Raw genomic sequence first — 53,854 nt, 5'->3', positions numbered from 1 at the left:
CAGTGGTGCCTACTTGAAGGAGTTTTATAGCTGCGACTGCGGTTGCCGCTGAAAAGGAACGATTGGAAATCGGTCATTGATTTTTATAGAGATTTTAAATAGAGCTAATATACTATAGAGGAAGAATAGCGCTGCCGTCGCTGTCGAAACATCTTTTCCTTACATCTAATAGGGACACAACTGTCAAAGCGAGAAAAAACTATGCAGTTTGACAGTTCTGTACCCGGTATTATTCAACATCACAACAAAGGGAACACCAGCGCTATTCTTCCTCTATAGTATATTAGCTGTATTAGATTTTCACGTCCGGTTATAATTGGTTCACATCGTTAGACGCCGTGCACGCCCTCCCCATGGACATGGAGGTTGACGGTACTGAAACAAAGGGTTATGTTTATTTTCTTTATATTTGCAACGATGATGATTTCCTATAGTGACACATATCACCTTCTTAATGCTTCAGTATGCCTCAAACGATTAATTCTTGGTTGTTAATAGAACTTCCTTGATGAAATCGGCTGCTTCATGCAGACTGAGCAATTCTGATTATAGTATCAGATTTGTTCTGTACAGAGGAACTGGAAGGGTTTATTAGAAACTTCTCACCAATCTTAAGTCCTTAATCCTTAAGTCAATTAGCATTAGCATACAATAAAAGAGATTTAATATTACTTGCTCGTTTTTGCGTAAAATAATCAAAATTTATTTTACTTGTAATAACCTTTGAAAGTTTTTTTCATGTTTTTTTTTTTTTTGATTTGAAAATTTTTCCAGTTTGGTTAGAAGTTTCGAAGCTAACGCATGTCCACAGGCTTAATAGAAAGATAGGCAGAAAAAGTTTATCATGAAGCATGGTTGCATCACAGACAAACAGACGTAACTCTTCATTGTGTATCTTCGTTCACGCATTTAACGGTTGATTTGAATATTATCAGATCCGCGAACTACTCGCCGCAGCGCTGGCATCGGATCACTTTGACGTTTCTATACATTCTATAGAACTTTTATGCAATATTGTTTGCGAGTTAGCAAGCATGCTTGTTTTCCGCGAGAAGCATGAAAGATGTCACTATGTCCTATGTTTTGAGATACTATGTTTTCAAGAAAAACTTTCTCAAAGAGTTACGTCTGTTTGTCTGTGGTTGCATGTAGGGTTGCTTCCACTCACTTGCTATAGATGCGTGATTTTCGGAGTTTTGAATGCGTTAGATGTTGTAATGGAGATTTGTGTTGTTGGATGCAGGAGGATATTGGAGGGTGGGTGTTTGACGCATAGAGCCTGTCAATTTCGCTTTCAGAGTGTCGCAGTCAGCGGTTTTATGATTCGTGAGCGCTCGCCATTCGTAGAATCGTTGATTGTGACTGCAAGTGGATTTGGCGGGTTTTGTGTGTCGGACGTTTGCTTTTTGGCCTCTTTTTGTGTCTAACATGTGCAGAGTTTCATTATAGCGTCTAATGGTTTTGAGATTCCTGGTTGCGTGAAATACATTTGTGAGAATATTTTTTTATTGAGATTTTAGTAGTCACGTTTTGTTTGTAGTTTATATTTTATTTCTTTCATGTAATTATCGTAAATAATAGTTATTCAATAATAGATATTTTATCCACAGACAAACAGACATAACACATTGAATATTTTTCACTGTAAAACATCGTCGCTAAAACATTACCGCCATCTGTTGAGTACACTGTGGTGGGCACTACGCTGAACAGATGGTGGTAGTGTGTACACGTCAAATGCAAGGGAATTGACTATGCGCGCCACAGGTGGCGGTACTACCAACTACGATACTTTTAAATTTTCCGTTAAATGGTTGTTCGATGAACAACTTTTGAGTGTTATGTCTGTTTGTCTGTGTTTTATCCATATCTTCGTACTTTGATGCGAAGCGCTCTGGATTATGAGATGCTCGATGACTCTGGAGGGATCGATTTTGCTTACTGAGCAGAAAATCATGGATTTAACCCCAAGCTCTTCCACAGCACAATAAATCGCCACCATCATTTGTATATTTGATATTGAACATTATCCTCGGAAACTATTTGCATATCAGACGAAAACGTAGTCCTGTATTTTTGCGAAGCGTTATGGTTCTGAGATGCTCGATGACCCTGGAGGGATCGTTTTTGCTTACTGAGCAGAAAATCATGGGTTTAATCCCAAGCTCTCCGTCATGACTCTTAAAATTCATGATCACTAAACAAAATGAATATGTTCTTTCGATAGCCGGCTATCGAGAGATTAAATAAACAGCAAATAAACAATACATACTTTTGGTTGCATCGCCAACTTGAGGTGAATCCTAACCGAATACCCTTCCCAACCCTCCAACTCCGTAGCACTTATACTTGCTGGTCTTAGAGTTACCTCTATGGTCATGCTACTGTTACTCTTGTTTAGATTGGAACCAATGTTTACTCCTCAGCATTATTCCTGAAAGTAGTCTAACTGAGAATTCCAGAAGAGACGTGAGTGTCGCTAGTATCCAATCTACGAAGTATATCATAACAACGCTAACGCTAACACATCGTTAGACGCCGTGCACGGCCGATGAGACTAACTCAAAATTGAGTAGGATTTCTCTCAAAATAGTAGAAAGTGAGTAAAATTTTCCTCAAAAATATGCGTGAAAAAAAGAAAAATATTACGTCTTTTGAGTCGAATTTGTCTCAAAATTTGCAAAAAAGAGGGTACTTAGTAATAGAGTAAATTTTTCCTTGATTTTATAGGAAAAACTTCTTGAATACCGAAGAACCCCGTTGAATAGTTGAAATTGCATTTAAACGGCGCTCACTTTGAATTTGTTTAACGATTATCCCTACAGTGCCCAATGGCGCTACGCAATGTAATGTAATTGTGAGTTGATTTCGACTTACATATTGTGTAGCTTTTATCGGTCGTATAGGCTGGGTAAATTTTTCTCGATTTTTGTCATATTTGAGTACATTTTTGAGGAAAATTTGACTCACTCAGTGATGTCCAGAGTAACCAGTTATTGAAAAAAAATACTTATCTTTATTTCTTGCAAGGGGGGTAAATCAAGTGCCAAATTTACCATGACATCTCTGGGTTGCGGTCTTCATCAAAGCTACATACTTCTTATGTCAAATAAATCAACTGGTTTTTTGTGTCTGCATTCTAAGTGGAATTAGAAAGTCGAGCATAAATATCATAGTTGTTCGAATCGATTATGCAGAAATCATTTAAATTGACAACTAATCCAATAAACATATACATTTATTGACGGATAGATAGTGCTGTGATAGCTTTTTTTAATAGACAGCCAGCCCTTCGATTTTACGTAAATTTATTATTTCGTGTATATTTGTACAAAATCTATTGCAGTGGAATGCTAGCTCCCACTGTAAAAAGGCACAAAATTCGTCCAAAGTGACGCTACCTTCATTCTATACCCTAAGAACAGGAAACCCCATCAATAAAACTATTTACTCAAATCGCAAATCGTGTAGCAGTCGCATATTGATAGATCACAGACACGTCACCACGTTTAAACGTGTGCTTTGGTTATTCCTCGCTGGCTGGATCAGCCACATACCCCAGCTGTTCCAACTCGTGAACCACCTTCTCAATCCCACATAGGTGATCTAACCAATAGGTGTACGAATACTCCGGTTTCGTACCACCGTATCGTTCCGGAAGGAACTCCGGATCGATGTGTTTGTGCAGCGACGCCCGATCCGTACCGTGGAAGAAAAGCTGTTCCCGCATTCGATCATTCAGCATAGGTTTTAACACCTGAAAAGCGGTATCGAATACCCAACCCTGGTTTACGATATGGATCTCCGTAGTCCGAACTGGCATACAAGTCTGGAGTTTTAATTAATTAATAAAATAATTGGTGGTGCCTTTCCACAGCTTCGTAGATGCTTACCACCAGTAGAGCGATGATCTTCTGTGCCACCGATGGACTCATGTGCCATGCGTGGTTCAGTGAGAAACCTTCCATGTCCATGATGCCAACTCCACCAACAACCTGGGACACCGGTTCTAGAGAGCCTACTTCCAACATTAGAAGTGTCGCTTTGAAGAGATCATTCACCGGAACCTTTGATGGTCGCCAGTTGCCAAATTTGAAAAACAGCACACGCCTACCCTCCTGGTTGCGGTAGGGTGAGATCGACATAATATTGTCGTCCCCGAGTGACCGAAGCGTCATGGGATTAACGTTCTCGTAAAGCTCTACGTTGCTATCCCGGAATTGATAGTATCGGCACATCTGCAATCAATCAGGTTTATAGGATTGAACTAATTTAGGAATTTGGTAGAAAGATCATACCAGTTTGTAAGCGTTCTCCACCTTCCAGAAGCGAGCTCTTAGGAATCTTATCAGGTAATCATCATCCATCCGGTGGGGTTGACAGCCTCCTCGTTCTGTAATAATAAAAAGTATCATTATGATTCACCGTGTTTCATTTCCCGACACAACAATTCAACTTCAACTAACCGTAAATCATATCCCTCAGCTCCTGAACCTTCTGGCATGTCTTCTCCGGATCTTCACCCTGCTTGCAAGCTACCTCTAAGATCTTCGGTGGCAGATCTTTGTCCATCTCAAGCATATGCTTGACACCCTCCGGTTCTGGCATTCTGTTCAGAATCGTCGGTGGCTTCCACAGGTGTCCACTGATGAACGGTTTGGCCGGAGGTCGAATGACGACCTTATTCTTCGGTTTTGCCTTCTGCAATGATAAGAGTGGAATGTTTGAGTTAAAGCTGAAGTTCTCAAGCCCGCTGAATGATTGATCACTTTAAACAAACAGCGTCTAATTTGCATAATCATGTCCAATCAAGCAGTGAGTTTTCACTATTCGCAACGTGACTGGATCGTGACGATAAAAGCTTACCATTTAAGCATGTTTATCTTTTATTACGAGGATATTACTTAAAATTACGTGGTAGAGCAAAATCTATTTCCTGATTTCCGAATATCATCAATCTGAAAAAAGTAACCGTTATTTTTTTTTCTCCCCGTAGGATTGCAATGATCGGGGTTGATGAGAAAAATTTTCAAGTGTCTACGATGCCGGACGGATTAGTCTATGATAACCAATTAAACACCGGATTCACGATCTTGATTAATCATAATCTTCTTGAAAATCTTTATGGTTCGGTAATCGCTGGTCTGTCTTTGTCTATGTCTTCTTCTCATTCGTACGTCAGTTTTAATGTCTGGATGTTTTCTTGTCCAATGTCATGATGTGTTTGTGTGTGTGCGTGTGTATGTGCGTGTGTATGTGTGTGTTTTATGTGTGTTTGCACAAAATGATTATATTTCTTCCTCATCTCCTAGTTTTAACTGCGTTCAAGAATAATTAACTAAAAAAAAAACAAATAAAAAACGTTGCAAAAGTTCATACCATAACATATCTAACTTACTATGCAAATTTGTTGACTAATACCTAAATGTAATTTTTAATGTTATGACGATAAGTTGCTCAAAATAGCAGCCTGTAATTCCGTACCAGAATCCGCCTCAAATGTAATGTCTTTTTAGGATTCGTAGAAGCAAACTGGTGCTAAAAGCAAAATAGTTACATAAAAATACTGCCTAAATCGTTCACAACCAGAGCCGGACCACTGATGAAAACCAAAACTACAACCCTGAAAAACGTATCGGTATTTTCGAAGGTGAACACTCCGCAACCTATTCTTGCTAGTGATTCTGTTCAATTGTTAGGTATCCAAATTATAGTCATTCTTAAATTTATTATTGAATACATGGATGAATTTGCTATTATTGAATAACTTTTATTTACGATAATTACATGAAAGAAATAAAATATAAACTACAAACAAAACTATCAATAAAAACATATTCTCACAAATGTATTTCACGCGCCCAGGAATCTCAAAACCATTAGACCTATAATGATACTCTGCACATGTTAGACACAAGAAGAGGCCAAAAGGCAAGCGCCCGACACACAAAACCTGTCAAATCCACTTGCAGTCACAGTCAACGATTCTACGAATCGCGAGCGCTCACGAATTATAAAACCGCTGATTGCGAAATTCTGAAAGCGAAACTGACAGGCTCCAATCTCCTTCCGTATCCAACAACACAAATCTCCACTACAACATCTAACGAAATCAAAACTCCGAAAATCACTCATCTATAGCAAGTGCATGCAACCATTCTTCATGATACACTTTTTCTGCCTGCCTATTTTTCTATTAGGCCTGTGGACATGCGTTATAACCAAACTGGGAAATCTATCAAAAACATTTAATGGTAATAACAAGTAAAATAAATATTGATTATTTTACGCAAAAACGAGCAAGTAATATTAAATCTTTTGTATCGTATGCTAATGCCAATTGACTGTAACAAAAATAATAGGCTAAAATAAAATAAAATGAGATGCAAAATTTACTAGAAGATCATTACTTTATTGGTGAGAAGTTTCTAATAAGCCCTACCAGTTCCTCTGTATACACAACTAATCTGATACTATAATCAGAATTACTCAGTCTGCATGAAGCACCGGTTTCAAGAAGGAAGTTCTATGAACAACTAAGAATTAATCGTTTGAGGCATACTGAAGCATTAAGAAGGTGATATCGTCGTTGCAAATATAAAGAAATTAAACATAACCCTTTGCTTCAGTACCGTCAACCTCCATGTCCATCGGGAGGGAAGTAACCAACTAGGCCGTAATGTCAATAAACTTACCATTCTAGATAAATGGAACTTATGTTCAAGAGTCTTAAACTTAGCTCATGAATGAATAAACCCAACAAACAATTTTAGCTGCAGACTAGCTTATACAGGCAAAAATTAGCTGTATAAGCCAATTTTTGGCTGTATAAGCTAATCTGCAGCTAAAATTGTTAGTTGGGAAGGACACTACCCAACAAATTAATATAATTTCGGCAAGCGAAATTTGCCAACTCGTGCCACCTAAACCTTCTTCAAGAACGCTCTATCTGGGTCAACGCATATTGTCCATATTGAGAAAGTTCATGTGGTTACGTCGTGGCCAGCCGAAGCATGCGCAAGGGTCTACAGTGAATGCTGCCAAACAATAACACTAACGAAGTAACGAAATACTACTCTACTCATATTTCGGTGTGCTCACCTTCAAAAGAAGTTCAGCGCATAATTATAGTTGCCGAAAAAAATGATCGATTATAATAAATGTCCAGATACAGTGCGTTGTGCACATGGCTGTATATGTACAAAATGCAACAGGAATCCCCCGAACAGTGCGGTTGGATTTCAAATTACTTAGTTAGTTTTTATCGACTGTACTGAATTTTCAAAGGTGAAATAGTTTAGGATTGAAACATGACATGAGAAAAAAAACATCCCGATTGGTTGGGAAACAATCTAAACACAGCGGTAAGAAATTCAAATTACCCTCCGCACTCTTCGGGGGATTCCTGTGTATACAATCAAAGTGCCGGGTAAGCCAAAGTGCCCATTCGTCTACGAGCGGTTCGTGTATAGACAAGTTTTGGTTGACTGATGTCTAATAAAGTGTTTTATTGCAAGATCGCTCGGAGTGGTCAGCGTATGTAATAAATCGGTGGTGCACAGATAATTACACCAACTCCGACTATTGAGGAGGCTTTCTTTCAGTATTTTTTGCGAATTGGCATTGAATTTTTCTGTTACCATTGGATTGTGAACTGTTTATGGCGCGTGTGCAGGCTAGCGGAACATTCTTTCCTTTATTTAACGTCGGTCTCTGTTCCGAAATCTAGTGCCAATCACCGACGGACATCGATTGCCATCCATTGACGGCAATCGAATATGCAGGAAGGCAGCTGACCAGCGTAGGATATCGCACCCATTCAAACCCACATGGGCCGGGACCAACGGTGTAACTTCCCTTCCGAAAGAAGACGTGACCTAAAGCGGGAGGGGGGGGGGGGGTGGTCTACATATAATTTTAAATGGTCACTTTCCTTCTTCTGAAAATAGTGAAGTTTCTTTTGACTTCCGGGTTCCTTCGATCGGAAGATTCTTTCAAATTCTCCCGGGTGTTTCTTGTAACTTCCTCACGAAGTTAACGGGAAATACTTAAGTGTGCCAAACAGGCGGAGATGTAAAATGTCCTTAATAAACAAAAAAAAACAAAAAAAATCATTACAGCTCTAAAATACTACTTTTTGAAATTATGAAACTATGAGATATTAAAATAATAGTTTTTATATGTAAGATGCAAGAAGTGGTGGTAAAGTTTATGTAAGCTACAAAAAACCAGCTAATTTTGCTTTCAGAGTGTCCCAATTAGCTATTTTAGCTGTAATGAGTAATCGTCATGGGTGAATACTATTCGTTATAGCTAATCGCTAATTGTGACACTCTGGAAGCGGAATTGACAGATTTTATGTGTCATACACACTCACCTCCTCTACTTGCATCTTACATATACAAATTTTTATTATAATATCTCATAGTTTCAAAATTTCAAAACGTAGTATTTTAGCTGTAATGAGTATGTTCAGGCCTGATGCTAAATTCATTGGTTTTAGGTCAACAGTGTCTTCGTGAAGGTTATTTTTTATTGTAGCCAATCTTTTGATTTTAAATAGATTAGGATGGTCCCTATGGTAAGTGAGATCTAAATATCAACTTTCAAAATATTTTAGAAAGGCTTTTCAAACAAAGTTGTAAAACAATTAATTTAAAGCAACCTATATTAAGAAACATACCCTCTGCCTCTGATGGCTCACGTTTTATACTGGTTTTGAGTGACCCCTAAAATTGTTTTTATTGAGTAAGTAGTATAATTGTGTGTCAATTATATACTGTATGCCCCGGGAAGTCGAGAAATTTTTCAATTCCTAAGCCGGACCGGGAATCGAACCCATCAGCATGGTCAGAAATTTTAAGCCTCAGAAAATCCCGGCGGTGCCGACTGGGATTGAACCCAGGCCTTTTTGGGTGAGGAGCAATCACGCTTACCACTACATCACCGGCACCGCTGTCTATAGTGGAATAACAGTATAAAGTAAAAAAAAAAAATAAGGATTTGTAATTTACATTTAATTTCACTACCTTATTTGCTTCTCCTTGACAGTCTACAATGTGCTGTCTTCTACAGTGTCTTGTACTCGAGTATAAGTACAAGATACTGAAGAAGTCTGCACATTGTAGACGAAATACACGTATCTGTCAAGGATAAGCAAATAAGGTAGTGGAATTAATTGGAAATTACTAACCCTTCTCTGTTTCATTATAATAAGTTCGTATTCATAGCTTCAGATTAGCTCAGTTCTAATGCATTGCTTCACACCAATGGAATAACTCCGAAAACTTTGAGCACGATTTATTCAAAGAGTGAAGCATTGCTAGTTTGACAAATTATGTGCTATTTTCGGAACAGTTGCAGAGCTCGGGAAACTCTCAAGATCTTGCATCTAAGGCAGCGGGTAATCACGAGCGTTCACGACGATATTGACAAAACAGCTTTTGCCACTATCATGAAATGAAAATGATCTTTAAAGGATGCCATGTCATTTATCAGTGATAATGCAGTCAGTGACGAACATGGGCTTTTTTGATTTCATGGGCGGTTGTCTAGGATCTCAAAGAAAATTATAAAACATATTACGCCTTCTGTCTACAAACCATGAAAACCATAAAAAAAAACAAATTTCCATGTCAAAATGGTCACCCTAATGACAAAATAAAAAATACGGTAAATATTCTGCGTTAAGAAGCAAAACTGCCAATTTTTACGAAATTCTGAGAACCACTATATCGTTTTGCTATGGAGTGGCTGAATATTGTTCCACGGCAAAGTTTGAGTAGTAAGAAACGTCATTTTGAACTGTTCAAATGATGCGATCCATTCCGAAAAATATTCCGATATCTCTGCATATAGTTCTAAAGGAATTCTCTGGAATTCTGAGAAGATTTCAATGATATTCTCAAGAAAATTCTAGGATTATTTTGAAGGGTATACCGTGAATATTTTGAGAAATATTGTAAAGAAATTTTAAAGAGATTACCTTTAGCATATTCTTGGGTGAACTATTAAAAATAACAAGTTAATAATGGAGTTTTCTAGGTAAAACCTCAAGAATATTTTAGCCGAATTTTGAAATGCGCTCTGAGTAAATGTTTGAATGATTTTAAGGAAATTTTTGATAATATTCTAAAGAAAACGTGAACTTATCAATGTAATTTAGACACCGATTTGTTTTCAATATTCCGTGCACAAGTTAAGGGTCTAGAAATTTCGTTCGTATACTTGGAAGTTTTTTCAGCTCCCCGTGTATTATAAATCTAAACAATTCTGAGACAAACTTATTCTAAATTCTGGATATAAAAAACAATATCTTGATCATGAATTTATTTTTAAATATGCCGTACATGGAGCTTCCTAGAGCTGTAAGTTTTTCTCGCAAACCCCTCCCCCAACGCCAACTTTAGACTTCTGTTCAAAAAATAAATGCACGTAAGTTTTTCACACACGCCCGAAAAGCAGTAGAGCTCCATTAACTGTAGTCAGTACAAGCGTAGCTGTAAAGCAGCCAAAGTCATTCCAATCCACAAGCCTGGCAAATACACTGCCAATGCCAAAAACTATAGCCCCATCAGCCTCTAGTCCTCTATCTCGAAGCTATTCGAAAAGTTTATACTCAGCAATCCGGGCTTAGGAAAGGCCACTCCACCATCCACCAACTCGTACGGGTTACTAACATTATCAAGTGGAACAAGTCCGTTTCCAAGACATCTACCATGGCATTGTGGGATGTTGAGAAGGTGTTCGACAATGTCTGGCATAATGGCCTCGTGTCTTCATCGATACAACTTCCCGATCTTCCTTGTGAGGCAGATCTTTCCAGGTCTTCTTGAACAATTCACCCTTTGATACGTTCAACGTTGGTGCTGGGGTTCCCCAGTGTAGCTTTTTTGGTCCTATCCTCATCAGCATCTTCACGTCAGATGTTCCTCCCCTTCCAGGTGGTGGTATTTTGTCAATGTTTACGGCTGACACTGCCATTATCTATAAAGGTCAAATGATCCGTGCTCTTACGAGAAAACTCCTACCAGACCTGATGTTATGTTCGGTTATTTGAAAAGCTGGAAGATTTGTTTCAATATAGCTAAAACACAGACCATACTATTTCCGCACTCCAATTCACCTCGGCTTGTCCCGCCTGGAAACTTGAAAGCTCTCCTTGATAACACTTCCATTGAATGGTCGAATGTAGTCGTCTACCTTGGTCTCATCTTTGATAGCAAGTTGCTGTTCCGTTCCCATGTGGACAAAACATCAATCAAGTGCAACATCTTGATTAAGTCGCTCTACCCACTTATCAACAGAAAGTCCACTCTTTCTCTTAAAAACAAACTTGCCGTCCACAAGGGGGGAGAGGTAGCTCATCGATTCTTCCGGTTCGCCTCCTAGCATCGTGCTATAAGGTACCAGGCGATAACCAGGGTAGTTGATCGATAGCTCGATGACGTCATTTCGTTGACGTATGCAATGGGAAATTCTCATAGCAGGCGTTGACGATGGGACGTTGTCGAGTTGTTGAATAGCAACTATCGTGGTAACTCACCAATTACCTGTCGATCTGCCAAATTTGGAAAGACGTCTGCATTGAATTGTCTCATATAATAATATTCCGCCCACTATATCACAAGAAATTGCGAGTAGCTGAGTAGAATGGAGATAAGTTAAGCATTGGGTACAGGACCAAGTCTCCCCTGGGTGGTGCCAAAAGATGAGCGCAATAGAATCATCAAGTTGCCATAAGGCACGGAATGAGACTATTGCATGGCTGGGTAGTCAAAGTCTTCCATTCGTTAGTCATTTCAGGTGGATTAGAACAGGTTTAGGTGGGCGTTGGCCAGATTTGGATTTTTCAGATGTAATCCTGGATAGGACCCTGTCATTGAACGTCGCGTGAAAGTGGAACTTAATGAGGGCCTAAGTACTTTTTCTTAGTTTTTAGTTTTCGGATTTGAAAGATCGTCGGTTACAGTGGCCTGCTTACTGAGCAGAAACACGCTGTCCCAGGTCCTTATATATCAAAGAGATTTATGGTAAAATCGCTTGTGTTTTGCGAAACTCGTTGTTGTCGTTGGTTCCGGGTTTGAATGGATACACAACGGTATTATGTGATATGAGGGGCTTGGTGGCCTTAGAGCAACCGTTTTTGCTTACTGAGCAAAACATCATGAGTCTAATCTCAGGCCCATCCACATTCAAGATTCGTCAATCGTTTTATTTGTTAATATGACTACATGGTAATAACAGCAACTCGATGATTAAAAAGGTGCTCGTCTGCCTAGTGGCAAACGTTTTTGCTTACTGAGCAGAAGACCGTGGGTTTAGTCCCAAGCTCCTTCGCGTTATATGATCGTTAGGACATCAATTCAGCTTATCGTTTACCAAAACGAATCCTGCTGCAAACCCAACCCTCTTATCCAACATCCCAGTGATTCCTCGTGGAAGTGCAGAGGTGTTCTCGGCTTCCATCAAAGCGAGTGTCATGTCAACACAATCCTTCACATTCCTTTCTTGACCTGTGTTCGGGCGCGGCCGGCGCTGGTATTGCCTAATTTAAGATCACCAGTTTTTACACATTGAGGATGATTGCTAGTCCCAAGCATCGTCTATTGGTTCTTTGTGTAATAACAGCTGATCTGGCAGTAACAGAGTAGCAACCTTTTTTTTTTTTTTTTTTTAAATCTTTATTTTAGAGATTTTTAGCCTGAGGCTAGTTCATCTCTTAAGAGTAGCAACCGTGGGCGGTCAATCAAGCTCAAGCTCAAAACAAACTTGCCGTCCACAAGCAAATCATTCTCCCTGCAAATCTGGGAGAGCTGTGCTAAGTGCCATCACCTAAAACTTCAAAGGATCAAGAACAAGATCCTTAGGATGATCCTCAACAGTCCCTCGCAGACTCGAAATTCTGAGATCCAGCGGCTTGATGGTCTTCAGACGCTTGAAGAGCGGAGTACGCTCATCCTCGAAAGGATCAGAGACGCCTGTTTGAGATCAAATCACCAGATCATACGCCTTGCTAATTAGGTAAAATTAAGCTAAAATTAAGCAAACGCATCCCAAAGGGTCCTGTAAACTAGTTCATAAACGTAAACACGTAAATTAGAATAAAAAATTAAACAAAGATAAAAAGCCCTTCAGGCTAATCAATTGGAATGTACGAACTATGTAAAATCATAATCAATGGAAAATAAAACGTAATTCTACTACTAGGCGGCTGGATTCGATTCCCGGTCCGGTCTAGGAATTTTTCGGGTTCTAAAATTTCTCGACTCTTCTGGGCATAGAGTATGATTCTACTTGCCATACAATATATACTCATTCAAAAATGATATAGGCTTAGAATGCTCCCAAGAAAATTAAGCAATGAACTCCAGATTGGTCAAGCGGAACTTGAATAAGACCCTATTTTCTCCAAGTTCTATAGGATAAAATATTTAAAAAAAATTCCGCGACAAAGTTCTAGTGGTAGGAAACGTCATTTAAAACTGCTCGAATGATGTGATCCATTATCAACTGTGGAAGTGCTCAAAGAACACTATAGTCACAGACAAACAGACATAACACTCGCAAGTTGTTCATCGAACAAGCATTTAACGGTCAATTTAAAGGTATCATAGTCGGTAGTACCGCCACCTGTGGCGCGCATAGTCAATGCCCTTGTGTTTGACGTTTGCACACTACCGCCATCTGTTCAGCGTACTACCCACCACAGTGTACTCAACAGATGGCGGTAATGTTTTAGCGACGATGTTTTACAGTGAGAAATATTCAATGTGTTATGTCTGTTTGTCTGTGCTATAGTTATAAGTTGAGAGCCAGTGTGAATTTGCAGTGATGACGAAACCATAAGAAGAAGAAGTAGCTTTAGAACAGTATTGGAAAACTACACTAATGAATTCGAGCTCTAGAAACCTTTAAGAAGTTCAATATTCAAATTTTAAAACCACTGCAAAATATTACTGTGTACTTATTTTTAACGCAGGAGTCTAATGAGATGCGAAACGTGCAATATTAAAACCTGAAGGATCTCAGTAATCTGGACAAGTCTAATACCCTGTTCACATTACAGCGTATATCACGTGATATACGCTGTCTTGCAATGAGCACTTATTCATCTAGTTTTCACTGGAAATCATATGTATGAGTGCTCATTGCAAGACAGTCTATATTACGTGATATAGGCTGTAATGTGAACGGGGTATAAGTAGCATTGATTTGTTGTGAATATCAATGACGTGAATTAAATAATTCAAGGGTGAATTTGCAAATAGCCGTATCTGCTTTTGTTAATAAACATTCAAAAGTCAATTTGCGGAAACACTTATCTCGTCGACGCTAACTAACACCACCATAATAATGTACGCTACCTGATGATGATGGTGTTAATTTGCCTGGACGAGCTGAATTGATCATGATTTGCAAAACCCGACCTATTTTACTATTCTACATATAAATAAGTAGGGGAAATGGCTCTAATGTTGGCCTATGGATCTAGGATTGGGCACATCGCTATTAATAAATTGTATCTAGATGAACGCGTCATTGGGACGGTACTCATGGATGTTTTTGGTAGCTATTGAAAATTTAGTCGATTGCTGAATTTATATATGGGCCCAAATTAGAGGCATTAAGGCCGACATTACATCCATTTCCCCTATTGCATTGCTGCTAGACGACATCTGCAATTGGTACGCTGTGCACTGTGCTCTCTTTGTATGCGGTTATTGAACTCGTTTTGATCTTCTCTGGGTAACTGAGATTTGAAACAAGAAACCTCTTCTTGTTGATGGGCATGAGACTCGCTTTAGATTTTGTCCGAGGAACTGGAATGTGCAAACAAGAGAAGGCGCCAAGGTTCTGATGCATGACCAAAATTCAGTGTAATCGCTTGTTTTGTCACTAAGGGACCATGCATAAATGATGTTCTATTTAAGGGGGCCGTAGAACTTTGATTGACCGTGTATTAATTACAGTCAAATTCGCTATGAATGGGCTCAAAAATTAACCAAAAATGAGGTACACCATTTAAGTATGTATGGTCCCGTAGGGAGACAAATTTTGGTCACTGCAGCCAAAACATTGCTCAATGCATGGTCCGATAGCCGGATTAACGAACCGGAAAAACAATGTTTTCACCAAACTAAACCATTAGTTTTAGGTAATGGTGTCTTAGGAAAGTATTTTCATTTGCTTTTGCCAATCTGTTGACGTGATTGAAAATAGCACGGATCCTATGGTTAGTGAGCTCTATACATTTACTTTTTAATTATAGTTAACAGACTGGCATAATCTTAATCGAAGATGTAGAGAAATTTTGGCTAAATGACGGCTTCGGCAAAACCATTGCTTATTATCGTCAAGGGGGTAAATTAAGTCATTGAGCGCCTATTTCTTAATTTTTTGCATGAGGGTACATCGTGTTTAAGAGTTTCGCATGGCCAAAATTGAACCCTCACAGACATTATTCACCCTCCTAACGATAATTGGGAAAGGTATTGCCAAGCCCATTATTTACCCTATTTGAAAAAAAAATCCTGTTTAATCGTTTTAAAATGTTTTGCAATAAGTAACTTGAAGTAACCCCTAAAATATCGGCTATATTACATTAACATTTTGTACACTGATTTCTCATAAATGATTTGCTGTAGGCACTTTCAGGAAAGGAAGAAAATCAAAATTTTGAAACAACAATCAGGATGCCAGCTTCATCTTCCTACTTGTGGTGTTCAACATTTCCTTAAAAACTCTTCCTCACTTCATCTTTCCTGGACCTGTTTCACAGGAATATTAGTGCGATATAAACACTGAACGAAGTCATCTGATTTCTCGGTACGAACAGAAACTGAGCATCTACAAGCTAGATTAATGTCCAGTCTCTATTGCTGAGACTCACCAATCTCATTGGATCCGAGATATCAACACATCAAAAACTCAATCATTTACATTTCATGCAACTTTCCACACTGGATCATCCCTCGATTTCTCTCCATGATCACTTGCTTTTGCTCTTGTAATCCCATCTTTATCCGGGTGATAATTACCATTTTGAACATCGCAGCACTCAAAACTTTTTTTTTCTAAAAACAAAAATTAATGTAATTCACCACGCGCACGTGCGTCGTCTTGCCGAATCAACCTGATTTACACAACCGTGTCGCGATTATTTTTATCCTGAGCGCCACCGCCGAGTCGACTCAATGTGTTTACAGTTACAAGTGCAATCGATGACTGGAGGTGAATTGCAGACTGCTAGCTGAGGTCCCTCGTGGGGCGATCACTCGCGACCAATAATTGTCCAGACCAGAGCAAAAGAAGCGTCGCCTTCGTACAGCCCCAAAATATGAACGTATGCATCACATACAGCTTCTACCACCGATCGTCGTCGTCGGCGGCGGCGGCGTTATCGTCACTGCACAACAGCACAGTCACTGCTGAGCGCTCTGATCCATGCGAGGTTGAATTGAAATTGTACAATCATCGCATAAACATCTTCTGCTGTAACACACAACTTTCGGCAAATATTCGATCGTGAGTTTTTTCTGCACATTTTTTTTCCGAAGCGAAGCTGTGAACTTTAAGACTTTCGTTCAGTTGTTTTCACAGGAAAACAACTTGAAATATTGATTGATTGATCCTTGAGAAGTGGAATTACCCATTGGCACTAGACGGTATATTCGTTACTATTTTAGATTGTTAGAAACATATTTACAGATGCATTGCTTCTTCTTCTTCTTCTTCTTCTTCTTCTTCTTCTACTTCTTCTATGTTTATTTAGGAGGATTTCAGCCGGAGGCTTGTTCGTCTCCGGAGATTTATTCAATACAAGACATTGTCGTAAAAGTACACCACTTCGGTTCTCAACCGGTATTGAAGTTATAGCGAGGAAAGTAAATTGCAAAGGAAAGTAAGGGACTTTAAAACTTGTTTAATTGAATGCAACTTGTTATCAAATAAAGAGGATATGCAGGTTTCCGTGTTGCCAAATTTCTTATCAAAAATGAGGATAGAACATTGGGATTTTTTTGATTTTGAACATTAATAAACTTTCAGCGGATTGCAAAAATGTTCGATTAATAAATATACAATCACAAAAATAAAAATAATACTACATGGTTCCTTATGGCAGCCCTTAAAAAATATCAAAATGATCCATACAACACCGGAAAATGCTCCATAAAAAATATCAATATGATCCATATTTTATGTAAAATTTAGCAACACAATTGTAAAAATGCACCGCTATACAGGTATATCTCGATGTAACGTAACTATCACTTTTGATTTCCATCGCTGATTTTTCGTAAACGGTCATTCAAACAAGCAAAGTAATAAAAGCAACTGGAAATACTTATTAGTATGATTCAATTGTTATTAGCGGCATATTGACGGTGGAAGTCAAAAGTGACAGTTACGTTATGTCAAGTTATACCTGTATTTCTAAAGAATGAGCATTGAAATTGCACGGATTACCCATAAACATATTGCAAATAAACCATAAAACTTTCAACAATGAACCGTAAAGTAACAAAGTTGATCCATAGAAATCGATTTTGCGCACTAAAAAATATAGGCACGTTCCATAAATTATACATATAGAGGAATTGGGTCTAATTTTGGCCTATGGATCTAAGATTGGGTCCATCGACAAAAATCTGCTATTTATCAATTTTATCTAGATGAACACGTCATCTGGAAGAATTATGTTGAAACATTCAGTAGAAGTTTAATTGAACTTCCTGGGGATGAAGGAAAAAACTTCCTGAAGACGCAGGAAGAAACTTCCTAAAGTAGATTACAAGAAACTTCTGGAGGTAGTCAAAAGCCAGAGGGCTTACGGAAAAGTCAAAATAAACTTCAGTTGGGTAAAAATCTCTTGAAGATGTTAGCACAACATTCCATGAAGTTCTTTACGGGTTCTCAAGATCCAACGATTTTTTTGATACTCATAAAAAATCCCTGAAGAACCTGAAGTGTTCATCCTCGAAGTAGTTGAAACTTCTCTGTTTATAATGAAACTACCAGAAAATCTATAAGCTGCGTTGAAGGTCTCTGGACTTTCTGGAAGATTACAGAACTTCTGAAGTTATCTCACAATTTTCTAATGATCATGTTGTTTCCAAAATTGTCATGACCTCTTGGAACTTTGTTGAAGATTTTATTTGATCTGTTCTGATGTGGTCATAGCTTCCTTAAAGCTTTCTTAATTCTCCTGATACAAATGGAGCTGTCCCAAAAACTATTAAATTTCCCTAAAGTTCTTTGGACTTGTTAAGTTTCCAAACTATGTATGATGTTTCCTTAGCTTCATCGGAGTCCTCTGAACTTTCTTGAAATTCCCGGGATCTCGAATTTTAACAGTTTTTTTTTTTTATTATAGTCACTTTAACGCTCTTGGGTCATTTGTGACTTGTCCGGGGGTGAGATTTGAACTCGTGACTTTGACGTGAGAGGTATGGATGTTAACCACTACGCCGGAGTCGCCCCCTAACAGAATTTAATAAATCTGTTTTGAAGTTATTTGAACTTCCCTTACAGATCTTTAAACTTACCATAAACCCTAGACTTTTCTGAAGTTTCAAATCTTCTTAAAAGCTCCTGCAATTTTCTTGAAGCTAATTGAACTGCAATAACACTCTGGAAGCATCCCTGAAGACCCAGGGAAGTTGAAAAACAAACTGGAGGGAGAATACGGAAGAACCTTTCTAGCGAAGCCAGAAGAAGTTAAGTCGAAATAGCTTTCTGGCAAGAATCTGACAAAACAACTTACGGGGAATGGGGGATGAAAATTTCAGGGGAAAGTTGGAAGAAACTTCTACGGGAATATTGAATAAACTTCAGGAAGATAAATGATGAACATTTTGATGGACTTATTTGTTTATCGATTCCCAGGAATTACCTAAATGAACCATCAGCTGTTGATCGATTTCTGGGTAGCCAAAAAAGGTGACGAAATCTAAACATTCATCGAAAAAATATCAAGCATAAGACATATTTATATAAGTTTTTTTTTGAGCAAGCTAAAAGAAATTGAGATATTCTAAGAAATAAAGTCTCTCACAATAGTTTCTTCTGACAGTCAGCGCGGGCAGGCAATAATCGTTTTATCGGTATCGGTAGCAAGTTCAAAAATCGATATAAATATTGAAAAATCGGTATATCTGGCATGGCTGGTAGGGGTTAATATTCATGCAGCATTGAAAACTCATGAATTCAGAAACCTTTAAACTAGCATCAATAATTTAAATTAGAGTTGGTTGGAAATGCTATCTAACATGAAGCTTTAGTGTGATAATTTATTAGCTAGAGAATGGTCTTTAGGAGAGGGTAGGTAGATAGTTCCGTTAGAGTACGCCAGTATGAAAATTGAAAAGAAGTTGAAAATGAGCGAAGGGCCTTTAATGCGACAGTACAAAGTCAAACGCACACCTTTTGCCTAACCCGTACAATGTACGCGGAGATTTGAAAAGGCAAAAGGTGTGCGTTTGACTTTGTATCGTATTAATGGCCCTTCGCTCATTTTCAACTTCTATTCAATTTTCATACTGCCGTACTCTAACGGAACTATCTACCTACCCTCTCCTGATGACCATTCTTTAGCTAATACATTATCACACTAAAGCTTCATGTTAGATAGCATTTCCAACCAACTCTGAAAATCGTAAACTTCGCGTATTAAGAAACATAAAAACACTTTGAATGAATTTAAATTAATTAATCGATCCAGCTACGCTGTGCTAAAACTTCAGTTCTTATCTGACAGTTGGCGTTCAGGTGACTTGAAAGTGGACAGAAATGTTGGACATCAACCAACTTACTGATTACTCAATTCATAGTTCAAGCATGAACAACGAATTTAACGGTACGAAACGAAATTACGAGAGGTTCGTTGGCACCGTGCCACACGGTGCCGAGCCGAAATCCATAGCACCGCGTTCGGGCTACAGACTTACTTCAATATTCCTAGTTAAATGAAAAAAAAAATCATTAAAAAATTATTATTAATTTATTTGATAAGGCTCAACCAAATTAACTTTACAGAGCCGAGGATTCTTGGTCACTTTACAATACATCTTAAAACTATAGTCAAAAGGTACAACACAATAAACACTTTATCTTCCGCTATCCAAAAAGCCTCCTCCATCAGAACTGGAGCCGCTTCCAGTAGTTTCATTGTATGGCAAATTGTTGTACGCCAACGAGGGTCAGAGCGCGTCCATTGCAACAATGGACGCAAAACATGGTCAGCACTCACACACTCATCACGAAACGGTTGCTTTCCAAAGTCGACGACGCATCGACCGAAAGAACTGCTGATGAAGAACAATGAGGAGGACCACACAATGGTTGCTGCCGAGAAAACAGACGATCGCGTAGCACACATCGAGAGTGGCCTGCTGTTGTCGACAGCCAAGTGAACACTGATTAAAAAAAAATATGTGAACATAAAGTTGTAGCAAATAAGTACAACAGCTGACGGAGACGCAATGTTTCCTACTTAAGCTTCGCGGCTTAACTAAAAATCTCAAAATAATTATATAAAACTACAAATCAATGCTCAATAAGTATTATTCGACAAACATCTCCGTAGATTTATTCAATGCAAAAGACATGGTCGTTTCAGGTCTCAACCGGTACTGATGTTATAGTGAGGAAAATAAATTAAAAATTAAAGTAAGGAACTGTGTAAAATTTATTTCATTACTGACCCTGTTATCAAATATAGAGAATATGCAGGTTTCCGTGTTGCCAAATGTCTTAGCAAAAATAAAGGAATTATTTAATATTAAAAATTAGTTAACTTTCTGTGGATTTCAAAAAAATATGTTTCAAGAATAAACAATCAGAAAAATAAAAAAAATAGCTCCATCGAGGTTTTAAGGCATTTAAATAATCCAAATCTTGGTCTACAGGATCCTCATAAAACTAAAATTGTTACCTGGGATGGAATTTAAAATCTTAATTATTGATTCAAACTTTTGGTTTACATCTTGAATGCAGTGGACAGGTTTTGATTCATATGCTATAATGTTTATGAATTTTTTTTTAAAATATTCGAATTATTAGATACAAAACATACTTCAATATTCCTGGTTAAATAAAAAAAATCAAAAAAATATTATGCTAACAAAAATTTATAGGAAATTTGTACAACAGCTCACGAAGATGTTAAGTTAAGCTCCAGCGTCTTGACTAAAAATCCTAAAATAATGGACATAAAAGTACATGAAGCATAATCTACGAATCAATGCTTAATAATTATTATTGGACAGTTTTACCTAATATTCAAATAAAAAGCAGAACTTTGGCAACCCTTCTACTGAATGACCTCAAAAAGTGACGATAAAATTGCATAAACCGCGTGCGCAGTTTTCTCCTTCCTAAAAAATACATCTCGCTACACCCAAAATATAAGAAGCAGACAAACCTTTACAACGTCGAGAGATAATAAGCACGCCCATAGTCATATCCAACCGAATGCTGTTTACTGAATCATCATAATGAAAACGCTAACTGTTGGGCTTGTTTCCCGCGTGTAAATACGCGCCGTTTACATTACTCTTGTTTAGTCGAACATTTCGGAGGAGCACCCCTTCAATCAATATGTTGCACAGTACTTTGTTTGCTGTTCGCAAACTTGACTAGTTTTGTTTTGACTAGTTTACAAGTGTTTTTACGAATGTGTACAATATGAATGAATGGTACGCTCTACACATTTTCAAATCTTTGTTTCGCAGAAACGAGCAATTGAACCCCGAAATTTGGGTCAATGTCTGATTGCCATTGCAGTTGGATCTCCTTACTTGTTTTTTTTTTTACCACAACCACTGTACGGATCCTTTCACTTTTCCTTTTGCATGCATTCCAGCAACTACCTACGTATCCAATAAGATAATATATAAAATGCTAATACATGACAATTGAGACCGGGAAGCACAATGCCAGAAAAATAATGTGAGCAGCAAAACGAGAATTTCGAGTTAGTCGCAAATAGACAAACCGGAAGATCATTGAGAAACAAACCATATTCGATGTCTCCACATTTTTCCCACCATACTTTTGAATGGTGTGTAACAAATCACGTCGTTTATGGAATGAACAATTTCTGATTCCACCAATTGTCCCCACGCATTGTTTATACCTAATTCTTCTAGCCTAAACTCTGCCATCGATGAGCCGCTGCCGTATTGACCACAGTAAGGCGCGGTAACGATAGACGACGCCGGTGGATACATGCTTCATTGGGTACATGTTTTATCACATACATCAATGAATGAAACAATGTTAGATATTGTACACGCATTGTACAGGTACTCGGTAGCATTGAAGTAGAAAATGAAAACAAAACTGATAGAATAAGCGTATTTAATCCAATCAGGCACACACATAAGGGGATGTTCATAAACTACGTACACAATTTAGGGGGAGGGGTTGGCGAGTGTCTACGGTCCATACCAATTGCCAAAAATTTGTATGGACGATTGCTTACGCGGGGGGAGGCGGGTCTAAATGCTCTAAAAATCGGTCAACGTAGTTTATGAACAGCCCCTAACTGGTACTGGTTAGTGTTTTACTTTAAATTACAAATGGAACTAGAGGCGAGGCTCGGTAGCACAGTGGTTACCGTTTCTGCTTACTGAGCAGAAGGTCCGGGAGTTCAATCCCAGGCCCGTCCCCTTCCTTGCAATTTTTCACTTTGCCTTATTCTATACCCACTAGATTTTAATGAAAACAAATTCTTCTTTAACACACCGATCGCATCACTTACCACAGTGTTGGTCCTGATCTAAAAATAGAAATTGGATGAGTGCGCGCGCGCGTCTGTGTGTGTGTGTGTTTGTGTATTATAATCGCTCTACCAAAAACGATCCCTGCGTGTGCGTGCAACCTTTCCCCACATCCAACATCCCAGTGATTTCTCGTGGAAGCGCAGAGGATTTCTCGGTTTCCTTCACAACGAGTACCACATCAACACATTTCTTTCCATTCCCTAGTTGACCTGCATTCGGACACGGCCGGCGCTGGTATTGCTAAATATACGATCTCCAGTTCTTACACATTGAAGATGAATGTTAGTCCCAAACATCATCTGTTGGTTCTCTGTGTAATTGCAGCTGATCTGGTAATAACAGAGCAGCAACCGTGGGCGGTCATTCATGCTTCATCTCATGCTCATGCATGCTTTACTTTAAATTACAAATGGAACTCGTCATGATAGAAATTTGGTTATATTTGTCAGCCACCGTGGACTAAGTCATTACCTAAGTAAATTACCTAAGTCAGCGAATCCAAGCAGATAAAGCGACCAACGATACAGACAAAACTCTTGCTACGACACCACGACAAACTCTCTCTACAACACAGCTCGATCGGAGTGATAAAAGGATAATGATATATTGCTTGCTGCTTGCCTGCTTTGTTGCAATATAGGTACATGGTTGAGGACAGAGTTTGATCGGAATCGAGAAAAGACATAACAAAAAATTCCCATTAATACACGTGTATCATCTTCGGCTTTACTTTGTGGAGCAGCCTGCCATCAATAGGGTCGTTTCCTTTTACCGCCCCTTGCGAGCTGTGTTTCAGGGGCTGTTTGTCTTGAATAACAGGAAGAAGATTATATCATTATTGCTTTCCATATCTGACAAAGCGTTATCGCTTGTCATTTTGTCATTTGGAGATATTTTTGATCAGGCTTGCAATTGCTCATTGCAGCTAAAATGCTATTTTTCGGTATTATGAAACAATGGGATACTATAATGATAATTTTTATTTGTAAGATGCAAGAAGAGGTGGTAAAGTTTGTATATGACATATAATATTTGTCAATTTTGCTTTCAGAAGGTCACAACTAGCGATTTTATGATCGCTGATTGCTCGCTCATCGTTACAGTTAATCGCTATTGTGACCCTTTTAAAGCTAAATTGACATGTTTTATGTGTCATACACACACTTTACCTTCTGTTCTTGCATCTTGTAAATAAGAATTATCATTAAAATATCTCATAGCTTCATAAATCCGAAAAATAGCATTTTAGCTTGTTTTTGATTTCTTACTCGTACACAGCAAAAAAATAATTTTAATATTACACCCAAGAGGATGCACTTCAATCATGTCGAAAATTTCATGTAATTTTTAATGCCATAACAATAAATATATGCAGTGAAAGCAGCGTAATGTCAGTTCATGCACTGTATTAATGATACTTTGTCCATTTTGGCGAGTAATATTACACCATATTTTCGACACGATTGAAGTGCATCCACTTTGATGTGATATCAAAATATTTTTTTGCTGTGTAGTTGTTTTTAGAGACCACCCATTAACTACGTCAAGCAGGGGGAACCAGTGCAAAACCGAACTTTTTGTCAGTGCGAACCTCAACCAAAGCAGACCCGATCTTGATACCTGATCCAGGTTGGAACTGAATAATAAACAAATTCGCTAATAGATTGTAAGAAAGCGGGAGAAGAAGGGAGTAATTAAAGAAGTAAAAGAGGCAAGTATCAGGAAAGTTAAATAAATATTTGAACTTTAGTAGTAAAGCGCTTCTGGAGTTTTTTTTCTGCGTGTCACGTGCGATCATCCCCTGGCCCGCGTATTTGCAATCGGTAAGCGTGCCGACCCTGAGACCACTGGAGTCAGGGAGTCTCAGTAATGCTTCTGACTGAGGTGGCTAGAGACTTACAACTCAAAACTATACCTCAGCAACGAATACTAACTCGGACGTGGATGAACGAAGATATCGAACCAAGCAAAGCACGTACAAGGACACGGAAATGGACCACATGACCACGATTATTCAAAAGAACAGTAACATCGGTAGCATTAAAGGAATAATCTCAACTCTGAAATATTAAAAATCTGATATTATGGCCATCCTATCCCTAACTCCGTATCCTCGGTGTTCTCTTCTAAAACCTCACCTCCACCTCCTATTAGCTCTGTAATCAGGGGGACTCCTGTCCATGCTTGGCATACACAGTTTTGGTCACGAACTGCTCATTTGCTTATAACTTTGCACACAGTTGACGAAACATAGTTCTTTTTGAAGTAGTAGATAGAATAGAGTTTAAGCTTGTTATAGATACGTAAAAAAAGTAAATTTTAATTCTAGTAACAAAATTGTATTTTCAAAGTGTTTTTATGTTGCTTAATACGCGAAGTTTGCGATTTTCAGAGTTGGTTGGAAATGCTTTCTAATATGAAGCATTAGTGTGATAATTTATTAGCTAGAGAATTTATCACACTAAAGCTTCATATTAGATAGCATTTCCAACCAACTCTGAAAATCGCAAACTTCGCACTTTGAACGTAACAACTCAAGGCGGGAGTAGCCGTCAACAATGCTGATGATGGTACAGCACGCAACAACCACCCTACTGCTTTCTCTCTGAGATGACCACGTTGGTCATGACGAGAAGAGCAACACAATAGTTGGGTAAAGAATAATTCTCGCGTCACTTTTCAAATAGACCAATGTAACATATCCACCATTTTGAGAAAATCGAAGTTGAAGTTCGACAGATTATTATTGTAACTGTTTAAAAACAATACATTTTGCAATACTATTTTAAATGAAGTCAGTGATTAATAACGTTGAAAATTCATAAGAAACGGTAAAATCACAATTTTACTTTGAATTTCATGCTACAACATAGACAAAACCACATAGGACGTTTTGACAAATCGAGTTGTACATCGGACATGTTACATTGAACGAATTTTCTCAATGACATAATCAATGAGTGTTAAATTGGACGTTTTTTCTACATGATACTAGATTCCCTTTCACAGATTTCAGAGTATAGTACCTAACTTTAGATTGGCCCCGCCTTTGGAAAATGAGCACCAATCATGTTAGGCAGCCCGAATGACCGAAGTAACAATCATGTACCCATCATTTCAAACTGTACATTCGACAATTTTTGATCAACGATTATCTTAAATAAATGAAAGTAAATTTGGATGGATGTTTTTGTATCACATACAATGATAGAAGAGCAATAGTTTGTATCGCTAACTCGATTTGTTTACATTTGTTACCCAGGACCTTTTGAAAAGTGACGCGAGAATTGCATTATAACACACCATCGACTGGAAATGCTTTTGCAATGTGGGGCTTTATACCCCGTTCACATTACCGCCTATATCACGCAATATAGGCTGTCTTGCAATGAGCACTCATACATAGGATTTCCAGTGAAAACTAGATGTATGAGTGTTCATTGCAAGACAGCGTATATCACGTGATATACGCTGTAATGTGAACGGGGTATTAGGTAGTGATGAAAAGTCGCTAGAACTATTCCACAGCCGCAGACAGTAATGAGCAAAGGCGGGCGCACACTTTTTGCCTGTAGATTTGAAGACAAATCTTCAAATCTCCGCGTACATCGTACGGGTTAGGCAAAAGGTGTGCGTTTGACTTTGTACTGTCACATTAATGGCCCTTCGCTCATTTTCAGCTTCTATTCAATTTTCATACTGCCGTACTCTAAAAGTATTACCTATCCTCTTCTTATGAGATCTTCCTCTAGCTAATAAATTATCATACTAAAGTTTCATATTAGATAGCATTTCCAACCAACTCTGAAACTGTAATTGCTTTTGCGTTGTAAAAATTAAGTGAGATATGCTCGCTGCACATCTCGGTCTTTAAGTGTAAACATTCATTGTTGTTGATTCAAATGTTAAGATTTACCTACTTTTTGCATATCTATAGTAAACTATGATCCTAATCTATCGATTACTTTAAAGACAGACAAATTTCAGCAACTGAGTGAAAAGTTATTAACAAATGAGCAGTTGGTGTGTACAACTATGTATGCCAAGCATGCTCCTGTCTGAAGTCCCCACCCCTCGTTTTTAAGAGATGAACCAGTCTAATAAAGCAAAAAAAAACTCTGAATCATGCTCTACAAAACCCCCACAAATGTTACTTGGGATGCAAAGATTTATGTTATAGAAATGAAGATGGGAACATCATACCATCTTGGCATAATATCTGGGAGAAGCCATTTGAATTTTTGATACTACTAATCAACTAAAGACTTGAAAAGATAAAACAGAAACAAATAATTCATATCATAATATCTCATCTAACAGACGAATTCAGAGAATGTAGATTTTCAGGATAATGATTGATCAACCTGAAGTCTTGAAAAAATACATACAGATGACTTAACTGAAATCTGAACTGGGGTCTTTTGAATTCTCCCTGAAAATCCTGCCGCGTTCAGAGAAACGACATTTGAATTTGCAGATCTTCAGAATAATAATAAAGGCTTGAAAAATATTCAGAGAACATTAGTGATATCTTATCGAAAATCCATGTTTATCAACAAAGTTCTCTCAATTTATAAGACTAGAGAGCTGTAAAGTCTTATAAGTTCGGTTTTCGTAATACAACAATAATGTATCACAAATGTTCTGGTATCTTATAAACAGCTTATAATACGTTACAACTCTTAGTTTGAAAATGACATTGGAGTCACCGAAAATTATTCTAAATAATCTAAAACAATTATCAGTTTTAGATTTGAAATTGGTTATTTTCAATTTTCAACTAATTGAAAAAGTAACCAAAGGATAACAAAATCTTTAGTTTAATTTCGTAAACTTTTAAATAAGTTTGAGTAGCATTAAAGTTCTTAATAATAAAGACTTGTACATCCTTACACAAAAAATTCAACCTATAATTTAAGTGATGCTAAGGTTTATAGATTTTTCCAGGATTACCCATTGAATTCCCGGGTTTCCCAGTTACTTTTCGAATTCCCGGTTATTTCCCGGTTTTCCCGGTTTGCTGGCCACCCATGTGAATTTTCAGAAAAAAATATGAGTCTCATCTCCAAGATAACTCTAAGCTCAATTTTTATACAATTCTGAGGTGAATTCAAAATAAAAATTTGGGAGAAAGCTTCAATGAAATCGTAGAAAAAGTTTAAAATTAGAAGAGAATCTTATGGAAGGTCGAATTATATAAATTTTGTTCTGCAGAGAATTTCTGTACTGCTATAAAGAAATGTTCATGGTACTCCCAGAGATAATCTCAAATTTATTTTAGAAGAATTCTGAAGAGAACTCTATGAAGGTAAATGATTTTAAAAGAAATGCTTGAGAGCAGTGATGGAAAAGTTCGCGAAAACTCACTATGACTCGCGAACTTTTCCCGTGGTGAACTTCGTGAAATATCGCGAACTTTTCCAACACTGCTTGAGAGCAATCAAATCCTGTTAAATTTTGAGCGAATTTTCACAGACCATTTTGAAGACTTCGAACGCAGAACCAAACTCAAGATCCAGGAAAAATTATACTGTCTTAGCAGTGATCTCTTTGGCTCAATCACATTTGGTTTCATGTTTAATTTAACCGCACAACCGGTAAAAAAATCAAAAATTCCGGGAAAAAAAGCTAAGGTACCTAAGACAAAGCAAGACATCTGTCTCATTTTTTTTCTTATTCGTATGTTCTTTATTCGCTCGTGCAGTCCCTGTTGAACATTATTCTTCTTCTTCACATTTAAAACAAACAAAAAACGAATCATAAACTTGAAAATCAACCAAATAACGACTGGATCAATAACTGGATTCAAATCTATACCCCAGTTGTCTCCCCCTAGGTAGGTACACGCTCACCGTGACGTTGAACTTCAAAACGGTGCAAACCGGCAGCAGTGGCACGCCGCGCATTGCTGGAGGTGAAGCATTCTACTTTGCTACATACTTGGGCAAACGAGTAGCGTAGCTATACGTATCAGCTCATATTATTTTAACCCTGGCAGCACCTAGAACATCGTTAATGCGCCTAACAACGTCGTTTAACCCATTCATGACCGTTGATGACGTAGGATTTTGATTTTTAGCACTCATTCAGATGTTGTTTCCCGTCATGAATAGGTTAAGCTAAACGGCTCTGTTCAAACCGTCCCAACATGCTTCATCGGAGAATAGTGAAAACTAGCCTCACTCACATTAATCTACCAGATATGCAATACAATCTATTAGATAGGCATAGGATTGAAGTTTTATTAAGTCATTCACTATTTTTATCCTGCTCGTGACCACTGTGAGGTCTTACAAGTTGTGTAATTCTCCACAGTAAATCAACAGTTCTGTCGTCAAACGATAAAGTAATATTGTGGAATAGTCGCTGCCTCCGGTGTGCATTAAATATTTTTAGTTTGCACCGAAATGTCGTTGGTATAAACTAGATCACTTCCTGATTATCTGGTAAGCAACTAAACAATCTGTGTTCAAAGATCCATCTACCAGAGTAGAACGCGCTAAGGTTACGAACAGAAAAGTCAATGACCATCGCCGGAGGATAGTTGAAAGCTAACTTACAAGTTGTTCACTTTTCGTCATACGACATCTGCGTTGTCCCAATTCGAGGACATACTTGATGGAGCTCAAATATGGCCGACATGATGACGGACTTGCAAGTTCACTTCAAATTTTAAAAGTACAAATCTCGGAAAGTACGTTAGATTCACGCTTTCCAAATGCTACTTTATGCATTTATGTTTATGTTGGATCTGATATTTGAGCTCTTATTTTTAAGTGAAGAAGACATTCATCAGTAATAAGGTCTTAACAGACTACCTTCAACAATAATCAGCAGAAAATAAAGAAAAATAAATTATGATGATGCATTGATCATCCAAGATGCTACCATTACTACAATTTGCCTCAAAAGAACCGCTAATGTTTCATAGAAGGAAAAAATCTGCTATGACTAATCTTTAGCTAGAAATGTAATCAAATGAAAAAATTGAATCTGCAATGAGAAATCCAGGGCTAAAATTTTTCATCTGAAAATCATCCCATTGCGAGATCTCTCGAATGTTTGCAAAGTCTTAGTTCTTAAAACATTTTCTTCACCTATTTTATTATTTTCACCTTTTTCTGATGTTCAGTTTCACGAATTGCACCGATAGTGTAACAACATAGATAGTTGCTAAAATATATTCAGAAGAATTTTTGTTTGGTTTTAAGATAATTTCATTTTGATTGAATTATTCTGTTGATGGGAGAGATGAGAAGGTTTATGCGCCCATTTGAGAAAAAAAGCTTTACATTAAGCTGTACTCAAATGGGCTACAAATGCATGTTTCATTTATACCGCTATAATGATGCGAAAAATAAATGTTTAATTCTTTCGAAGACATTTCAGTTTCTAAAAAATTACACCTGCTCCCTTTTAACGTCCATGGCTGCTTAAAATGCAAACGAATGAAACTTCAAATCATACTATCAACGCAAGCTGATATTTGTACACACTTTAAATCAAAAATACTTGAACATACACCCATTATACCCATTGAGAATTGCATATTTGTGAAATCGGTGACAGTTATTCTGAATCACCCTGTAGTCATTGAATTGGTTCTGTTTCTTTCGATTGTTAGTTCAGTTTGATTTGAAGTTTAAAGCACAGTTAGGGGAGATTTAATCCCCCTAGAATTAGAAACTGTTTGCCTAACCCATTAGGCCAGCGCGCTCAGCTTTAATAACACACCTTGGCACTGACAGCATCGCACGCAGTGCTCTGCACGGCGGGTCCGATAACGAAAGAGTGACAATGAATGTCAGGTAGGGTAAACGCTCCTATAGTTGCGGTACGTTAGAAGCGTTAGGTTCCTATAGTTGTGTATGGAGACTCCATACACAACTATAGGAACCTAACGCTTCTAACGTACCGCAACTATAGGAGCGTTTCCCCTAAATTGTCACGGTCCGGTGAGTAGAAGAACAAGAACAAACTGAGTAAACAAAAGACTTGCTTCGCGCAAGTGTAAAAGTGAATTCGTCATTGCACTACATATATCGTGCACGAGGGCACCGATGAATTTGAGTTCATGCCACTAACGAAAATTTAACAAAAGAGCGGGGCAATGTTTACTAAAAATGAACACTAGATGTTCATTATTAATGAACATTGCTCCGCTCTCCTTTCTATCAGTGCATGAACTCAAATCCATCGGTGCAGTCGTCTATTTATAACACGGCGAATGAGAACGACTAAAATTTGAGTTTAGTTCACTCATAATCGCCAAAAGTGCAGGAACTCAGCGATGAGTAAAATTTGTCTCATGGTTTCCTGTGGAAAACCTGAAAAATCTGCCGGAAATTGAGGAAAGTGACGAAAATTTTATTCAGTCTCGGAGTAGTACCAATAGACTGAGTGAATCCAATCTTTACTTTTCTCAAATTCGGGATTTTTTCCCTGGAAAATCCTGAAAACCCCTGGGAAAACATGAGGCAAATTTACTCATTGCTGAGTTCCTGCACTTTTGGCGATTATGAGTGAACTAAACTCAAATTTGAGTCATTTTCATTCGCCGTGAATATTTTAGTTTTAATTAAGGTCGTTATCCACAATAATTCGGGCATATCAAAACACAAGTAAAACACAAATTTCGCATTATATTTCAATTGGGTTCTTTAATTTTGAAAAAATGTATCGTTTTTTATACATCATCTGAAAGAGCTTCGTTTTCGGAGCACAGCGATATTTTTTTCGAACCCGCACACTTTCATCTCGATTTTTAAATCAAGATTTAAAGCAAAATAATAACTTCACTGTTTGACACTAAACTAACCAACTGACAGCTCGGTCCCATACAAAGTGACACCGAGGGGCGCTAATAAGGTGAGTTTTGCAAATGTAACTTATTTAAAATAGTTCCAGTGTACCAAAATTGATGAAATTTTGGGTTTGGGTTCCATTTTTAATGCAGATTACGAATATGTATTTACCTCAATACCCTTAAAGAACCCAATTGTTGTGCAGACTCCTCAGATACCGTGGTGGCCGTCTTTGTCCAAATTTGTTGAAAGATTTTGATATCTTTGATTCCTTGTTTCTTTCTAGAAATCTTCCGCTTCATCAGAGCCCAATATATCTCGGTTGGACATAACTCTGGACAATTTGACGGATTTGCGGTTTTTTGTACAATATTCACTTGATTGCTTTGTACCACTCCATCACAGTTTTAGCATAATGGCATGATGCCAAATCGGGCCAGAAAAAAAGGTTTTCTTCGTGGCTTTTGATGAAGGGTAACAATCGCTTATGCAGGCACTCTTTCTGGTAAATCTCCTTGTTGATTGTGCATGTAGTGACGAAAGATTTACTCTTTCGGCCACACGTGCAAATTGCTTGCCAAATAAGGTATTTTTTTGGAAATTTCGATGCCTTCTTTGAAATACTCAGCTGTAGCATTTTTGACCATAGCAGAATAGAAATCCAGCCCTGGAAGCTGCTTGAAAACCTCCAGGACAAGTTTCATCGTCTATAACAACACATGAAAACTTCGTCAAATATTCGCAGTACAAACGTCGAGCCCGTTATTTTGCTGTCAAATTCTGTTTGTCGTTGCGATTTGGAACTGTTTTTACTTTATACGACTTCAGCCCCAAACGCTGTTTTGATTTTTGGACAAAACCAGGTTACATTCCTATTTTACGAGCCACCGTTCGAACAGAGAAATTCGGGATTCCTTCAATATCCTCTTCACTTTTCGCTCCATGACAGGATCAGCACGTCCAATGTTTTTATCACTTCTCGGTTTCCTCTCGACCGTCAAACGTCCCAAAAATGATTTGAGGACACCGTTGATTAAGGCAAATCCTATTTTTTTTTTTTTTTTCAAGTTCCCGTATTGAGAAGTCAGAATTTGTATTACGTCCCTACAAAATCCGCTCGCACACGTGTTTTTTATTCGTCGCCATCTTGAACACTAAACATGGAATTTAAACACCAATCATAGTATTTTTCATCAATGACTCCCAGCTATACCTCAACGAAATTTTTCACTCTTGCGTGCAATATTTCAAAAGTTACAGTGATTTGAAGGTGTCCGGATTAATGCGGCTACATACCTTAGTAAACTCAACTACAGACTGTCTACTAAACTAGAGTGAACTGTAGTGAACTAAAACTAAATTCTGGAAAGCATTGTTGCTTTCGAATAGACTAAATGGAGCTAACGTTTCCCTCATGAAGTGGACCACCCATATATTTTGTGTCCACTGCTATTCACCAGAAGCACCACCAGTGCAGAAGCTACCGGTAAGAAATATGAAATTGTAAATTCTATTACCAGAGGAATGTGAACTATAGTACGAGTTACACCACCGACAAACCGACATGAAACTTAAACTTAGCTCTTGATGGAGAATCCATAACGACCGATTCAAATGTGCAGCGATCCCATCTGTCAAAACCAGAGCTGGTAAATATCACGGCCGTCATGTGACGATGAGAAAACAGGTCCTCTCACTCAGTGCTGCACAATTTCGACAATACACGGTGATACTCAAAATTCTGCTTTGGTCACTCGTTTGAGCTAACAATCATCGTCAAGGCAAACCATGTCAATTGTCAGTGGCATTTTTGTCAGTGACGAACATGTGCTGATTTGTTTATTAGCTAAATTTAAAATGAAATTAAATGGCTTGAGGAAAACAATTACATGGAGCCATTAAAGTGAAAAAGCATCTACGTCCTAAACAGCTTGGATAACAATAATGTGACTCAGAATGCAAGAAATTACCCTTTCTGTTACCAGGTGAATCTTTATCATTGACGAAAAAATGAATGAGATTTTGACAAAGATTTTTTTGAGGATCAAGTCTATCATTGACTATGTGAAAAACAATTTTGTCAATATCGCGCAAAAGTCTGTCAATGACAATGACAAATCTCAGCACTGCTCTCACTATCACGAGACGAAACTACCTATCATAAGCTTTCTTGTCATTCTTCAATGATCAAGCACTTATGAGAATTATTCTTATGCGGTTTTGACATCAACATTTCTAACTGATTTAGATGAATTTAAGCAAACAACCGTATGTAATCGGTAGAGTGAATGTATTATTAGGATTTACTCGGTACAAGTAACTTAAACAGCATTAAATGACCTTGTAATTACGATGAATACAATACTGTCACGTTCTGTCGATGAGATTTTGAAGAAAATCTCTATCATCGTTTTCTCATCCAATGATAGTGGCAGAAGTATCTCTGTAAATATCGCGTGAGATCTTTCATTGAAAATGACATTTGCCAGCCCAAAACAATAGAAATGTTTTATCTAGATAAAAATAATTTGTGCGAAATAGATTAGACACGAACCAACTCATAAATTTTGTACGGGTGTTTCTGGCTAGGATAAATATTTTCCGCGAACACGGCGGCAGATGTCTGTTTTGTGTTTTGATCAGAAATTTCTTTGTAATTTGTATGATCATTCATGTCGGTTTGTCGGTGGTTAGACTGCCTATTTAAGACTTGCAACTGAACGACCAAAGTGAACCAAAAACCACCGACAAACCGACATGACACTTAGTTCTTACTTATGCCCGAAAATCTTAAACGGCCGATTTAAATGTGCAGTGACCCGAACTGTCAAAACCATAGGAGTTTTTGAACCAATTCATAACTTTTGCATGCGGGCTCATGGCTTAGCTAAATATTTCCGGCGAACACGGAGCCAGATGTCATTAGTGTGCTTTGGTTAGAAATTTTATTGTTTTTGCTATGGTCATTCATGTCGGTTTGTCGGTGCTAAAACTACCCTGGAACTATACATAAGACCGTTCGCAATGCTGTTGTATTTTATATGGACTATTTCATTTTGAAACTAGAGCAGAAACGCTCCCCTCACAGTTGCAGTTTAATCATTCGAGCGCTAGTTTTCACCATATTTGCAACTGCTCGACTATTCTGTTTTATTTCTGAGCCGGTTTGAAACACGAATGGAACTCTGTTTTAAATTTCTTTGTAGGAAAAATGGATGTAATGTCGGCCTAAATGCCGCAATCGGCATCGGCAATCGACTAAATATTCAATAGCGACCAAAAATATCCCTTAGTGCCGTCCCAATGACGCGTTCATCTAGATAAAATTGATGAATAGCAGATTTTTAGCGATGGGCCCAATCTTAGATCCATAGGCCAACATTAGAGCCATTTCCCCTATTTTGTATTTGTAAAGCTCTAATCTGACAGATGGCAGATGGCATGAGGAAAACGAGGTGCAAAAACATTTGCTTCACATCCTAAAGAAGTAATTTAGTTTCCTGAGAGATGTTTCAGGAAACTAAATGACTCCTATTTTTTCCAAAGATCTTCAGATGATCAGAGATCTCCAAAAAGTTCTCTGGATATTTTTTTCATTACTTCTGGTTGATCAATTATTCTGAAGATCTTCTACTGTCCAATAATTGAAACCACGTCTCTCAAATATTCTGTTATGATCCCAGGTTGCTCAGAATTTATTCCAAAGGCCATTAGGTGAACAGAGATCTTCATTAAATCCTGAGGATGAACCCTTCAGGTTAAATAGGTACAATTCTGAAGGTATCCAACAATTCAAATTGCATCTCTCAGATATTCTCTTATGATACCACGTGACTCAGGAATTATTCCGAAGACAAAGGTTCTCATAGGTCTTCAAACACGTTTCTGGATATTTGCTTTCCAAGACTTCCCGGTTCAGTGGGCACCCTGCATGTTTGGACAGCAGAATCGCCCGGATTCTCTTCTCGTGGTTAGAACTCGTTACCTGACTCTGGATTACGTTGTTGCATTCATCTTGTTCCAGAAAATATGTTCTTGAATTAAAATCATTTTATCCGTTCATCGAAGCAAACAAAACACGCATACATATGTAAGGATGAATACCAAACACCTTTTAAAACTGTGCGTTGCGTTGATCATGTTGCAGTTTTGTTTTTGACAGTTTCAAATTGTAGAACTGTTGAGTAATTTCAAACAATTGTGCCGGAGAATCATAATTTCGGAAACCCGTTGAACTAAATTCACACACACTTAATCCTTAGATATTAGTGTCATAAAAAAGGATCAAGTCTCCTTAAATTTTTAAAACTGCGTTCACTGGAAAATATCAAATATCATGGCTCAAGAGAATTAAAAAAATCATACGGAGGTCCCTGAGTCCACTCGCCCTTACAAAATGCATTTTTGGTCATGTTTCAGAAGAAAAAAACGTACTTTTGAGAATGTGTATATCACTTTAAAGGCTCTTGATTATTTATTAAGTTGCATAAGATATTTCCCTGTGAGCCTGCCAATAAACCTAAACCACGTCACGTTTTGAGTTATCTGCTGAAATATATCTAAAATTAAAACAAGGGATCAAGTGTGTACACTAGGGTGCTTCACGTTAGCAAAAATTATCTTATAGGCCACCCTCTAGTTTGATTCATAACCTTAAAATATGAGTCTGTGCAAAAATGGTTAGTATGTATTAAGAGTTAGAGGTCGTGTAAATGATTTTGAAGTTTGTATGGTCATTACTATGGAAGAACTTTAAATTTCTCAAACATCGCTACAACTTTGGTTCTAGTTGTCCAAACGCTGATATTTTTTAATACGTTGCTTAGGGTGGGTCAAGTTTGTACGGTAGATGTTCCCCACTGCTCTTCCGATGTGTACCAAATTCCCCAACAACGGTACCAAATTTGATAAAATTTGGTTATAATTCTGAATTTCAAATGTTCTATTATAAAATGTATGGGAAAAGAAACGATTCTGTTCTTTTGCTTGCAAAAAATTCAAATGTTGCTCAAGTTTCACAAAATTTATGCAGAACAACTTTGTTGAAGGCTGAAAATCGACGAAAAAAGTAGAAGGGTCTGTGCCTAGGGGCACGAACGGAAGCTTGATGTAGGACCACTAGTGGACGGAACAAATGTGAACACTTAGTTCTTTTAATTGATCAATCATCAATTATCTTAACTCTTTCCGTTTTTTATCTGTAAGCGTATCAAATTTGTAGTATTTATTTCAAAGAGAAAGTTGATGAAGAGAATCCAAAGGGCTGTCAACTTGAGTATTTTCGATTCATCTACCCGACTTGAAAAGGTGTATTTTGATTTTTTTTGTTATTTATGAATTTTTAAGTTTTGTGCATTTTGAAATTAAAGTGTATTCAATTAATTATGAAATATATTTTTCTTGTATAAAGTATTTCTGATGTATGTTTAAGTATTTTTATTATGGTATTTAAGTTTCAACATGTACACATTTGAATTTTTGTTTATCTTCCGAAGCGTGTATTTACAACTCAGCTGATTAATGAAGTTAATCGCCCCTCGAGAAAATCAATCAAAATCACTTGCACCCCTGCTTCCAAGTTTGATTACATGATTACAACTCTGCAGAGCATTTTGTGTGGTCATTGGGGGCCTGTGGTTCTGAATATAGACAAACAGGCACAGATAAATTCTATTCTAACTCTTTACTGTTATAAGCTTGTTGGCCGTTTTATTATATACGACATCCATGACCGCTTACGCTTGGCGTGTTCAGAGTAGGTAATAGTATCACGGATCACATTTTCCAGGAACACCTTCAGCACACCTTGTGTTTTCTCGTAGATCAGACCGGAGATACGTTGGACACCACCACGTTTGACACCTTCCTACTGCTGCTATTGCTGACCACCACGCCGTCCGAAGCGAAAATGAGCTGTTGCCATACAGCAGCGCTGCTTTATATCTTTTCAAGTTAAAGCAGAATGATGTGCAACCAAGTGGTACTTGATTATGAGGACTGGGTTTTGGAAGAACGTTTAACAGTAATAAAATTATCACTTTTTATTTGTACATTGGACAATGCTTGACATATCCACTCGCTTAAAAATCATCAGTCAGATTTAGTTATAGATGTGTAGAAATATTTCTGATCGATTGGTAATAACATTATTGAAATTGGTCCAGGAGCAGCTGAGTTATTAATTTTCAAAATCTTCCATAATTTTGCTTCATGTTCCATTTTTGGTTTTCACAAAGTGTACCCCCAGTATAGAAATGAAAGACGTAGTCCTACGTCAAAAGATATTATTATTTAGAGATTTAGTGAAGTTTTAGCAATATTGGGATTTTTGGTAAGCAAATGAATAGGGTAGTTCCGTTTCCCATACATTTTCCCACACAAAATTTAAAAAATTTCACGGTTTTTGGAAACTTTAATTGGCAAATCAAAGTTGGCACTCGTGGAGAATAGAAGAACTATGAAAGTGATGATAGTTTCAAAATTTTACACGGTGAAGTATACGAGTACAATCTTAAAATGTATTTGCTTTGCGTACCAATTATTTAAATAAAATCTGGAGATACAATTTAGAAAAAAAAATCTTTTCAGATTTTTGTTGTATGTATAGATTTCAGCTTTTCTACCAATGTAGCAGCAACCACATTTAAATAAAATGCTCCATTTGCAAAATAAAAGCACTTTAAGATTGCACTCGTATACCTCCACATGCAAAAAAATTGAAACCATCATCACTTTCATAGTTCATCTATTCTCCATGGGAGCCAACTTTGATTTGCCAATACACATTGAAAGAGCAGTGGGGAACAGGGGGTTGTAAAGCTGTTACGGTTGTACTATTATTGTTACGGTCGATTTAGTAGCAATTCAAGCAAGATAAAAATGAAAAAAAAATCAAAAAGGTTAATTTTATCACAACAATGACAAAGTTCAACTTTGAAAAAACTGTTTCAATATACACCGGTGTACCTTAGACATTGGGAATTTTTGGATTAAAATGAAGAGTAACAAACATATCAATGAACTCAGAAATCAGTTCTCATTTTCAGCAGAAAACGGTAAAAGTATACCGCAAAATAATCCTTTAAAATGCCAACCTACAAGATCAAAAAGTTGAACGAGACCCTTTAATTGTTGCTATTAGCAACAAATCATCGCATTACGGGACACGAACCATAACAATTAGAAAAAACAAGCTCGTCAATGAGTCAAGTATATTGCTCAGCCATAAAGCTAGGATGCGATAGGATCATTAGAACTTAATAAATCTCAGAAAAACGACGACGACGACGACGACGACTGCGGCTGTAAATTAATTACACAATTCATTCCCGATCTTACCGCGCTTCTCCAGTTGTGACGAGCAGAAGGGTTAACACCACCATTAACCTCCAGGCTGCTGGCTGGGGCCTGACTTTAGTTAGAGGGGCTGGTCACATTCAGGTGGTGTAGATTGACCTTTTTTAACGGGTGCCTTTTCTATTTATCATAGCAGCAGACGATTTTAAGTGACTGCTGTAATGGATATGGGGTGACTTTACCGACAGATTCAGGTCCAGTAGATGATAAATAGTTATTATTACGTCTTGAAAAATTATCATAAATACTTTGCTGCTTGGTAAGTTGATCGCAGCCGGCTCACGATTCACGACAAAGGGCGCCTGTCAAACGTTCTTTGTTCCTGTACCAACGGGATCGCTCACTTTTCTGGCTCAGCTACTTTGTGGTATTTCAGGGCGCAATTATCCACGTACACTAAGTCTTGTATGCTTCTCATGATTGCTTATTATTCGCGTGAAATGGAGTTTCAATTAGTCATGATGATCTCGGAGGAATGCGAACAGCTTTTCATTCGATTTTTTTTTTTTTTGCTTGAAATAAGCATATTTTTTGCCACAATTGGATTGCGTGGTTGTTGGCCACTGTTTTAACCGGCCTGACCATCACAAAGAACATAATCAACATAGAATTCCCAACAATCGATTACGATCGATGAACAATCAAGGTCCTATTAGAAAGCTACTGTCAGTCACACTGCAGTACAACCGATCGGATCAGCCAATCAGTCAATCAGGGGGGCTTCGCCATTAGCGGTTGACCACAGGTTCAAGTACCAGGGTAGAAATCTCCTTCGGTAGCAAATTATGAAGCAACCAAATCATTATACGATATAATCGCGTTGCGATACGATGTAGCGCTTTGCATGCTTAGAACACAATACCGGCACACTCCCGCGGTTAAGCTGTGCATGGAAAAGGTGCCATTGACTCACTCACGTGAGAACGATTTACCCATCCCCCAAATTCTAGATAGAACTCAGTGATTAACTCCCATAGCTCAATGACTCAAAGTATTACACTGTGAAGCGTACAATGAGATCCGGAAAGTTGTCCTCCCCTTCATCATTGTTAGTTCAGTAGATCTTCGTGCGGCGTGTGACCTATGGGGACTTTTACCCGATGCCGCGCGAGGCAGAAACAATGAGCTCCCACGCTGGGCAATTATCATCCGAATAATCGAGGTTAAAGCGCTCTGGGTGAGCAGAACTACCCGTACCGGCCCAGTAGCGGTTGTTGATTTTTGTAATTCAATAAAAGTTTGTCCACTTTGTCTAGTGGATCTAGAATCTTAAAAATAAACTGAAAGTTGTCAGACAAAGACTCCGCTTCCTGGAAGCAACCAGTTCTGCAAGTTGTAATGCGGATACGAAGGTAATGGAAGACGCTATCCAAGAATTATTCTTATATGAGCTCGGTTTACGATAACAAGAATGTATACAAAACAAATTGCAAAGGTGCTGAGGGTGAGTCGCGGAAACGCACCTTCAAGTGCAACGGCATATCTCTACTCTATGGAGTTCTTCTTTTCCTCTTGGGTGTCACTCTGTGCTGCCTTGATGCCATACGGTATTAACAGGTTGACTTGTAGCCTTGTAGACACGGGCAGAAGCATATAAGCATATCTGGTTCGAGACGTTTATATTCTCTTTGTAGGCTCGACCGGACGATGCAGAGAGTACATTCACCGTTAATGTACAGTAGAAGCAGTAAAAATGTTACTGGTAGGTAACTGGATATGGCGCACGAATTGTAATTGTCAAGCCCGTAAGACGAAGTAAGGAAATCAACAATCTGACGACGTCGAGATAAGACCGATCATATTTAATTTATTATATCAGTAATGTATAGTGCACAATACGATCCAAATTGAACAATGCCATCTAATCCAAGAACCAAAACAGCATTGATTAACTTTCTGCAGAAGAGATGAAGCACCTGTTTGAGGATGATCATGGGTATAGCCAGAAGGAGGCAAGTAGTACCTAATTCAACAACCAAATTAATGTTCGAAGTTTTGAAAGCGTATGCAAGATCTAAATAAGAGCGTTCATACCATAGGAATCGTTTGTTTGTGCATCGTAGATTATTTGTGCCACTACCCTATCCACTGTACGATTCTAGAAAACAATATACAATACAATAAAACAGTGTCATACAGCCTCCGTCATGGCAGGACGGCGAAGCAAACGGTGCGTTTTAATTCTATCCGTCTTCGTATTTTTTTTTCCTTTGGTTTGTTTTTTCCGTCGATCTTGTTTTCCATGCTGAGCACCAATGCTACCGACGTGCCAGGAAGGCAGCTCCCACACCTGGACCCTACCTATCGACCCATCAACCCATGAACCGGGGACCAACGGCTTTACTTCCCATCCGAAGAAAGGCGTGATCAGAGATGTTATGCCTCAGAACATCCCGGCGGCGCCGACTGGGATTGAACCCAGGCCTGCTGGGGTGAGAGGTAATCACGCTTACCACTACACCACCGGCGCCGTTTATCCGTCTTCGTAATTATACAATCAACACAACGTAGGGATCCCGCCCGTGCGCGATCATCGTTTTCTGTACGTTAATTACAAACGTGTTCTGCAAAAAACAAGTGCAAAATTTTACAAAAATATCGTACAATTTACGATTTTTTGTTCAATTTTAAAGTGAGTGTTATTTCGAAAATTTCTGAAAAGTTACCATAACTAATAAATTTATCAGAAAATAATAAAAAAAAATGAACAAGTTCTTTTTTTGCTATAGAACTTATTGGCAGTTTATTTTATTTTTTACCAATACACTAGTGGAAATTAATATAAGGAAACTCTAAAAAGGATGGCTCATCCCAATTTTAAGAATCATAGGAATTCTTAATCCTGTGTGTATCGAAGCCACATTATATCATCCTATAATATGAGCCTAAGAAAGAACCAATTGCATTATGTACGTGAATAAATGAAAATGTGATTTTCTCCTTCGAATAAGGACGCCATACAAAAATGTATGGGACTTGGTCATTTCCAAAGCATGTCAAACATTATTGTAGCACCAAAATAATCAAAAATTAGTTCATCAATCAATTTAGATAACAAAAAAATTAGTTCAAATAATCATTAAACTGGTATTTTGCAAAGTTTTAAGCAGATCCAACCGAGAAGATCTCAAAATACTCAAAAATCATTAGTTTTTCATCGACGATCACCTGTGTATCTATGTCGATTAAATTCGAAAATTCTATTAGTTCTGTAGGTTAGATCTCCAAATAAATTAGTGTAAATCAAGTCCTTAGATTATTTGAACATGGATACATAGAAACTAGCTCGGAAAACACCTAAATGTATGTGTCTCCTCGGTGATCAATCAATGATCCTCGTATACTTTGAGAACTTCTTTAAATTTTGCAAAAATCAAGTTCAATGGCTTCGAAAATGAATAATTTCCCATACATTTTTTAATCACGACCTTATCGCTATTAACGAAGGAGAAAATCACATTTCCATTTATTTCTCCTACGTACATGATGCAAATGTTTCTTCTAAGGCTCATATTGTAGCATGATAATACGGTTCCCATACGCACAGGATTGAGGATTCCTCTGATTCTCAAAATTGGGAGGATCCATGATTTTTAAAGTTTTCTTATATTAATTTCCACTAGTACATAAGTGATGTTCATTTTTTTCTGGAAAGGTCATTTACTATGCAAAGTTCCATGGAAATATGAGTGAGTCTACATATTTAGTCTGAAATTGGATTTTTATCGTTATTTGGAATGAAGATGAACATCCTTTAAAACACAGATTGGAATTTTTAAAGCATACTTAGAGAATGCTGCGAAGAATTCCAACTGAATTTTAGAAAAATTCTATGATAATTTAGCGGGAATTACAACAAATTCGAAAAGAATTGCAGAGTACATTTCAAGAGTTTGCTGAAGAAGAATTTTGTGGAGAAAATTTCAAATAAATTCCAAATAAGGTTCAAAGATAAACCTTGACAATATTCTGAGATGCTTTTAAGCAGCTTAATGAGATTCCAAAGAAACCCTATGAACAGATATCAAGGGAATTCAGTCAAGCATGGTGCTTCAAATGCTTAGAAAAGATTTTAAAATACCTGACAATCATCCAAAAACTTTAAATAAAAAAAAATGCTTGACATTTTGGATTTAAATTCCGAATATTGAGAAATTTAACAGATAGCAATCGTTTTAACGAGATATGTAAAAATATAAAATCTATTACTCTGACAAAAATCCGACGTGGTGCGCTCTAAGCATCGCATTTTTTTTTAATTGACCAAATCTACCGTAAAAGATCTACAGGGTGTCTCACAAAAGGTGTCACTAAAACAAAATGGGATTACAGCAAACCAAATCAACCAAATCATGTAATTTATTTTTTGTTTGAAAGATACATGTTATAGAAACAAGCCATATTAATTCAATTCAAATCTCTCGCCATTTTCATTGGTAACTTTGCGCAAACGCTTTGTTAATCTTTCGCAGCTGGCACACACGATTTCCTGAGGAATTTAGTCCCGAATATCAACGAAATGTTTCTTGAACCGGTCTAAAGTGAAGGGGCTTACTATATGTTGAAGTATATAACCCCAAACAAAATAGTCAAGTGGGCTACTCTCTCCGAACTGTTTAAGGCTATTGAATATCTGACATGGTCTAAGCTTTTGAAAATGTAATTTTAAAACTTGCTCCCGCATGGCATCCATGGTGGCTGATAAATCTATACAGAGCTGGAAAAAGGGCCTATCTGCTTTGATCGATTCTCTTATTCGTCGACTTTCTCTTTTGTTAATAACTCAGCTGCAACAACATTCCCTGTTGTATTTGACGATACGGAAGATAGATAAAAACCTCCTTTATCAATATATGTGGCAAAATAAGCACGAAAACTGTTTGCATAGCCGTGGTTATCAAAAGAGAAAGTCGATTGAGAGAATCGATCAAAGCAAATAGGCCCTTTTTCCAGCTCAGTATAGAAATGTAAACCAATTTTTCATCTTCAGTGATAAGCTGTCAAAAGGATACACTCAAAACGGGTATTAACAATTTCGCTGCTACAACTACCCAATTTAAATAAATCAAGAGACAAAATGTTGATACCTATTGTGAGAAAGACGTACACGAGGAGACGTCCCCGGCAGGTATATGTTCATTTTCGCTGATTAATTACCACACTAACTTATGATATGGCAAGGGATTTGCAGCGGTAGGTGGACTCGAAGGTGTACATTAGGGTGGGCCAACTTTGAATGGTGCATCACAATCTTCTGCTCACCACTGCTATTTAGAACTGTATTGAAATCTTCAAGAACTGCACCAAATTTGAACGAATTTAACTGCGATTTGGATTTGTTGGAGAACTTTAAATAAACTCAGTTATTAGACACTGTTGTTGAGAGCCTCAATACAAATTGAAATAACAGAGGGGTGGCGGGTGTTGTAAAGCTAACCCATCCTAGTGAAACATTGTAAAAGCAAGCGAAGTTAGAGCCAGCTTTCGAATTTTCACAGATATAGATTTCATTCCAAATGGTCTACCGAAAGTAATCAACAAGCCTATTTTAGATTTATATTTATTCAAACTCGACATTCATTTTAATTCTCATAAATTATTGCTTATCTAAATCAACTTTCAATCTACATCAATATTTAAATATTATACCTTATCGATTATCGATTCAATCTAGTTGGGTTCGCAGTATTTCTCAGCAACTCGAGTTTTGGAAACGATTCGCTTCCTAAGAAACTCATTATCTTCTTCTTCTTCTTCTTCTTCTTCTTCTTCTTCTTCTTCTTCTTCGCCTTTCAAGCTTATTGCATATCGCATATTAGCTTATTTCGAGCTCTCAACTTAGTGTTCTAGATGCACTTCCACAGTTATTAATTGAGAGCTTTCGATGCCTGTACCATTTTTGCATTGTTATAATTTTGTGGCAAGTCCAATCATACTTCTATGCCCAGGGAAGTCGAGAAATTTTCCAACCCGAAAAATTCCTAGACCGGACCGGGAATTGAACCCAGCCACCTCCAGCATGGTCTTGCTTAGTAGCTGCGCCTTTACCGACTAAGCTAAGGGAGACCGTTATCTACCCTTATATATTTATAGGCGATTATAATCATTAACTATTGGTTTCTGAATCGTGCATTACCAACGGTTTCATTATTGAAAAATTGAATTTAGAAATAATCAAATAGAAATTCTCAAATACCTGTCAAATTAAAAGCTTAGCTTAGCTTAGCTTGCTCATGAAACAAAACCGGTCGCCAATAGGTAACCGAGCCCCTTAAATCACAATAAACAAAATCAAACTCGAAGATATTGCATAAAGCAAACATGAAGCTATTCAAATAGAATGATGCCATCACCAACGGCACCAACATACCTGTCAAATATTTAATAAACATATACAGTCAGACTACTTTGACCATATGTCGCATACAAATGTCCAATATTATCTCCATTGCATGACATCCTCTCTAACTTGATGCTTCCGAGTTAGAGAAACTTAACTGTATCACAATTAACGGGAATCGTTGTGGAAACGTTATTTCTGAATAATCTCATTATCACCTCGAAATTTCAAGAGCACAAATATAAGCACTCACAAAACATATAACAATGAAACTTGAATTGTACAGCAAACAGGAAGTTTCAATTTCATGAGCAATATCGCAGCACTATCCGGGGTTTGTACTCTACAAAACTTGAATTAGGAGAAACAAAATCCAAAATTATAAATTTTTTAAAAGGTTTGAATTTAGAAAAAAGTGAACCAAGTGAACCAGACTTTAACATATTTTCTATTTAATCTTTTTGATGTCATTTGTCTAAATGTGAATGACTAAATTTCGCCCTAATCGCCCAGTTGGTCTAATCATATTCATTCGTTAACGTTAATAGCCGTATTAAATGTTTTGGTTAATCACCCACGAAACCAATTACATGACATGTAGGGGTAAGAGGGGCATAGTGAGTAGGTGGGGCATAGTGAGCATCCCGTGCACCAGCTTGGACTTCCGGCCGTTCGGAACAAATTGGTTGGTGGTAGGATCAATATCATAATGATATTGAACCTACTACCAGTTGATTTGTTTCATGTAGCTGGAGATCCAGAGCCAAACTGCGGGATGCTCACTATGCCCCTCCTCCCCCTATATGTTAAAATAACGAAGGATTATTTTGCTTTTTAAATATTCAAAGTAATGTTTTATATTTTCCCCGGTGTGTCTTGTATAAAATAAAATTTATTAAGAACTAAGAAATATGGAGTTCATGACTAAGGCCACTGCTATAGGCCGAAATTGAATGTAAGGAATAATATCAATAATATTATCAAATAGTATCAATTTTGTATAGAACACTAAGCGCACCTCTTCGCTCTCAGCATGGCAGCGGCCTAATAGCTTCAAAATTGAAATTAACTTTAGAACACTCGTTTCATAAATTTCATGACTGATAAACTGATTACTAGTTGAACAGCTGAATGCTTTTACTAGCTAACAAACAAAGCAATTAATCCCAGATCGAAATTACCTCTTCAAGGAGTAATTCAAAGCATTCACGTACTTATTGCATGTTTCGTGATAGTGTGGCCAGTGATTATGAAATTCATATTTATATGTGATATGATGATATCTTCATCTTAACAGCACAATGATTTATATATGTTCAACAACAGCGTCCAGAATCTTATTTTTATTTTATGTGGGTACTAGCCGGCAAAACCTGTTTCAAACGAACCTCAAACATGGCATTCTGGTGCTAATTAGCATTTCAGAAAATGATACTGCATGTAGCGATGCTTAATAAAGATTCTCTATCATCCGTATCAGACGCTGTACCTGTACGCAGCACACGGTGTACACTGATAATAATTACTGAGTTACTGAGGAACAATTGCATTAACTTGCATTGACCTCACTTGGTCTAATCGATTCATAATTTGATCGCAGTGCGTGATCGGATCACATAAGCATCATTGGTGCATTGAACCCATTTTTCCCAAGCTAGGGTCAACTGATTGATTCTATCTGATATAAAGACGAAGATGATAATTGTCATTCGAAAAGTTGTAGGGGGCCATCCAATGATGATAAATAATGGGTTAAAAAATTCGAACGTCACATTTTAATCGCCCTTAGTGACGTAGTAGCACAGTAGATTCAGCTTGTAATTGTCCCCAAGAAGCACTGAACTTAATAAATGACGCCAATTACAGTAATACAGTATCCTCCTTCCACGTTCCGCTCACTGCATGGTAGCCTATTCCACATATGGGTCAACCTTTCAGTCGTTCCACGCTTCTCTTTACTGAGTGATGTGACACGTCAGGCCATTTGTAGGGTATTAATCATAGACAAGGTGTCCCAGCTCTGGCTTTACGTGGGAAACACCGAACGTTTGCAGGTTGCTTGCATCTCAATATTAATTTACGATAAATTACGTCAGTAGAATACGAAGTTCCGAACAGATATGGAGAGAATTTAATTTTCCAAACAGGTTTTCGATTCACTTCACGGTTAATAGTATTAATTGTTTTTCAGTACGGTGATTATCTAATGCCGTGCTCCAGTTATAATTTATGTCATATTAAAATTAATGAACCAAACGCGAAAGATATTGCGCACTTTTTTGTATGGAAATTTTTTCATATTTGCCTCCCTTGTTATATTAAAATATAGGCAAAGATTCCCATCCTATAGAAAATGGAAAGGTCTGCACAAAGCGGTTTCGATCATGGTTTGACGTAGGGCAGTTTAAGAGATTTGTCTGATGTCACCGGATTGTAACGGCCTTGTAACATCTTAATCTGTACCTACATCCATGTACGTTTAGCGGGCTCTATAACATTCCCCAGAAAACCATTCCCCAGAATGAACCATTCCCCAGAAAAGCATTCCCCAGAATGAACCATTCCCCAGAAAACCATTCCCCAGAATGTACCATTCCCCAGAATGTACCATTCCTCAGAAAAGTATGCCATGTATTAGATTGACTATTTTTGTTTATTATAGTCACTCCTGGAATCTTCTTTCGCGTATATAGCAAGAATAGAAAAAAAACTTCTTAATGGATCAAGGTGTTTTCCTTTCTTTGAAAATATAAGAAAAGGAAATAATTAATTCTTTGGATATACGATAAAGAAGGGAATATTCCCTTCTTTTTATATATGAAAGAGAACATAATTAATTCGTTAAATATATGATACAGAAGGGAATATTCTGTTCTTTGAAAATTTAAGAAAAGGAAATCATTAATTCTTTGGATATACGGTGAAGAATGGAATATTCCCTACTTTAAATATGTAAAAAATACGAAAAAGAAGGGAATGTTCCCTTCTTTGAAAATATAACAAAAAGAAAAAAATAATTATTTTTATATACGATAGAGAAGGGAATATTCCCTTCTTTGAATATATAGAAGAGAACATCATTAATTCTTTAACTATATGATAAAGAAGGGAATATTCCATTCTTCAAAAATATAAGAAAAGGAAATAATTAATTCTTTAGATAAATGATAAGGAAGGGAATATTCCCTTCTTTGAATATATAAGAGAGAAAATAATTAATTCATTGGATGTATGATAAATCTTCTTTTATTTATAAGGAAAATATATAATCAATAGCTTTTCGCAAGGGATTCGGGGTAATGACCATTTGGGATAATAACGAGTGGAATAATGGTATAAATTTGTAATCGGACATACTAATAAGACATACTTCAAGTCCCCGCGTACATCGTACGGGTTAGGCAAAAATGTGCGTCGATCTTAAAACTGTCGCATTAATGGCCCTTCGCTCATTTTCAACTTCTATTCAATTTTCATACTGCCGTACTCTAACGGAACTATCCACCTACCCTCTTCTAAAAATCATTCTCTAGCTAATAAATCATCACACTAAAGGTTCATGTTAGCATTTCCAACCAACTCTGAAAATCGTTAACTTCGCGTATGAAGTAACATAAAAACACTTTGAATGTAATCGGTAGTTCAACGTTCCATGCACCGATTTTTTAATCCATAACGAGAAATTCTTCAACTCAGGTCGAACAATCCTTCGATAAGGTTTAACAGTTTCCGACTGGTTGAATTGGATTGCATAATAGACCCTTTGACTTATTAAATGATGAACGAAATGCTCGAAAACTTGAAGGTTGTCATTTTATAAAGAGCAAAAAAATTGTTTGGAATTGATAAATACATAGCTCCATAAAAGTAAACATAGTGTATTATCAATAGTAAAAAAAAAAGAAAAGTGAAAATTACTCATTTCATAATCTTTTCTGGGGAATGGTACATTCTGGGGAATGTTTTTCTGGAGAATGGTGCATCCTGGGGAATGGTTTTCTGGGGAATGTTATAGAACCCGATTAGCGTATTATGTTTATGTTATGAAGAACTTTGAGTGTGTTGATTTATTTCCTTTTAAATCCGTTATATATGGATACACATCGTTGATCATCCAATGATTTTTGTGATTTTTGAGAACTTCTAGCGATTGGATCTGCTTATAACTTTTCAGAAATGAAGTTTAATGATTATTAGAACTATTTGATTATTTTGGTGCCCCAATAATTGTTGAAATGCTAAATAATGTTTCGAAAGTGACCAATTTCCCATACATTTTTGTATGACGTCCTTATATTTATTTCCTAAGGAGAAAATCACATTTCCATTTATTTCTCCTACGTAAGGTTTTTGATCTAATTTCCATCCTACTAAGCACAACCCGCACTTTACCTCTCTTTTCCAAACGAGTTTAAACAAAAAATGGAATATTTCTATCGAAAATGACTTCTTAATTTATTCACCTTTCCATACCTACCGTTGGATTTGATAAAGAGTCACAAATTGTTGAGATATTGTTTAAAATCTAATACTGCTTATTGATTCTAAATTCGTTCTACGAGTTTCAATTCCGTTCAATAAACTAAATATTTTAATGTAACCAAAGACCAGGAATTCAATCTAGCGGGATAAAATTAATAACTCCGAAACGAAGCATTTCCATTACTTGGTGTCTTTGGCAAAGTTTCTCATTGTAATAAGGACTATCTATTAACATGAACAGCTAGTTCAAAACTCATCCACGTAGATTGCGCCAGGACAAACTGGAGACTTGGTATCTTGGAGTTGTTTATATCTATAAAATAAAATAAAAACTCTTCTGACCACGTCGAAATTCCACAACGTAGTGGTTTATTTATATTTTAAGAGATGCTTAACGACATATATAAGACTTAAAGCGGTAATTTTATACGATAGATGAGCAGATGAATGTATAGGGTTGATAGTTCCGTTAGAGAACGGCAGTGTGAAAATTGTATATAGAGAGTAGAAAGCGAGCAAAGGTCAATTTTATTTATTTAGCATCTCCAACTATGTAAATCGTTAACTTCTACACGCATGGCTTTATAGAAGAAAAGGTATTATTTGTCTAAATGCTAAGACTGCGTTCCGGAAGTAAGCGTGGGTTTACGGTACGCATCTTACTTTTGGACACAAGTCAGAATATTTTCATTTTGAGTATTTATATCATTAGAATAAAAAAAATTAAGAATAACTTCTTAGCTTACAGAATTATTGTGAAAAAATACCGTATCGTTCGGTAAATTTATTTGTTTTTTAACACAGTATATCTGTGAAAACTTACAGAATTATTTTCACTGTAAAACATCGTCACTAAAACACTACTGCCATCTGTTGCGCACACTGTCATGGGCAGTACGCTCAGAAGATGGCGGAAGTGTGTAATCGTCAAACGCAAGGGAATTGACTGTGCGCGCCACAGGCGGCAGTACTACCAACTAAAAACAATTTAAATTGACCGTTAAATACGTGCTCAATGAAAAACATACAAGTATGTCTGTTTGTCTATTGTTCAGTTGTTGAAATTTCGGTAAAATTTCACCGAAATCTGAGAAATATTCCAAGTGTGTAGAGTTAAAATAAGTAATTAATGAATGTTCCCTAACTGAAATGTTTTGTATCAAATTGTAATTTAAACTGAAAGTTAATACTTGTTGTGAACGATTAAGTCACAGACAAACAGACATAACACTCACAATCACATTCATCGCAAATAATGCTTTAGTTGAGAATGTGCTTGCATTTGTCATGGTGCATTGAGCAAGCCACAAAATTGCCAGTTATGCCAGTTATTTTTCACATCTAGGTAGTAGATGTCAGCTCTTGAAAATGATAAGTGGTCAAGGCATCCCACTGGAGACACATACCACATCTGACGAATACAGAAAAAAAAGTTGTTGAATATTACATCGAAAGTGCTGCACATTAGTCATTCCGTTCCTTATATTACGCTGTACAATTAACACAGAATTCGAGAACAAATCATGTTGCTGACTGTAATATTCTATCAACTTTTACCACCTTTTACCAGTTATTGATGTTCAATACTTCACCATCAATTTCATTGATTGATACATATTATATGTTTTTGCTGTACACACATTAAAGTGATGAGCAGTGGTAGAAATGGCACTAATTAGTGATGCATTACCTCGTTTAAAAACTTGTTTCCAACAAAAGAAAAAGCTCACTAAACCGAGGGGAACGACTCTATCTACGATGCAAAAAAGATTGTGTTTTGCTGTGGCTAGCTGCGCGCACGCTGAGCAGATAGAAAGAAGATTGATGAAGATTCTGAAGATTTCATGCAAAAAGATGATGAGCGATGCAAGTAGATGCGTATTTCTGCAGAATTTAATCAATTGACGAATCTACGTTACGGTCGACCAGCAGATGGAATTGATTAGAAAATGAAAATGACGTTTTGCTACCTGTCAAATCGTATGGAACATTTTTTAGTACATCATCACTTTTGTGGTTTTGGATTTCAAACATAGGTGTCGCATGCACTGGTGCAGTTTCGCGTAGATTCATCAATCCTATAGACCTACGGAAAATTTAGTAGAACCGACATCACTGACTTCCATCTGTTTTGTTTTTATTGAACACATCTGACGCGTTGCAACTGGTGAAAAAATGGCATGAACGAGGGATGCTCTAGTTGCACATCAATGCTTGGGAGTGTGGATGATAGATGGTGCTAGTGCGCATGCAAAATACGCTTGACGATATTTTTTGAAGAATTTTCTCCTAATAGTTATGTCTGTTTGTCTGTGTCTGTGTCTGTCTGTGTCTGTGTCTGTGTCTTATCATTATCCAAACGTTAATCAATCTCGACACACTTTTCATAAGGTCAAATGCACAGATATGAAGCTACTAATCAATCGAACCAAACACCAAACGTCGCTTACGTACGACCAGTCAGTAATGTTGATATATGTATCATGCTCTCTAACTGTTCAAAACAAATCGTCCACCACACACTGTCGGTAATGGCGTTGGCTTATCAGTTCAACCCCGGCCCACATATTTGTTCGAGGCCACAAATAACGTTGCCTTTGCAGATTAGCCGTAGTCAGAATTGTTTACGACTCACTTCAAATCTAGTGCGCACGTAAAATGGCAAACAGTTTTTGTATGCGTCTTTAAAACGCAAGATGCTATTAACACTCATGCAAAACGCCCCCTATTAACCGACCGATCGTCATCTCTCTGGAGATGCAGTGCCTCCGTGCCGCTTTGTTCGAAGGTCTTTACTCCCTTTTGCAAAAACTGGTTGCTGTTGTCCATCCAAGTTCAATGCTTTTGCTGGTATAGATAAGTTGGTACTTACTATATGAGTGAGTCTGCAATGAAGTCCCGAGACTTGCAACGAATCCAGAATGCAGATCACACCGATTAATGAGTTCCTAGTCTTTTTATAGGTATTCCTTTTTGTCTTCCTGGTTCAGCAGCACCAGGCAGAGTAGCCAGTATAAGAAGATTACGCGCCCGCACTCGATAGAGAGGAAAAGAAATCGAAACTCTTTATCAACGTTCTGCTTCAACGTTCAAGACGAAACTGTGCTCCCACGGAACACTAAATAGACTTGAATCTTGTTTACCTTTTTCCAGTTCTACATACATTCAACATCAGTCATCCGTTTGTCCGCTGCTGGCGGTCTTCCCGAGACTTACAAGCCCATGAGCCATGATTGAGAGAGAACCCAAGTGTTCATTATTACATAGTGGGTTATCATTTTATTCTACGACTCGACCTACTACCACAGACAAACAGACGTAAATCTTGCATACGTTTCATTAAATAAGAAATTAACGGTCAATTCGACAGTGAGCATGCATAAGGGCTTAACTTCGATGATCGATTCTCTTCGTCGATTTTCTCTTTTGTTAATTACTCACTTGGATTAACATTTCTCGGTGCGTTTTTTTCTTTGATAACCAATACAACCTGTTACAGCACTGTATTGAACAAATTTCAGAAAATTGCTTCCCTTAGCTGTTGCAATTTAAAGAAAAATCGGTGAAGAGAATCGATCATCGCAGTTCGGCCCTTATGCATGCTCACTGTCGAATTTAAAGTTGTCTTGGTTGGTGGCATTGTGGCACTCATAGTCTAATGGCTTAGTGTTTGACGTTTAAACACTAGCGCCATATGTTGGTAGTGCACTCAACAGATGGCGATATTGTTTTAGTGACGGTGTTTTTCAGTGATAAATATTCCATGTCCGTTTGTCTGTGGTACTACTACATGCAGTGTCAAGCTATAGCTCCTCTTACAACCAACTCTCACCAAACGACGAGAACCGGAGAGTATATTCTAACGTGTGTACTTGTTGGACAAAGGGAGTGCTAGACGAGAACGTGTGATCCGTTCTACCCCAATTGACACCCTTCTCCCGCTTATGTAGTTGTAGCGGTCTAGTGGAGGACCGTGAATTTATGCTGAAAGCTGCTCTATAGGGGTGTTCATAGCCGATGTTGATTTTGGTGGTGATGATGAATTTAGAAAAATTCGACCACATCACATCAAGTGATATATTGAC

The 53,854-nt window shown here is 37.4% G+C and overlaps 1 protein-coding gene across 2 annotated transcripts; it reads right to left on the bottom strand.

Annotated features, from left to right (window-relative positions):
* Positions 1–3,332: 3,332 nt before the first annotated feature.
* Positions 3,333–52,737, bottom strand: LOC135703304 (clavesin-1). Of its 2 annotated transcripts, none has more exons than XM_065224486.1 (5): positions 16,041–16,067; positions 4,467–4,701; positions 4,299–4,393; positions 3,894–4,238; positions 3,333–3,829 (listed from the first exon to the last, which is right to left on the bottom strand). In XM_065224486.1, the coding sequence occupies exons 1-5, from the start codon at positions 16,050–16,052 to the stop codon at positions 3,527–3,529; spliced, it is 990 nt and encodes a 329-aa protein (XP_065080558.1). In that variant the 5' UTR covers positions 16,053–16,067; the 3' UTR covers positions 3,333–3,526. The 2 variants fall into 2 exon arrangements, with proteins under 2 accessions (XP_065080558.1, XP_065080559.1); XM_065224487.1 differs by lacking the exon at positions 16,041–16,067 and adding an exon at positions 52,642–52,737 and having other exon boundaries at positions 3,335–3,829.
* Between the last annotated feature and the right edge of the window lie 1,117 nt (positions 52,738–53,854).

Source organism: Ochlerotatus camptorhynchus, unplaced genomic scaffold (assembly GCF_037179485.1).
Source record: "Ochlerotatus camptorhynchus isolate MF236.1 unplaced genomic scaffold, CSIRO-AGI_Acam_v1.1 ptg000211l, whole genome shotgun sequence".
Classification (NCBI taxonomy): Eukaryota; Metazoa; Arthropoda; class Insecta; order Diptera; family Culicidae; genus Ochlerotatus; species Ochlerotatus camptorhynchus.
Note: the sequence above shows the minus strand (reverse complement) of the source record. Positions and strands in the feature narration are given on the sequence as shown.

Excerpts from the sequence above, each read along its gene's own strand:
- LOC135703304 (XM_065224486.1), bottom strand. Across the intron at positions 4,394-4,466 it reads GCTGAGGGATATGATTTACG|AACGAGGAGGCTGTCAACCC; the intron begins GTTAGTTGAAGT and ends TTATTATTACAG. Across the intron at positions 3,830-3,893 it reads AGATCATCGCTCTACTGGTG|ACTTGTATGCCAGTTCGGAC; the intron begins GTAAGCATCTAC and ends TTAAAACTCCAG.